This window comes from Pelophylax lessonae (genome assembly GCF_965119305.1).
Source record: "Pelophylax lessonae genome assembly, chromosome: 1".
NCBI lineage: Eukaryota > Metazoa > Chordata > Amphibia > Anura > Ranidae > Pelophylax > Pelophylax lessonae.
In genome coordinates this window covers 468,911,518-468,983,606 of record NC_138768.1, presented here as the reverse complement: position 1 = coordinate 468,983,606, position 72,089 = coordinate 468,911,518, and the positions used below count along the sequence as shown (strand labels likewise).

The 72,089-nt window shown below is 44.6% G+C and overlaps 2 protein-coding genes across 2 annotated transcripts; both read left to right on the top strand.

Moving 5' to 3' along the window:
* Positions 1-20,438: 20,438 nt before the first annotated feature.
* LOC309546950 (nicotinamide N-methyltransferase-like) lies at positions 20,439-24,284 on the top strand (the record flags this gene model as incomplete). Its single annotated transcript, XM_082246697.1, has 3 exons — positions 20,439-20,589; positions 22,510-22,717; positions 23,855-24,284. The coding sequence occupies 3 exons, from the start codon at positions 20,439-20,441 to the stop codon at positions 24,282-24,284; spliced, it is 789 nt and encodes a 262-aa protein (XP_082102823.1).
* Positions 24,285-54,847: 30,563 nt separating this feature from the next.
* Positions 54,848-71,008, top strand: PRSS57 (serine protease 57). Its single transcript, XM_082243490.1, has 5 exons — positions 54,848-54,988; positions 57,043-57,190; positions 68,393-68,537; positions 70,287-70,547; positions 70,633-71,008. The coding sequence occupies exons 1-5, from the start codon at positions 54,937-54,939 to the stop codon at positions 70,783-70,785; spliced, it is 759 nt and encodes a 252-aa protein (XP_082099616.1). The 5' UTR covers positions 54,848-54,936; the 3' UTR covers positions 70,786-71,008.
* Positions 71,009-72,089: the final 1,081 nt, after the last annotated feature.

The window sequence follows — 72,089 nt, the reverse complement described above, 5'->3', positions numbered from 1 at the left end:
TGAAGTTCTTCTTTAAGGTAGGCTGAGCAATCAAAGCATATTTTATGAGTACTAGGAAGTCTGGGTTTTGTTTCCCTGTCCCTTAAGCCCCTCCCACTGCTAAGCAATTGGCCACACCCACAATTTGCAAGCGGCGCGCTACGCGCGACACAGATTTTGTTTCACTTTAAGTGTCCCTCATTGCAAAGTTCAAAAGTTGGGAGGTATGAGATTGGACTATTGAATTATGACATCAGCTTGTCTTTGCACAATATTCAAGAACTTGGAGTAATACACTGAAGAAACTGCAATCTATGCAACAAGGCCTAACAGCTATACAGGCCACTGATGTTTACCTTTTTTTCAGTCATGGCCTAAAGTTATATTATCTAAAGCTGGTTTGTGGGGATATTTTAGAGGCTGGTGAAGAGAGATGTAACCAGTTTTCAATTCCATATTTTATATGAGCCATTGTGAAGCATTCAGTACCTCAAATCACAATGATATGTATGTTGTTTGATTTATGGGTCAGTTCTAGTAGTTAGAACCGACCCAAGTGGGGGTATATGTTGCATTATTTATATAGGATATTCTGTATATGTAGGTGTATAAATATATATATATATATATATATGTATACACAGATATACATACACATAGTCTTTTTAATGTGAACATAGGTTTGTGGATTATGGCCTAACACAGCTGGAAGGAAAGTTGCACTTTACATATCAGAAGACCTGAGGAGTTACTCGCAGGGGGGCGTAAAATGTAGATTGGCCTTTGGCCTGACAAAAGGTATTCATTGATGCTAACTTGAGGGGAAATGGTGGATTGTTTACCTGGTAAACATTACAAGTGGAGTTTTTTCACAAGGAGATCAAAGAGTATTTTGGGTTGACCTAGCAGAACCCCCCCCCCCCCCCCCCCCAGTATCACACTGGTATTTCAGGAGCTGGCAGTCATTCATTCTTTTTTACACACATTTACACACACACACACACACTTACACACATACACATATACTCACACATTCATACATGAGGATGAGAGCATAGGCTTAGGAATGGGTCTCTGAAGGCTGCTATTTACTCTGTTGGATTTTGTCATCTGTTGCAAGTATCTTTATTCTTTGCTGAAGTCTCAATAAATGCATCTCTCTGGAAGAACTGGGTCGTTGCAAGAATAACTCGCATTACAGAAATAATTAATTAATACTACTACTACTATGAATATTTATATGACTACACATGGTTTTTCAGGTACGGGGAGGGATTCCAACAGGCCCCAGGTTTTGGCCCGATCAGACTTGTTTCTGAGACACACAGAGCAGGATCTGACATAGTTTTTACAGTCCTTTAACCAATTTGGCCACCAAAAGGAACGGGAGACCAAATCAGAGGTCTTATGGATACCAAAGTGTCCAGCCAGAAGATGATCATGACACTCAGGGCCGATCCTAGGGTAGCAGACGCCTGGGTGCAGAAATATTTATGGCGCCCCCCACGTGGGCGTGGTCATCTTACTAACTCCTCCCCTTTTCCTAATGGGACCTGGAGGGGGGTCTCTCCAAGGAACACAGAGAGGGCCTCTGTTAGACTGTCTGTTAGAAAGACCCCCCCCCCCTACCAGGACCCATTAGAGACTACAATGGGGTTGTATCATGGGACCTGGAGGGGGGGTCTCTAAAGCAGAGGTCATCTCTGTGTGCATTTTAAAGTCTATGTTAGAAAGACCCCCCACCAGGCCCCATTAGAGACTACAACGGAGTCTAATGGAACCTGGAGGGGGGTTTATCTTACAGAGGCCCTCTCTGGGCCTATTGGAGAGTCTCTGATAGAAAGAGTCCCCTCCAGCCCCCATGAGAAACTACATTAGAGTGTCACTGAACAATAGAAAAATAAACCATATTATATTAATTAATAGCACTTTGATGCCAAGGCCCAAGACTAGAAGACTTCACTTACCTTAAATAATGGGTACTGGGGCTGGCTGCTGGTCCTGGGGCCTGGCTTCTGGGACTGGGTCCTGGCTTCTGGGGCTTTGCTGCTGGTCCTGGGGTCTGGCTGCTGGTCCTCCTGATTCCTGGCTGCTGGTCCTGATTCCCGGCTGCTGGTCCTGGTTTTTGGGGCTGAGCTGCTGGTCTGTTTTCCGGTTGCTGGTCCTGGGGTCTGGCTGCTGGTCCTCCTGGGGTCTGGCTGCTGGGGCCTTGGGGCTGGCTTCTGGTCCTGGGGCCTTGGGGCTGGCTGCTGGTCGTTGATTCTTGGCTGCTGGTCCTGATTCCTGGCTCCTCTGTGGTGTGCCGGTCTCTGTGGTGTGCTGGGCTGTGGTACCAGTCTCTGTGGTATGCTGGTCTCTGTGGTATGCTGGGCTCTGTGGTATGCTGGCCTCTGTGGTGCCGGGCTCTGTGGTCTCTGTGGTGCTTGGCTCTGTGGTTCCCGGGCTCTGTGGCCTCTGTGGTGTGGGCTCTGTGGTGGCAGTGCTGGCTCTGTGGCGCTGGGCTCTGTGGTAGCAGTGCTAGCTCTGTGGTGTGGGCTCTGTGGTGGCAGTGCTGGCTCTGTGGTGTGGACTCTGTGGTGGCAGTGCTGGCTCTGTGGCCCTGGGCTCTGTGGTGGCAGTGCTGGCTCTGTGGTGGCAGTGCTGGCTCTGTGGTGGCAGTGCTGGCTCTGTGGCGGCAGTGCTGGCTCTGTGGTGTGGGCTCTGTGGTGGCAGGTGGCAGTGCTGGCTCTGTGGTGGCAGTGCTGGCTCTGTGGCGTCAGTGCTGGCTCTGTGGTGTGGGCTTTGTGGCGTCAGTGCTGGCTCTGTGGTGTGGGCTCTGTGGTGGCAGTGCTGGCTCTGTGGTGTGGGCTCTGTGGTGGCAGTGCTGGCTCTGTGGTGCTGGGCTCTGTGGTGGCAGTGCTGGCTCTGTGGTGTGGGCTCTGTGGTGGCAGTGCTGGCTCTGTGGTGGCAGTGCTGGCTCTGTGGCATCAGTGCTGGCTCTGTGGTGTGGGCTCTGTGGTGTGGGCTCTGTGGTGGCAGTGCTGGCTCTGTGGTGCTGGGCTCTGTGGTGGCAGTGCTGGCTCTGTGGTGTGGGCTCTGTGGTGGCAGTGCTGGCTCTGTGGTGGCAGTGCTGGCTCTGTGGCGTCAGTGCTGGCTCTGTGGTGTGGGCTCTGTGGTGGCAGTGCTGGCTCTGTGGTGGCAGTGCTGGCTCTGTGGCGCTGGGCTCTGTGGTGGCAGTGCTGGCTCTGTGGTGTGGGCTCTGTGGTGGCAGTGCTGGCTCTGTGGTGTGGGCTCTGTGGTGGCAGTGCTGGCTCTGTGGTGGCAGTGCTGGCTCTGTGGTGGCATTGCTGGCTCTGTGGCGCTGGGCTCTGTGGTGGCAGTGCTGGCTCTTTGGTGTGGGCTCTGTGGTGGCAGTGCTGGCTCTGTGGTGTGGGCTCTGTGGTGGCAGTGCTGGCTCTGTGGTGTGGGCTCTGTGGTGGCAGTGCTGGCTCTGTGGTGTGGGCTCTGTGGTGGCAGTGCTGGCTCTGTGGTGGCAGTGCTGGCTCTGTGGCGCTGGACTCTGTGGTGGCAGTGCTGGCTCTGTGGTGTGGGCTCTGTGGTGGCAGTGCTGGCTCTGTGGTGTGGGCTCTGTGGTGGCAGTGCTGGCTCTGTGGTGGCAGTGCTGGCTCTGTGGCGTCAGTGCTGGCTCTGTGGTGTGGGCTCTGTGGTGGCAGTGCTGGCTCTGTGGTGGCAGTGCTGGCTCTGTGGCGCTGGGCTCTGTGGTGGCAGTGCTGGCTCTGTGGTGTGGGCTCTGTGGTGGCAGTGCTGGCTCTGTGGTGTGGGCTCTGTGGTGGCAGTGCTGGCTCTGTGGTGGCAGTGCTGGCTCTGTGGTGGCATTGCTGGCTCTGTGGCGCTGGGCTCTGTGGTGGCAGTGCTGGCTCTTTGGTGTGGGCTCTGTGGTGGCAGTGCTGGCTCTGTGGTGTGGGCTCTGTGGTGGCAGTGCTGGCTCTGTGGTGTGGGCTCTGTGGTGGCAGTGCTGGCTCTGTGGTGTGGGCTCTGTGGTGGCAGTGCTGGCTCTGTGGTGCCAGTGCTGGCTCTGTGGCGCTGGGCTCTGTGGTGGCAGTGCTGGCTCTGTGGTGTGGGCTCTGTGGTGGCAGTGCTGGCTCTGTGGTGTGGGCTCTGTGGTGGCAGTGCTGGCTCTGTGGTGTGGGCTCTGTGGTGGCAGTGCACGAAGGTCGATTAATGTAACCCAGTCAGCACGGAGTCCCTCCTTACATCAGAGTCTGCAGAATTTCCCCTTACAGTGCAACTGAACTCTGACGGGGAATTCTGCAGATCATGCTCTAAAGGAGAACTCTGATATAAGGTAGGGGCTCTGGTGACCAGAGACCACCTTATATCAGAGTCCATAGCGTTCACCTTTGCATCAGAGTTCTCACTTATTTAAGGTCCGCATCGTTGCCCTTTACATCAGAGTTCCTCTTCACGTCAGCGTCCACAGAGTTCCCCCTTGCACTATAAGGGGAATCCTGCAGACTAATGTAAAGGGGAATGCAGATAACTCTGATATAGGGGGGACTCTGATCACCAGAGACCACCTTCCGCAGAGTGAATGCACTAAGGAAGGGGTGGGTCCTGATATATGGGGGAACCTTTATATCAGTGCACCCTACCTGGCTCCACTGACTTGGACTTGCCTGGCAGGGGGGCACTAATGTGGGCACCTGGGCGATTGCCCTACATCTCTATCAGTTGTTTAGCAGCCAGTATCTCATTGATTTTGGGTGGGGGGGGGGTTAACAGGATACTGTATGGGGGGCTTTGGAAGGAGAGATGACTTGTGCTGGGAGTGGGGGGGTGGGGGTGGACTGATTTCATATCCAACCCCCCTCCCCCAGCATAAGTCATCTCTTCTTCCAAAGCCCCTCTAGGACATACAGTATTCTGTTAGAACTTAGAACCCTCCCCACACACACACACAGCTAATTCCCTGCAAGAATTAACTTTTAGCTTGTCTCCCTCCCTCACACTCCTTCCTTGAGTGCCTCTGACCCACCCCCCCCCCCCCCCCCCGCCGCAAGAGTTATGTATAGTGTGTGTGAATGTGTGTCTGCTCTAATCACAGACCTGAGATCCGCACGGAAGATGGACACTCCACAGCGATCTCCTCCTCCAGGGCTCCTCTGTTTGTATACATCAGACAGAGCCGAGGGAGGAGGGGCGGGTTCACTCTGCTCTGTAAAGGGCGGCTGGGGGAGGCAGATGCTGGGTGCCGTACAGAGCAGCCAGAGATTGTAGCGTGTGGGACATCAAACCACCCACAAAAGCTACGAAGTAACATAACTTCTCTGGCTTCTCCTGCAGGACTCGAGCCCTGACTCCGCCTGTGTGCCGGAATTATAAAAAAAAAAATAATTGTAGCGGCTGCAGTGAGACTCCCGCGATTTGCGGGAGATTAAAGTTATGTGCGGCATGCGCCCCCCCTCACGCGGCGCCTGGGTGCAGTGCACCTCCCGCACCCGCCTCGGATCGGCCCTGATGACACTTCTTAAGAATGGTGACCCTCAGTTGTTCGGGAATAAAAATGTGTTCCTTGTGGAAACAAAGTCCATCCCTCTGCTGGAGATGCAAGTTCAGAGGATGTGGGGAGTTTGCAACTGTTCCCTTGATCTGTGACATCAAGTCTGTTTGCAAGAGTAGGAAATTCTTAGCTGGCAAGATAGTGTCAGGTTCAGGAGGTGGAGCTGGTTCAGGAAACATGTGAGAAAGGGCATCAGGTTTGCAATTCTTAGAGCCCGGACGAAAAGTTAAATGGAACATAAATCGAGAGAAGAAAAGTGCCCATGTTGCCTGTTGAGGTCTTAATCGTTTTGCGGTTCTTAAATATTCTAAGTTCTTATGGTCCGTAAAAATAAGGATAGGGTGTGCAGCCCCTTCCAGTAGGTAGCGCCATTCCTCCAGGGCAGCCTTTATGGCTAACAGTTCACGATCTCCTACGTCATAGTTCCTCTCAGAGGAGCTTCATTTTCTGGAGAAAAAGGCAATAGGGTAGAGTAGGGACTTGGCTCCTTGTCATTGGGATAGTATAGCCCCGACCGCATTTTCAGAGGCATCCACTTCAAGTACATAGGCTAAAGCGGGATCTTTGTGTTTCAAAATGGGAGCGGAAGTAAACAGAGTCTTTAATAGTTCAAAGGCGGCTTGAGCCTCTGGAGTCCATTTGAATGGGGTAAACTGTTTGGTCAGCTGTGTGATGGGAGCTATGATGCCAGAAAAGTTTTTTATAAACTTCCTGTAAAAATTGGCGAAGCCCACAAAGCGCTGTACTACTTTCTTGTCCTCGGGGGCAGGCCATTCCAGTACGGCAGATACCTTTTGCGGGTCTATAGCAATGCCATCCGCACAGATAATGAGTCCCAGAAATTGGATGATCTGTTTTTGAACTCACATTTCTCCGCCTTTGCGTAAAGACGGTGTTGGCGAAGTCTGTCCAGTACCTTCTTTACATGGTTTCTGTGTAGGTCGAGAGAACTGGAAAATACAAGGATATCATCCAAGTATACGATGATAAACAAATCAAGATAGTCCCAAAATATATCATTAACAAGATGTTGGAATGTGGCTGGGGCATTACAAAGACCTAATGGCATGACCAGATATTTGAAATGCCCAAAGCGCGTTCGAAACGCGTTTTTTCCATTCGTCTCCTTCGCAAATTCTGACTAGGTTGTAGGCACCCCTCAAATCAAGTTTGGAGAACACCTGTGCCCCTCGTAACCTCTGTAAAAGTTTGGGAATTAGGGGAAGAGGATAACGATTCTTGACAGTTATCTTATTGAGATTGCGGTAATCCACACAGGGCCTAAGGGTATGGTCCTTTTTCTCAACAAAGAATATGCCTGCTCCTGCGGGTGAAGTGGAGGGTCGGATGAATCCTTTTTCCAGGCTTTCGTTAATGTAGTTATGGAGAGTCTCTAATTTGAGTTCCGGCCAAAAGGTATTTCAGCCCCTGGCAACAGTTCAATGGGGCAATCGTATGTATGATGGGGAGGAAGAGAATCAGCGCTCTTTTTATTGAAAACATGCAGGTATTCGTGGTAAACTGTGGGTACCAGTTTCAAGACTTTGGGGTCCGGATGGATACCAAGGAGAGAGGTAACAGTAAGAGACTCCTTAGGAAGACAGTGTGCCCAGCAGTAGGGAGAAGAGAAGGAAATCTCACCCGTAAGCCAATTGATGCTAGGGTTATGGGCCTTCAGCCAGGGTATACCAAGAATGACAGGAAACATGGGTGATGTTATAACGTCCAAGCAAAGGAATTCTTGATGACCAGAGGAGGAAAAGCAGAAAATTGGAGCCGTCTCTTGTGTCACTGGACCAGACTTGATACCAGAGCCATCAGCCAGGTGAACAACAAACCCTTGTTTCTTGGTACAGAGAAGTAGATTGTGTTGGGCTGCAAATGTCACATCCACAAAGCAGCTACAGGCCCCAGAGTCTATAATAGCAGGAACAGAGATAGTCTTTTCAGGAAGTTTCAGATGGCAAAGCAAGGTGAGATGTGTTTAATTAGTCCCGGGTGGATGCATCGTAGAAATCCAGTTAGAGGGGGTTCTGCAAGGCCTCACAGGACAAGTCTAAATGTGGTGACTGGCATCGCCACAGTAGAGGCAGAGATTGGAGCGATACCGTCGAAGACGTTCCGATGTGGACAGAGGGGATCTCCGGAAACTCTTTCGTGAACAGTGGTAAGGTACCTCTGGGGGGTTAACGGTAATGAGAGGAGTATCAGCCCCAAACTCCAGGCGGACCAAAGGACCCTTGTTAGTTCTTTCGACTTGCCTCTCACGTAGCCTCCGATCAATCTGGATGACAAGGTTCACCAGGTCTTCTAAGGCCGTTGGTACCCCCACCCTGGCAAGTTCATCCTTTAGGGCATCAGACAAACCAAGACGTAACTGATGATGGAGGGCCGAATGGTTCCACAGAGTATCAGCACTCCATACACGTAAAACTGTCACATAATCCTCCACAGGCCTTAGGCCTTGCTGTAACTTGTTAAGTTTGGATTCAGCAGTCAGATGACAAAAAGGATCTGCGTATAGATGGGACATGGCAGAAAAAAAGAGTCCATGATTGTCAAGGCTGGATCGTGTTGTTCCGGAAGATGGAAAGCCCAGGATTGAGGCTCATCCTGAAGAAGTGAGATAATGAACCCCACCTTGGCATCTTGTGAAGAGAAGGATCGAGGCAACAGGGAAAAGTATAGTTCACAAGAATTACGAAAAGTCAGAAACTTTCTTCGACTTCCAGAAAAACATTCAGGTATGGGAACCCGAGGTTCCGGGTGGAAATCCGCCGCACAGGATGTGCTGGGCTCCGTCAGAGAAGAGTCATTTTTGCGGGCCGATAATTGATCTTCAATGCAATCCAATTTTCCTTGCAGGCTTTGTACAATGTGGGATAGTGCAGAGATCGATCTGCAAACGTTCTCCAGTGGAGAGACCTCCCTTTCAGACTCCATAGTGGGCTGACTGATACTGTCACGTACCTGGGAGGAGTCTGAGTTGACGAGGTCGGCCTCTCTTATATCTGCTGCCCAGACCCTACTGAAGGTGAGACAGAGGGTGTCAAGGGCCAGGAGGGACACAAGGGCCTGTGGTTGTTGATGGATCAGGATAGGCTGCTTGTCCGGATCCCAGAAACTGGAACATGCAATGATGTATGGAACAGGTGTAGCAAATAGCCAGGCAAGCACTCGGGTAGCTCTGAGAGACAAGGTTTGAGTCAGAGTAGTAGGAAAGCCAGGGTCATCAACAGGCGGTGCAGCAGAGCCAAAGTCCAGAACACGCCAAGTCAGCAACAGGGAAGCATACAGGTATCATCAGGTCACAGGAAACAGCTGAAGATCAGTCAGCAAAGGAAACAGGATTGAACTTCCTTTAAATAGCCCGTCTGGCGCCACGCCCATTAGTCATTCTTCTGGGAATAGCCTGCGCACGGCCACGTCCCAGACATCTCACAGGGATTCCCTGACAAGGAAGCTCTACTTGAAGAGAAGAGTCAAGGAGTCAGAGAGCTGTTGAATAATGAAGGGCTGTGGCCCGTCTGCTTCGAGTAGAGAACAGTCTCTTGGACGATGAGAGTGAAGTGGAGGTTGATTTGAGCCATCGTGAAGATCCTGTGGAAATGAAGAAACCAGAAGAGAATTCCAATTCCCCTCACTTAATGATCCAAGTGGCGCAGGCCCAAACTCAAATGTGCCAAACTTTGATGCAAGTTATGGAAGCACAGGGAAGGATTCAAGAGCCAAAGAGGAACCTTAAGGGACTGAATCTTCCACCCCTTCGAGACAGAGGGTGTTTTGAGTGTGAATGGGACATTTCTGTGCTAAATGTACGAAGCGAGGCTTAAGTCCTGAAGTGCTGGAGGAGCTGTTGAAAGCCTTGCAGACATTCTTCTTCGCTAAGAAGGCGGAAAACTTCAGGGGACCTCAGTTCAAGGAGCCAATTGAGTATCCCAAGACCAATCAGAGCTTCAGAGCCAGTGAAATTGGTCATAGACAATGCAGGGTGGGGTTCATTACCTCGCCCTCCCCTTATAACCCAAATAGCCAGAGGGGGCCGCCTGGGTTAGGGAAAGGGACACAGGGGGTTAGTACATCCTCTCCACCAAGGAAGAAGAAAAGGACCTGGTCACCTGTAATGAGATCTGTAGAAGTACAGACAGCTGAGTTCCCCGGAAGGGACACCCCAAAGAGACAGGAAAGGCTGGTGCCCTCTGCACGACGGAAGTTTTTCACTCCTGCTGAGATGCCCTTCTGCTGAGATGCCCAAGAAGCTAGTGGGGCCATCCCCGATAGTCTCGCTCCAAATGGATGGCGTCTACACTAAGGCTCTGTTAGATACTGGAGCTCAAATAACACTGCAGTACAGAGATTTTTACCGCAAGTACTTGAAGCACATCCCACTATGCAAGCTAGAGGAACTGGAAATTTGGGGCCTTGGACCTCAGAAATTTCCCTATGATGGCTATATACCAGTAAAGATTTCTTTCAACCCATCAGGGGGGGAGAAGATGGAGGTGTTTGACACTTTAGCAGTAATGTACCCTCGACCTCCTGGCGCAAAGCACAACTCCCTAATCATTGGGACCAATACTGACTTGGTAAGAAGAATGCTTACCCCTTAGCCTTAAAAGGTTAACCTGCTGAAGATGTGCACCCGCAGTTGAGACGGGCTTTCCAGCGAGTACTTCAAGAGCAGAAGGCCCCAGCAGAGGGAGTGGGGAAACTGTGGCGGCTGGACACTCAGGAGAGGGTGTTGCAGCCAGGAGAAAGGGCGAGCATGAAGGCCACCGTTAAATTGTCCGGGGACCAACCGGGTCCCTTTGTGATGCTGGAAGATGATCTGCTGGGGGAAGATAGCGTACTGGAGCTGGTCCCAGAAATAGTGCCTACTAAGGCCTTGTGGCGCAATGGAGGGAAAGTTCCTGTTAGCGTCAGAAACGCTACTGAGCAGCCAGTCAGCCTGAAGCCCCGAATGGTGTTGGGACGAGTGAGTGTTGCCACCCCCATTTCTTTGAAGTAGTTGATTGAGGAGGAAGGTGGGGTGAGAAAATGGAAGATCCCAAAACTCGGCGCCCTTTTGTCCCATTCAAGTGTGGGGAGCGGGTGAAGAGTAGTGATGTCGCAAACCTAAAATTTGCCATTCGCGAACGGCGAACGCGAACCTCCGTGAATATTCGCGAACCGGGCGAACCGCCATAGACTTTAATAGGCAGGCGAATTTTAAAACCCACAGGGACTCTTTCTGGCCACAATAGTGATGGAAAAGTTGTTTCAAGGGGACTAACACCTGGACTGTGGCATGCCGGAGGGGGATCCATGGCAAAACTCCCATGGAAAATTACGTAGAGTCGGGTTTTAATCCATAAAGGGCATAAATCACCTAACATTCCTAATTTGTTTGGAATAACGTGCTTTAAAACATCTAGTGTGTGTATACAATCAGGTATGATGTTGTATCGATCAGGTAGTGTAAGGGTTACGCCCGCTTCACAGTGACAGACCAAACTCTGACAGACCAAACTCCCCGTTTAACGCACCGCAAACAACCGCAAACAGTCCATTTGCAGTGGGTACAGTACAGTCTGTGGACCTGACACTCACTGGCAGGCAACTATAAAAAATATATTTTTTTTAATTTGCAAGGTGCTGTGCCACCGTATATATGAGTGGTGGGCACCGCCGTGGGCACAGTACACTCTGTGGACCTGACAGTCACTGGCAGGCCAGGCAACTGCAATTATAAAAAAATATATATTTTTTTAATTTGCAAGCTGCTGTGCCACCGTATATATGAGTGGTGGGCACTGTACACTCTGTGGACCTGACAGTCACTGGCAGGCCAGGCAACTGCAATCATAAAAAAATATATATTTTTTAAATTTGCAAGCTGCTGTGCCACCGTATATATGAGTGGTGGGCACTGCAGTGGGCACAGTACACTCTGTGGACCTGACAGTCACTGGCAGGCCAGGCAACTGCAATTATAAAAAAATATATATTTTTTTAATTTGCAAGCTGCTGTGCCACCGTATATATGAGTGGTGGGCACTGCAGTGGGCACAGTACACTCTGTGGACCTGACAGTCACTGGCAGGCCAGGCAACTGCAATTATAAAAAAAATATATATTTTTTTAATTTGCAAGCTGCTGTACCACTGTATATATCAGTGGTGGGCACTGCAGTGGGCACAGTACACTCTGTGGACCTGACACACACTGCAATTATGACAGAGGAAAAAAAAAAAATGTTTAAAACTGCAAGGTACTGTGCCACCCGATATGAGTGTGGTGTGCACACAGTACAGTCTGTGGTGGGTCTGTGGCCTCTCACACACAGCGGGCAGGCAACTGCAGTGCACAATAGATATATATATATATATATATATATATATATATATATATATATATATATAAATTACTCAAATACCAGCCCTAAAAAGGGCTTTTTGGGGTGCTGTTAGGATGCTGTCCTTACAGCAGGAGTGGACTGAGAACACTGAGTAACAAGACCGAGAACACTGACTAACAACTGTCCCTATTAACAGCAGCAGCACTCTCCCTGCTCTCACTAACACACTGCTTTAGAATGATCTAAGATGGATGCTGCCCTTGCTTTTTTATAGGAGGTGGGAGGGTGTGGGAGGGAGGGTATGCTGATTGGCTGGAATGTGTCTGCTGACTGTGAGGTACAGGGTCAAAGTTTGCCTCAATGATGAAGTATAGGGGGCGGACCGAACATCGCATATGTCCGCCCGCAGCGGCGGACACGAACAAGCGATGTTCGCCGGGAACTGTCCACCAGCGAACAGTTCGGGACAGCTCTAGTGAAGAGTCAGTTGTCGAGATGGGAGAAATTGTTCTCCAAGAATGATTATGATGTGGGATGTGCCAAGAGTGCTCAGCACCGAATTCGGCTGAGTGAAGACAAACCTTTTTGGGAAAGAGCCAGATGAATACCGCTAAGTGATCTGAAAGATCTCAGAGAGCAGTTGGCTACGCTGAAGAAGTCTGGTGTTATTCGAGAGTCCCGTAGCCCATACGCCTCCCCTATAGTGGTGGTTCGAAAGAAGAATGGGACTATCCGAATGTGTATCGATTATCGTACTTTAAATTGCAGGACTATCCCAGATCAGTATACTACTCCTAGGATAGAAGATGGCCTGCAATGTTTGTCCGGGGCCAAGTGGTTCAGTGTGCCGGACCTGAAAAGTGGCTATTATCAAATACCCATGCACCCTGGTGACAGAGAGAAGACTACCTTCATTAGTCCACTGGGTTTCTACGAGTTTGACCGGATGCCTCAGGGTTTGGCGGGAGCCCCAGCCACTTTCCAACACCTAATGGAGAACACTGTGGGTGACATGAATTTAATTGAAGTCCTTGTGTACTTGAATGACATCATTGTGTTTGGGAGAATGTTAGAAGAGCATGAAGCTCGTTTGGAGAAGGTTTTTCAAAGGCTGTATAAAGAGGGGCTGAAGCTATCTCTGGAGAAGTGTCAGTTCTATCAAAAATCTGTCACCTATCTGGGGCATGTCGTGTCTGCTGCAGGGGTACCCACTGATCCTAAGAAACTTGAAGCTGTCACTACTTGGCCAAGGCCTAGAACGGTCACTGAGCTAAGGTCCTTTCTGGGATTTTGCTCTTATTATAGAAGGTTCCTCAGAAATTTTGCTCAAATAGCGAAGCCCTTGAACGAGTTGCTGCAGTAGGAGACGAATGAAGGGGAGTCACAGTTGAGAGTCAAGGAAGTGCCTCAAAAGGGGCTTAAGGGATCGACGCAATCCATTCAGGCCAAGTGGAGTCCCAGATGTGAACCGGCTTTTTGGAAGCTGAAGGAAAGCCTCACTAAAGCCCCAGTATTGGCCTATGCCGAACCAACAAAGCCTTATGAGTTGCATGTTGATGCCAGTCGGGATGGACTGGGTGGAGTGCTGTATCAAGAGAATGAGGGAAAGTTACGTCCTGTTGCCTATGTGATCCGCAGTCTGACTCCTTCAGAGAGGAACTATCCCATACACAAATTGGAGTTCCTGGCTCTTAAGTGGGCAGTGGTAGATAAATTGCGAGACTACCTCTATGGGGCCTACTTTGTGGTGAAGACCGATAATAACCCATTAACCTATCTGTTGACGACTGCTAAGCTGGATGCCACTGGACACCGATGGCTGGCTGCTCTGTCTGATTTACAATTCAGTCTAAAGTATCGGCCCGGGAAAGGAAATCTGGATGCTGATGCTCTATCTAGGCGGCCACATCCCACTGATAGAGAAGAACCTGATTGTGTGCACCTAACTTCAGAGGGAGTACAGGCTGCATGTCAAGGAGTGGAATATCATTTGAAAGGAGCTCCTGGGGCTGAAATGGTGGGAGTCTCCCCATCAGGGGTGCCACAGTGCTACTGTGACTTAACTCAAGTGAGGAGTTTGGAGCTCCCCCAGTTGACAAAAGAAAGATTTGAGGAGGGATCCGAAGGAAGACCCTTTAGGTACCTTAATGAAGAAGTCCTGACACCATACCTAACAAATCACAGCCCTGCTGTTACGCAGACAAGGCCCACTATATATTTGCCTAGCACCTACCTTTAGGGTGCTACAAAGGGCTTTTTGTACAAAAAATTGGCCAATAAGTTTGGCACTGTGTGTAACAGAGTTAACGCAGCAAAAGAGGCAATAATGTTGCAGGACACAAATACACTTAGACAAGTATACTGAGATAACACCCCACTTCAATATGTGGTATTGGGGGGCCACTGGTCTATCACACCAGTTGTACAAAAAATTGGCCAGTAAGTTTGACACTGTGTGTAGCAGAGTTAACGCAGCAAAAGAGGCAATATTGTTGCAGGACACAAATACACTTAGACAAGTATACTCAGATAACACCCCACTTCAATATGTGGTATTGGGGGGGCACTGGTTTATCACACCAGTTGTACAAAAAATTGGCCAGTGAGTTTGGCACTGTGTGTAGCAGAGTTAATGCAGCAAAAGAGGCAATATTTTTGCAGGACACAAATACACTTAGACAAGTATACTCAGATAACACCCTACTTCAATCTGTGGTATTGGGGGGCCACTGGTTTATCACACCAGTTGTACAAAAAATTGTCCAGTGAGTTTGGCACTGTGTGTAGCAGAGTTAACGCAGCAAAAGAGGCAATATTGTTGCAGGACACAAATACACTTAGACAAGTATACTCAAATAACACCCCACTTCAATATGTGGCATTGGGGGGCCACTGGTTTATCACACCAGTTGTACAAAAAATTGGCCAGTAAGCTTGGCACTGTTTGTAGCAGAGTTAATGCAGCAAAAGAGGCTGGACTTAAATACACTTACAGTGCCTTGCGAAAGTATTCAGCCAATAAAACTGTAATTTTTTGTGAAGAATCAACAACAAGTGGGACACAGTCATGAAGTGAAACGAAATTTATGGATATTTCAAACTTTTTTAACAAATAAAAAACTGAAAAAGTGGGCGTGCAAAATTATTCAGCCCCCTTAAGTTAATACTTTGTAGCGCCACCTTTTGCTGCGATTACAGCTGTAAGTCGTTTGGGGTATGTCTCTATCAGTTTTGCACATCGAGACTGGCATTTTTGCCCATTCCTCCTTGCAAAACAGCTCGAGCTCAGTGAGGTTGGATGGAGAGCGTTTGTGAACAGCAGTTTTCAGTTCTTTCCACAGATTCTCGATTGAATTCAGGTCTGGACTTTGACTTGGCCATTCTAACACCTGGATATGTTTATTTGTGAACCATTCCATTGTAGATTTTGCTTTATGTTTTGGATCATTGTCTTTTTGGAAGACAAATCTCCGCCCCAGTCTCAGGTCTTTTGCAGACTCCATCAGGTTTTCTTCCAGCATGGTCCTGTATTTGGCTCCATCCAACTTCCCATCAATTTTAACCATCTTCCCTGTCCCTGCTGAAGAAAAGCAGGCCCAAACCATGATGCTGCCACCACCATGTTTGACAGTGGGGATGGTGTGTTCAGGGTGATGAGCTGTGTTGCTTTTACGCCAAAAATATCGTTTTGCATTGTTGCCAAAAAGTTAGATTTTGGTTTCACCTGACCAGAGCATCTTCTTCCACATGTTTGGTGTGTCTCCCAGGTGGCTTGTGGCAAACTTTAAACGACACTTTTTATGGATATCTTTAAGAAATGGCTTTCTTCTTGCCACTCTTCCATAAAGGCCAGATTTGTGCAGTATACGACTGATTGTTGTCCTATGGACAGAGTCTCCCACCTCAGCTGTAGATCTCTGCAGTTCCTCCAGAGTGATCATGGGCCTCTTGGCAGCATCTCTGATCAGTCTTCTCCTTGTATGGGCTGAAAGTTTAGAGGGACGGCCAGGTCTTCGTAGATTTGCAGTGGTCTGATACTCCTTCCATTTCAAAATTATCGCTTGCACAGTGCTCCTTGGGATGTTTAAAGCTTGGGAAATCTTTTTGTATCCAAATCCGGCTTTAAACTTCTCCACAACAGTATCTCGGACCTGCCTGGTGTGTTCCTTGTTCTTCATGATGCTCTCTACGCTTTAAGCGGTCCTCTGAGACTATCACAGTGCAGGTGCATTTATACGGAGACTTGATTACACACATGTGGATTCTATTATCATTAGTCATTTAGGTCAACATTGGATCATTCAGAGATCTTCACTGAACTTCTGGAGAGAGTTTGCTGCACTGAAAGTAAAGGGGCTGAATAATTTTGCATGCCAAATTTTTCAGTTTTTTTATTTGTTAACAAAGTTTGAAATATCCAATAAATTTCGTTCCACTTCATGATTGTGTCCCACTTGTTGTTGATTCTTCACAAAAAATTACAGTTTTTATATCTTTATGTTTGAAGCCTGAAATGTGGCAAAAGGTTGCAAAGTTTAAGGGGGCCGAATACTTTCGCAAGGCACTGTATATATATATATGTGTGTTATGAATAAATCCCAAAACGCCTCGCGAGTACGCCGGTCACTCACACACGGCAGACACTGTGGCTCACCTTGCGATCCAGCCCTCAGATTCATCCATCCTCTGCAACATCAATATCTGCTGGATAGGACCATGAGACGAGAGGCACCTTTCTGACCCAAGAGGCGGCCCCATGCAGACCCCAGACACCGGATCACCCATACATCTGGATCTACTTACTTTAATGTACTTTTTTATTGCACCTTGTTACAGTAAACCTTTATTATCTTACTCAGAGGCACCTGTTTTCTCTGCTTTGATCAACTCAGTATTGAACCCTATGGACTAAGACTGGGATGCCATTATAGTTCATGTCCGTGTACAGGCATGCGTCTCGATACTTTTGAAAATATGGTGAATATTTGATAGGATGCAATCACTGTTCAGCTGATAGCTTTCCACCCAGGTCCTTCAATTTCAAAGCAAACTTTTGTGGAGCTGGGTGGTGCCAACAGGGCCACCATGGCTCAAATTTTGGGTAATTTTGGCATGAGCAATGTATGGCTAGCTTAAAAGTTTTAGCTAGATAAACACAAACATAAACCAGTTTTACTAATGAGCAGTGGCGGCTGGTGCATTGGGGGCCCAGGAGCGCCGCCCCCCCCCCTTTCAATGCGTCTACATGCCCCCTAATCTACATGCGGGCGCCGGAAGCATGGGGTTTAATGGGGCTTTCTTTTTTTTTTTAGCATGTGATTAGAGCCAGAGGCTCTATTAGGCTAAAAAAAAGGGTGGGCTCGGGATGCAGAGCATTGCGCTCCGAGCCCACCCAGTTGTGTGACAATACCGAATGAATATTCGCTATTGTCACATGGATCCTCCTTCTGGCCAATCAGGAACCGGGTCTGAGACCCGTTTCCCGATTGGCCAAAAGGAGAAGCCATGCCATTGGCCATGGAGGAGGAGGAGGAAGGAGACATAGAAGACAGGGGGAAGAAGCCGAAGCTGAAGCCGCCGTTGCCGTGTGCTCCTGCTGCCTGCTCTCCCTCCACATATCCAGGCAAGGTGATTGAGCCGGCGGGGGGGGGGGAGGGGGGGGCTGGCATGGTGTGCGGCCTGGTGTGATCTGGGGGGGGGTAGTATGGTGCGATCCGTCCAATGACCCCTTCCCCCCCAGCCCATGGAGCACCAGCCGCCACTGCTAATGAGCAATACCTTCTTTTATCTTCTGTATCTGTCCTTATGATGAACTGTTCTGTATATGCAGTTATTTGAAATTAAATTGTTCAATAAATTCTAAATAAAGCATTCTCAGCTTTCAATTGATTGCTAGATGCACAGCAAAAAAAAAAAGGTGTTCCTGGAATATTTTTTTTAAATGTTGACAGCTATGCACTAGCTTTATCTGGGTGGATATAAATTAACTGGATAGTTTAGGTAGAACCTTGTACTGAATAGTTGTTTTGTAAAATCTAAGGAGATAGCACAGAGATCATGCTTTCAGAGTGTAATGTATGTGGACATCTATATAGAATTTCTAACCAGGGCTGGACTGGAAATTTCCTGGTAGTCCAGAAAGTCCCCCTGCCCTGGGGCTGCTTGAAGGGCAGTGGCACCCGTAAAGAATGGCTGCAGCATGTCAACCGCGCATGAGCCACCGCAGCTCAGGAGACCCGTACAAGCTGGGTCATTCTTGGGCAGATGGTGCCTCTGCAGCCCCTGCATCTCCTGTACCATGCCCACAGCCTCTGCCTCTCCTGTACCATGCCCACAGCCTCTGCCTCTCCTGTACCATGCCCACAGCCTCTGCATCTCCAGTACCATGTCTGCAGCTCCTGTATCATGCCTGCAGCCTCTGACATCTCTTCTACCATGCCCACAGCCTCTGCATCTCCTGTACCATGCCCGCAGCCTCTGCATCTCCTGGACCATGCCCGCAGACTCTGCATATCCTGTACCATATCTGCAGCCTTTGCATCTCCTGTACCATGCCTGCAGCCTCTGTATCTCCTGTACCATGCCCGCAGCCTCTGCATCGCCTGTACCATGCTCCAGGCCTTTACATCTCCTAAACCATGTCCGCGCAGCCTATGACATCTCCTGCACCATGTCCACAGCCTCTGCATCTCCTTTACCATGCCTGCAGCCTCTGACATCTCCTGTACCATGCCCGCAGCCTCTGCATCTCCTGTATTATGTCCGCAGTCTCTGCATCTCCTGTACCATGCCCGCAGCCTCAGCATCTACTGTACCATGTCCATACAGTCTATGACATCTCCTGTACCATGCCCAGAGCCTCTGCATCTTTTGTACCATGCCTGCAGCCTCTAACATGTCCTCCTGTACCATTCCCGCAGCCCCTGCTTCTACTGTACTGTGTCTGCAGTCCCTGTATCTCCTGTACCATGCCGACAGCCCCTGCATCTCCTGTACCATGTCCGCAGCCTCTGACATGTCCTCCTGTACCATGTCCACACAGCCTATGACCACCTTCTATACCATGTCCACACTTTTACCACAGTTAACTGGAATTTGCTTATATATATATATATATATATATATATATATATTTATATATATAAAGCTATATGTGCTTTCATATCTCGTGTACCTTGTCCACAGCCCCTGCATCTCCTGTACCATGCCAGCAGCCCCTGCATCTCCATGTCCGCAGCCTCTGACATCTCCTGTACCATGCCCACAGCCCCTGCATCTCCCGGAACATGCCCGCAGCCTCTGACTTCTCTTGTACTATGTCCGCTGCCCCTGCTTCTCCTGTACCTTGTCCGCAGCCTCTGCATCTCTTGTACCATGCCTGCACAGGCTCTGATATCTCCTGTACCATGCCCGCAGCCTCTGCATCTCCTGTACCATAGTCGCAGCCCCTGCATCTCCTGTACCATCTCCATAGCCTCTAACATGTCCTCCTGTACCATGCCTGCAGCCCCTGCATCTTCTGTACCATGTCTGCAGCCCCTGCATCTCCTGTACCATGCCCGCAGCCTCTGTATCTCTTGTACCATGCCCATACAGCCTCTGACATCTCCTGTACCATGCCCGCAGCGTCTGCATCTCCCATACAATGCCCGCAGCCTCTGCATCTCCTGTACCATACCCTCAGCCCCTGCATCTCCTGTACCATTTCTACAGCCTCTGACATGTCCTCCTGTACCATGCCCACAGCCCCTGCATTTCCTGTACCATTCCCGCAGCCCCTGCATTTCCTGTACCATTCCCGCAGCCCCTGCATTTCCAGTACCATGTCCGCAGCCTCTGACATGTCCTCCTATACCAAGTCTACACAGCCTATGACCACCTCCTGTACCTTGTCTACACTTTTACCACTGTTAACTGGAATTTGCTCATATATATATAAATATATATATATATATATATATATATATATATATATATATATATATATTTAAAGCCCTATGTGCTTTCATATCTGTCTTACCTATATATATAATACACTCTTCAAATGTGCTTTAAAATGCATGGTTTTCCCTTTTTTGAACAAGAAAATAATGACATTATGCTGTTGGGCAGGTATAATAATGCTATGGGGCTGATATGAAATTATTTCCAGGGCTGAATTGTATTCCCAGTCCTGCCCTGTTTCTAACCCTTACTCAACCCAAAGCAAAACAAGGAATTTTGGATACAGAGAAAAGAACCTCTATTCTGCAGTCATAATGCAGTAATTAGGGGGGTCACTTGTTCTGGGGACAACTGTCTAAGAGAAGATTAATTCTTCCCTACTGTTTCTCAAAAATGAAAAAAAAAAAAAAAAAAAAACAACTTTACCTTTAGATATACTTTAAAATATTTTGCTGGTTGAAAAACAGGAGATGCAGTCACCTGAATCTCTGCAATCAAAGCACAATGACGTCACAATGTACTAATATTGGGTGAAATTCTAATGATGTGATAATATTTAATAAGCTGAACGTATCACACACATCACAGGATAGAAGACAAACTGAAAGATTGCTGTAGTGGAGATAACCATATTACAGGATGGATCTCGGCTCTCGTAAATTCTACCACATACATGGCTTCCACTCCCGGAGTTTCCTAGACACGTACTGTTCTAGTAAACCAGAAATGCCCTTTACCTTTGAGAGTTTTCAGTATCCCATAAAGAAATTTTACGATGCATTTTCCTCAGGTAGGTAAAGCTCTTTTTTAATAATAAATTATTTTAACAGGAAGCCTCTATTAGCAAAAAATTAAGCATGAACTATTGATTTGCAGAATGATCTTGTGAAGAAATGATGGAAACAGAGGATGAAAGAACCTTATTTTTAAAAAAACACGGAAAGACTAAGCAGAATTGCTGCTGATCCACTCTTTAGGAAAACCTATTGATATCTTATCTTGCTGTTGGAGTATAAGAATATCTATAAGGAGGCTGAACAATAATGTGACTTCTTATACGCAAATGTATTAAAAGGCCAATCAATCCAACTATAGGAGGAGTCTGGTTGTCTGACTCATTCCCTGGTTTCTTGTGTTGAATACTCCAACAATTAAATCTCCCTGACATAATTCCCAGCCTGGTTATGTGTCCCTGGAAGTTTTAGCTGCCCCCCACCCTCCTGTATGTGTTATTTACATTTTCCATAATATAAAACAATGTGTCCTTATGGACACAGCAGGTATGTCCACCCATGAACTCAAGGCAGGAATGGTGGCAACCCCTCATAACAGGTATAACAGGTGTGCAGCCCAAGAACTACTTGCAAGGACAGTGAGAGCCCTTAATAATGGGCACACCCATTGTAAACACTTAGGATCTCAGCATAGAGATCTCATTAATAGAATCTAGAAGAGACAGAAGAAACTGTCTCGTGGTCTAACTCTCCAGCACCTACCAATAGCTGAAATATCAGTTTTTAATGAACTGACCCTTTAAATATATTCCCATTCCTTGCATGGCTTAAATTAATAGTGCTGCATTATTTTCAGAACGTGGTATCGTTGATGTTTATATGATTTTAGGATTTGTGTGAACAATATTTAATGTACAATTACTGTAGGCAGCATAGTGTGTAATTCTAGCTAGCAATTTAGCATGTTTTGGTGGAACACAGTTGCGCTTTAACAGTTTTGAATTCAAATGCATGTGTATAGAGACCGTATAACAGTTCTATTTGAAGGTTGTGCAGCGTCCCACTCATGACACGTGGGAACTGCAAATGTATTACTTCTTTGTTATTGCTGTATTTTACATGTGCATTGCTATACCTGTGGTATCCCTGTTCATAGGCTGGTCAAGTGTGCTTCATACTTCCCACCACAAGATGGGGATAGCACCATTTTGGGATATCTATCCCAGCTCAGGTTTATCTGTGGTCAGTTGTTCAGTTCAGGAAGTGAGTGTACAGAGAAGAAAAGCACCATGTAGAGGTTAGTGAAGGTCAGTCCAGAGAAGGGACAAATTGGAACTGCTCAAATCAAAGGGTAAAAGCCACCAAACGGCAGCAAGACCTTTGAGAATAAAGGTGAAGGATTTCCTTAGCCACTGTCAACCTCACCAAATTTCACTGGATTCTAAAGGGACCAGGAACAAGTAAGCATTATACTGAACCACAGCCTGAGACAAGACCTACCAAAACCTATTAACAGTGGATCAGCAGAATTCCTCTATTTACCCAGAGACTGTATTCTATCTGGATGTTTGTACTGCAATCAAAACCAGTCACAGTAAAAGTTGTGAGTTGTATCCTATCACTGTCTACCTCATTCTTCACTATTGCTATTACAACTGGTTGTACCACCATTAACGGTACTGGCGTCACGACAAATACCATCAAGGGACCCAGCCACCACAAGCACTCTAAACACCCCTGTCATCACGGGCACCTCAACCACCATCTTGGCTGGCGTTTCCCTATCACAGAGCGTGCCCCGGAGGATTTCGTGCTGTCTTCCTCTTCACTGTGCGACCAGCCCAGGGAGGCTTTCTGCTAACCGTGAGTAAACCGATGAACTGTATTATTGCTGTCTCTCATCGGCCCACCGTGCACCTCACGTGTCACCCCTGCGGTTCTGGCTCGTCGCAGTTGCTTTGAATCTTTTTCTGCAGGTGATTTTAAAGGAGATGTCTTGATTGACGTCACTATTGGTCCCATCTTTCAACATCTCTATTCAGCACTGGATTATTTTAGAGATATCATCCTTCTCAAGCCATCTGACCATTGTATCATAGAAGTGAAAAAATGGACAGACAGCCGAACCGGAGCGTTTGATTGGTCGCACACCTCAATACTTGCTACAGAGGTGGAAGGAAAGAGGTGAAGTATCTGCCACTATTTTGTCAGAGTCAGGCTGAATGTCTGGTGTAATGAGCCAGGACTGTTGGGAGGGGGACCAGACATTATTTTAAAAACATTTTTTTTTTTTTTTTTAATTAGCCACTTGTGTCGCTCCTATTAGAACGGGTCCTGTGCTAATCAATGGCAGGCGACCGACCACGACTTGTCAGGCAACCAAGTCGCCTGACAAGTCGCGCTAGTGTGAATGGACCCTAACTTGTGAGATTTGTTAATCAGATAATAATATTTCAAGGGAATAAAAAATATTGTTCTAAATGCCTTAATACTTTGCTTACATCAACTGAAATAATGCTAAAAGAATCTTTTGTTTTGATATGCTAAATGTGATTCCCAGCCAAAGAGATGGAGGGGTGGGAGGGGGGATAAAACAGGAAAGAAGGAGATGGAAAAACAGCAGGTAGTGAGGGGAACAGAGAATAGGCAAGAAGAGGAGGAGAGAAGAGGAGAGGAGGTGAGGACAGGGGCACAGAGCTGTCTGTACCTGCCTCCATCTGCTAGCAGCTGATTGAGCATTGGATAGAGGCTTTTGTAGTGCCAGGTGGCAGAACACAGAGAGCATTACAGTAACTGGCACACCGCTGCCACTCTGTCTGTTGAATCGATGCACCCTGTGGGTGGGGCTGCCCAGTACAGAACATCCCTCCTAATGTGTATAGTGAGTCCACAGTGGGCCCAATCCCCCTCGGGGTCCATGTGCTCTGCACACAATATGCAGGGAAGTGAGGAAAAAGACAGCAGAGGAGAAGAGAGGGTAAAGGGGGAAAGGAGAGAAGCAGAGGACACAGTAGGAGAGTAGAGGAGAATAGAAGAGGGGAGAGGAATGGAGGAGAGCAAAAGAGAAGAGAGAAAAGGGGGTGGGGGGTGTGGAGAAAAAGAAGAGGGGAAGAGCAAGAGGAGAGGTTCTAGTTTAACAAGAAAAAACTAAAAATGCTCACTATATTAATAGTTCCATTCTTCCTTTCCCCAGTCTTATGTTTTAAAAACTACAAATAGCCATATACAGCCCAGTAATATTAGCAGTATTCACCTGCTCAGACCTAATATACTCAATGCCTCACAGAATATCAGGATATAGGATGTGCTTCTGCCTTCCAGGGAGGAACGTGAACAGAAGGAAATTAAACTCAGGGAGGCAATTACACATGTTGTAAAATTTGATCTCAACAATGAAAATCTCACAGACCCAATCAAGCTACCACAAGCCGACTGCCTGGTGTCTTGCACTGCTCTGGAGTGCATCAGCAAAGACTTTGAAGACTATGTGAGAAACTTCAGGAGATTCTCAAAGCTTCTGAAACCCCGTGGGCACTTGATGCTTTATGGAATTTTAAATTGCACATTTATTAAGGTTGGGGAAGAGAAATTCCATGTGGCAAAGTACAATGAAACCAACTTGAGAAGTATGCTCATAAATGAGGGGTTTGTCATTACCGATTTCGAGGTTACCCCAAGAAAGGCTATAACTGATCTGATTGATTTTGATTCGATTGTGTTCTGCACAACTTATAAGGAACAGAAGCCTTAGGTTCAGTTCACATAATTGCATTGAAAAGTGTGCATGCATTTCAATCAAATTAATTTTTAGTGCAATTTTATTGCATAGAATGTAATGCAAGGCGTTACGTGAGCTTTGTGCGAGCTTTGAATGCTTTTTCTTCCTGGGAAATGTACCGTGTGACTTTAAATAAATGCTCTTTTTGCAATGCTTATTGTGTTTTTAGTGCATGTTAAGTGTATTTCATGTGTTGCTACTGACTATAATGTAATCTGCATTTTTATCAAAAAAAACTCACAAAAGATGCAGATAGCAGGATTTGACAAAACATAACGCACTGCCCTCTGACAACACATTGATGTGAAAAGCTTCATAGATTATAACGGCAACTAGAGTTTTCATGCATTTTCATCACACTGTGATCCTGTGTTGTAGCTTTTAGGGCATATATATTTCAGCATGCCATATATGTAGTGGGCAAAGTGTTGAAGCAGTCCTCTGGACATACAGATTTCAAACCTGTTTCTGAAACGTGAACAATAACTTTTAACACTGACATCCACAAGCTTTGGTCATTTTTAGCAGGCTGCCAGAGATACAGAATCCCTGGAAGAGGTATCCAAAGATGCCAGCTATGTGTTAGCATCTTTGATAGATTTTTGAGCTAAGAAAAGTTTAAAAATCGAAATATTCTAAATCCAGAACTTTTATTTGTTTTGCTTCAACACCTTGACTTACCTGCTATGTAACACTTTTTTAATACAAGTGTAGAGCTCCCCCCAAGGGGGCCGTTCTGCTTTCAGTAAACATTTTCAGAAAATACCAAGCCACCTGGCTGCCTTGAATAGTGTCCCAGAGCAAGAGATTTGGGTTATCTGTAACACTGTCCCAATGAAAGCATGCATCTGCAAGATATTGCATCTGGCAGCCTTCTCCCTTATTGGCCCTGGGGGTGATTGGTAGAGGTACTCACACTGTCCCTTTGAATTCAGCTGCCTTGGTTAGACTGCTGTTCAGGCCTCCTGCTGTACAGGTCTTCCCATGCTAGACAGGGTGTCTCCTGGATGAGACTGAAGAGTGGTGAAGGTCCCTCTCTTCAACTTCCTCTGCTTCCTTCCTTAGCTCCAGCCTAAAGGCAGAGCCCCCCCCCCCCCCAGCCCTGGGGTCCCGTTTCAGGCCTCACAATCTTTAGCCTCAGCACTCCATCTTCCACCTGACAACAACAACCACTGCTGGCCTGGCTCTTCCATATTTATGGGCCTGTCTTACCACCCTGCCATACTTCCTACCTGGGAACTAGTCAAATTTCCATAAACATTCAGATCCTTGTCTCTGTACCTCCGCCCACTAGTTTCTAGAAGTTCCATGCACCTCCAGAACCAGGCAGCGGCGACAAATGCTGGGTCTGCAGAGCCTTAAGCCTGACCCTAATCTAAACCCACAGCAACTACACAGACCCACACAACCACTGTGAGTCAGCACAAATTTCCTCAACCAGGCTGTACACTAGAGGGTGATACACACAATAACCCTAATTTATTTTCATTAACCCCGTCCTTTTCTTCTTCACTTTTCTATTTTTTTTAACTTATGTTCTTTATTCTATTCATATATAACCTTTTTATGTTTGTCCATTTTGCTCAATTCATTTTTTTAGCTTTTTTTGTGCACCATTTATAAATACATTAAAATAATTTTAAAAAATAATTTAAAAATAACCGCATTATGCTTTTTACCAGAAACATACATTTTTGTTTTTTTAGCAAAGCAAGCTTTGGGTGACAGAGGACCTTGTCCTTCCACTATATGCATCTGTTCACTTTGACTCACATACAGTGGTACTGTGTTCGTTCTGTGCAGAAATCTGTTGGTGACTATAAGTTTTATGTATCAACATTTAACATGTTGCGTTCTTGTCAAACCAATCTCTTAACATTCTACGAGGAGGTGAGCTGTGAGCTAGATAGGGGCACACCAGTGGATGTGATGTACCTAGATTTTGCTAAGGCGTTTGATACAGTTCCCCATAAGCGCTTAATTTATAAAATAAGGTCTACAGGTACCGACAGCAGGGTTTGCTCTTGGATACGGAACTGGCTAAAAGGGCGTGTCCAAAGGGTGGTAATAAACAGCGCATACTCAGACTGGTCTGAGGTAGTAAGCGGGGTCCCCCAAGGCTCAGTCCTAGGACCAACCTTGTTCAATTTTTTCATAAACAGCATTGAGGACGGGATCAGTAGTTCAATATCAGTTTTTGCAGATGACACAAAATTAGGCAGGGCAATAACAGCACAGCATGAAGCAGATATCCTACAGAATGACCTGGACAAAATAACGGAGTGGGCAACGACTTGGCAAATGAGGTTTAACGTGGAGAAGTGTAAGGTTTTGCACTTGGGGACTAGAAACATAAAAGCACAATACACGTTAGGAGGGGAACCCCTGGGAGAATCAAAAATGGAGAAGGATCTGGGAGTCTTGGTTGATGATAGACTAGGCAACAGCATGCAATGTCAAGCGGCAGCTGCCAAGGCTAGCAGAATATTAGCATGCATAAAGAAAGCATGCTAATCCTCCCCACATAACAGCTCCTTCCGGTGCTCAGACCTCGAGGCTGCTGACAACTGGTGGGAGAGATTGCTGAAACCGGAAGCAGGAAGCAGGACTTGTGTGTGTGCGTGCAGAGAGAGGAGGAGGAGAAGGTGCTGCGGGGGAGCTGGTGCGGGAGATCTCAGGGAGCTGAGGGGTCCGGTGACTGAAGGGGAGGATCATCTGAGTGGCGGCAGCAGCGGCAGAGGAGGACTAAGAGGGACTGAAGGACTGAGTACCCCCCACCCCTCAGAAGAGGGGCGGCGTCCGGGCTAGAACCCCCCTCCCCCCCTGTAAGGAAGCGGGCGGCGAGCGGACCGATAACCCCCCCCTCCCTTGTTGCGGCGGCGTCCGGTGCTAAAACCCCCTACTTGTTGCGGGCGGCGTGCGGGAGCGCCCCCCCCCCCTCCCCACAGAGAGGAGCAGAGGAGACTAGCTGACAGGGATTGACCGAGGGAGGCGGGGTGCTGAGAGGAGACTGACCGACTCACCGTCAGGAACTGCTAGTGACAGGCTTAAAGGGACACACACTAGGTAAGTAAGACTGGTGACTTAGATTGAACAGTGACTGAGGGGGTAGTGTAGTACCTGAGTATCTGTGAGTACCTATTGCTACCTGAGTATACTGTGAGTGGGTGCGTCTGACCGGGCTGTGCGACTGAGTGTTGTGCGTCTGACCGGGCTGTGCGACTGAGTGTTGTGCGTCTGACCGGGCTGTGTGACTGAGTGTTGTGCGTCTGACCGGGCTGTGCGACTGAGTGTTGTGCGTCTGACCGGGCTGTGCGACTGAGTGTTGTGCGTCTGACCGGGCTGTGCGACTGTGAGTGTTGTGCGACTGACCGGGCTGTGAGATTGTGAGTGTTGTGCAACTGAGTGTCAAGTGAGTGAAGCGGAATACTAGAGGGTGAGAATGTAGCGTTAGGAAGCCAGGAAATAGCCACATAGGATAGACTTAAATCGCTGAATCCCCATTAGATTAGATTAGTAGGTACAATGCCCGGCGGGTGTGGAGATGCGACTCGGTGTACATCTTGTGATATGTATGCGTTCCTCAGACATGTGATCGAGGGCGAATACAAATGAGCAAAATGTAAGCACGTTGCTTCCCTGGAAGCTCAGGTCCTGAATCTAGGGAAGCAGCTGGCAACACTGAGACAAATGTCCATACCGGAGGAGAGCCAGGATCGTACCAGTCAGGTGCAGACAGGGGTCTGCACAGAGGTGGGGGGAGTATTGGAGGTGCAGGCATCAGAGCAGAGTAGAGGGGTGATAGTTAGGAGGGGTAGAAGGGGACAAGGCAAGGAGGCTGATCCTGGGCTGGAGCACCCCAATAGACACGCCCCGTTGTGTGATGTTGGGGAAACCAGTCAGGGACCAGCATTGCTGGAGCAGAGTGACGCCCCTAGCTACCAGGGGAAGAACTCCTCCAGTGAGGCCGGGAGAAAGGGAAAGGAAAGACAGGTGCTGGTGGTAGGGGACTCAATTATTAAAAGGACAGACAGTGTAATCTGTGACAAAGACCGTGTGCGCCGAACAGTCTGTTGTTAGCCGGGCGCTCGGGTTCGGCACATCGCGGATCTGGTGAACAGATTATTGGGTGGGGCTGGGGAAGACCCAGCTGTCATGGTACACGTGGGTACAAATGACATAGGCAGAGCAAGATGGAGAGTCCTAAACGATTTCAGGTGACGGGGGGGAGGGTACAGATGTAGAATTAGGCAGTGGAAAGCAAGTTTCAGAGGGCAGAAATGGGGGCATTAGCGGTAGGGTGTTCGGAGCTCCTAAACCCAGGGTGGGTAAGGGGAAAAATCAAGAGAGCAGCCTAAAAACATCAAACGAGGATATATGTAACCGGTCAAAATTAAGAGGTTTGTTTACCAATGCCAGAAGCTTGGCCAACAAGATGGGAGAGCTGGAGCTGCTGATGTTTGAGGAGGACTTAGATTTTGTGGGGATAACTGAGACTTGGTTTGACAGCTCTCATGACTGGATGGCGACCATTCAGGGGTATTCCCTTTATCGCAGGGATAGAGAGGGTAAAAAAGGGGGAGGTATATGTCTGTATATTAAGAACAGTATACAGGTAAATATGAGGGATGATATTAATAATGGAGCTATGGATGAGGCAGAATCCCTATGGGTAGAGCTTCAAAGGAAAGGCACAGTGGGGAAGGTAATATTGGGCGTATGCTATAGGCCCCCCAACCAGAGGGAGGAGGGTGAGGCGGACCTCATGTTACAGATAGGATTGGCAGCAAGGATGGGAAATGTCATTATAATGGGGGACTTTAATTATCCGGATATAGACTGGTCAGAAGGAACCGCGCACTCAGCCAAGGCTAGGCAGTTCCTAAATGTTTTGCAGGACAATTTCATGGGTCAGATGGTGAATGCACCGACAAGAAACAATGCGGTACTTGACCTACTGATTACCAATAATACAGACCTGCTCACGGATATAGAAATACGGGACAACTTAGGGAACAGTGACCATAGCTCAATTGGTTTCAATATTAATTACAGTAATAGGAAACACAAGGGTAATATAAGGACACTGAATTTCAAAAGAGCCAATTTCCCTAAACTGCGCTCGCTGCTAGAAAATATCAAATGGGATAGAACCCTGGGAACAAAGAACACGGAGGAAAAATGGGAGTGCTTCAAGAGCATACTTAACAAGGGGGTGGGCCAGTGCATTCCACAGGGAAATAAATTTAAAAGAGCAAAACTAAACCCTGGGTGGCTAAACTCCAACATAAAAATGTATATTAGAGCTAAAGAAAAGGCCTTCAAAAAATACAAGACTGAGGGGTCATTGGCAGCATTTAAGCATTACAAAGAGCGTAATAAGAAATGTAAAGATGAAATCAGGGCGGCTAAAATAGAACAAGAGAGACATATAGCGGAGGAGAGTAAAAAGAACCCCAATAAGTTCTTTAAGTATATAAACAGTAGGAAAGCAAGGCCAGAGCACATTGGCCCCATAAAAGATGATAAAAGAAAAATGGCCACTGAGGACAGAGAAAAGGCGGAAGTGTTAATTAATTTCTTCTCTTCAGTCTTCACAAAGGAATCGGAGGGCTACACGAACCTTGCTTGTAAGGCCGAACTAAATAATACACCTCAGGAAGTGCCGCCATGGCTAACAGAGGATAGACTTAGAGCTAAACTAGAGAAACTTAACATAAATAAATCCCCGGGACCGGATGGCTTGCACCCGAGGGTTCTTAATGAGCTCAGCCTGGTGATTGCCAGACCATTATTCTTGATCTTTAAGGATAGTTTACAGACGGGTATGGTGCCAGCTGATTGGAAAAAAGCCAACGTGGTATCAATATTTAAAAAGGGGCAGAGATATATCCCGGGTAACTATAGGCCGGTCAGCCTAACATCAGTAGTCTGCAAAATTTTGGAGGGGATGTTAAGGGACCACATACAAGACTTTAGTAATGAAAACGGTATTATAAGTAACTACAATGGAGGGGGGCAAGTGGGACTTTAACGGTGCTAAATGATGGAGAAAAATCTGAATTCTCAAAAATTGTACATTTTATTACACATCAAAAGTGAGGACAAGACAATACATCAATATAAAATGATAAAATCAAGAAAATGCACTCGAAAATATCAACTCTACATGTTTCGCCATCTTCATAATAGCTTCTTCAGGAGTTTTCAGACATTTCTCGAGAGTAAACATTTCTGGGTAACAGAAGGAGAAAGCATAAAAGACATGACATGTACATGTATATAGGGCTTATCTCAATGGTCCTAATGTTGAGTGCCCAATTGATTTACATAATTATAAGGACAATGATACAAATAAAGTACCTTAAGATAACCTGAGCCCTTTCTTATGCCAAAGGTGGAGGCAATAGAGGTGACGCCACCTGAGCAAGCACAGAGGGGAAGGGAACCGAGACCTTCAGACTCCTTCAGACTCCTAGAGTTGACCCATAGAGAGGGTGACAGCCAGGCTAGAAATGATGGGTAAAGATGGGTAAAGATAGTAAAACCAGAGCATAGGAATACATTTCAACCCAAAAATTGCTATGTCCCTTCGGAAATTTCACTTTTCCCTTCGGAACATCACCAACAATTTCACCAATCCCCTTCCCAATTATCACAAAATCTTGGTGAGTTAGCCATTGAAAATTCAGTAGCTACCCCAAGTCTTAATGCTACACATTCCCTTAAGATGAATCACAGCACAGTAGTGAACAATGAAATTCGTACTGCACCTATTTTTCAGCCCTCAAAAAACCCATCTAGTTAGCAACTATCCTCTGAGCTTCAGACTTAAGACTCTGATGCCTTAAAAGTTATTAACTTATCCAGTAAAAAACTTGATGAAACTCAAATATATGTTTTATCTCTTGGTCTAACTTTCTGTCCTACGCAAAAAATTGATACTTTTGAACTAATTAAGGATGTTCACTTGTTTGCTCGTAGATTGATGTTTAAAGTAATTTACGACAAAGAAAATCAATCCATAGCAGATCAACTGACCAAATCTAATTGTCTACCTGCACAAGACCAGAAACTATCTCTGGCCGAAATGCAGGCACTCAATGATTTGATGGAACTCTGGGAAGAAGGAGACTCATCAGGTTGGCCTTTCTCTGATGAACCAATTGATCAGATGGCCACTCCAGAAAATTGTGAAGTGGAACCCATCTTTCCCCCTCCATCTTCATACAAATCTAAGTCCCAATTTTTTCCTATATTGCAATCTAACCCTAACATTTGGGCCTTTACCCAACAAGTGATTAGGGAAATCCAGAAGACTAAGTGGAAAGATGTGAATTCCTCTAACCTTAATGATAGTCAGATTAGAGCCATTCAATCACTCCAAAACGACTCCTCCCTTACAATCAAACCCTCAGATAAGGGCGAAAATGTCGTTGTAATGGACACACTGGGGTATGAAGCTATGGTTTTGAACATTTTGAATAACAAAGATTGGTATAGAAAAATTTCTGAAAGTTTCCTAGCAAGAATAATCATCAAATACCGTCAGCTTATCTTTGAAGCCTATTCAAAAGCCCTGATAGACAAGAAAACTTGGGAATTTTTGAATATCAAGGATCCCAAAACCCCTACTATGTATGCCTTACCCAAGGTTCATAAAAATCTTAAAAAACCCCCTGGGAGACCAATAGTCTCAGGTAATGGCTGTATAACGGAGCGAGCGAGTCAATTGGTGGATGATTACCTGCATCCCCATGTACTGGCTTTACCTTCCTATATCAGGGACACCAGTGATCTCATCAAAGCCATTGAAGGCATCCAGGTCCCTGAGGAGGCGTGGCTAGTGGGTATTGATGTAGAGGCCCTCTACAACTCCATCCCACATCATTGTGGGGTTCGAGTTGTGGAGGGCTTCTTATCAGAAAGAGGAGGTTCTTCAGTGGAATATAATGCCTTTGTCATATAACTTCTTAGATTTATTTTGTCCAATAATGTCTTCTTGTTTAATGGCTCCCATTACCTCCAGGTGCAGGGTGTGGCTATGGGGACCAAGTGTGCCCCCTCCTATGCCAACCTGCACCTGGGGGGATGGGAGCGTGACCTTTTTTCCAGGGTTAACCTGGAGTCTTTTCTATCCTATATACTCCTTTGGAGAAGATTTATTGATGACATTTTTATGATTTGGACAGGCCCTTTGAGTATGCTTTTGAGATTTTTTGAGGTTCTGAAAGTCAATGACTTCAATCTCAAATTTACCCACACTTATAGCCAGAGGTCTTTGGACTTTTTGGATATTACTATTTATGTAGATGAAGATGGCATTTTGGGTTCCACCCTCTTTCGAAAAACCACTGCAGGCAACACTATATTGAGGGCAGACAGCTCCCATCCTCAACCTCTGGTATCTAGTATACCATACAGCCAGTATTTAAGATTACGACGTAATTGTACGAAATCTGAAGATTTCGAGAGAGAAGCTAAGAGCTTACAGAGGAGACTCTTGGGAAGAGGCTATAGTAGGGCCTGTTTGAAAAAGTCTTATCATAGAGCGAAAAAATGGAACAGGACTGATTTGATTTTTGGCAAAAAGAAGAATAAAACCAATACTGATGGGGTACGTCTAATTACACGATATTCTGGTCAACATGACCAGGTACGGTCAATTCTTAAAAAATTTTGGTACCTTCTAGAGGCAGATGAAAAGGTATCTAAATTTATTGATGTTCGCCCCCAGATAACTTTTAAAAGGTCTCGTTCTTTAAGGGACCAATTGGTTCACAGTCATTATGCTCTTCCTAATAAATCCACAAAAACACTTACAGGCACATATTCCTGCAGAAAATGTAATTTCTGCAGATATCTGCCTAATTTAAGTGAAATCATTCTCCCTAATGGAAAACTGTATAGACCGAATTTCTATGCGAATTGTCAAACAGTAGGAATTGTCTATATAATGTATTGCAGTTGTAAAGCCTTTTATATAGGCAAAACAAAAAGGCCTTTTTTTAATCGAATTCGTGACCATGTCAAACTTGTCAAAAACAAAAAGTTCATAAGTCCCATTAGCCGACATATGGGTTTATACCATGGCTTTAATGATAGGATGATGACCTTTTTTGCTTTGGAACACATCCCACTGAATGAAAGAGGTGGAAGTGTAGATAGAAATTTATTGCAACGTGAAACCAAATGGATATTTAATTTATCAGCTATTCAGTATCCAGGTATAAATGAATCCATCAGTTTCAAACCCTTTCTAGGCTAGTTAATGTCAATTGTATTTATTGCTGATTCAGCACAGGATTTCTGATGCTGGCCAGCATTTTGGATTTTGTACTTTTGTTACAAAGTCCTTTTTTCTAGGTGCCTTTCATTGGCACAACACATATATTTTGGCAAAATTGCCTACATGTGTTTATTTTTGTAGATGTGGTTTATTTACCGTTTAAAGAACAAGAATATTCTGTGATTTGTCCATTGTATATATTTTTTCCTGACCCCCGCCATTATGTGGATGCGACTATAGGTGGCACACCCCGGGGTAGGCACATTGGGGGACCCCATGGATTCGAGCCTATTTTTCAGCCTCTGTTATGGTTGCCCATATGGGCACCCGCGGTGCCCTACACTTATTTTCCAGGAAAAATGGTCCAACCTGGTTAGTAGCAGCACCGCTTTAAAACACCCAGCTGTCCTTCTATGGAGTTTCATCAAATCTTTTTATTTAATTGTCATCTGCATTACAACACTGACTGATTCACTAGATGGGGTAATTTTCCCTTTTTCTATGACCTTTTCGTGTCTTTGGATTCTTTCCCCATTGTATAGGCATTACGGATATATTCCTTTGAAATCCACTCTTTAACAATGCTGTCAGTTTCATTTGGATCCTTCTTAGATTGCTTCTTGGCAATCTGTTACCTCCTCTGCATACATTCATGTCCGGACCGGATGTTGTCATCCCCGACCTTCCGGTTCCGGCGGAATAACGTGATGCGGTCGCGTCTCAATGACGCACTTCCTCTTCGGCCTCCATTGGACCACTGGGCGTACCTCGCTCTCACTCCCTCGGTGACGTCAGACGCCGAGGGAGTGGAGAGGGTGTATAAATGCTGGCGCCACATGGTCAATATTACACTAGACCACCGGGGAACGACACATGATCTTTGAGACCATTTGCGGTAAATGAAATCTTTTAAACCCTGCTTCTCTCCTTACATCCTTGGTAGATTCCAATGCTGACTATGTCCTTCCATGCCTTTTTCTTTCTCCTTTCGTGCAGTCTCCTTCATTTTTGAGTGTACTATTGGAAAATTTGTTGAATTGAAATGGCGGTGAACTTTTGAATACTGCATGACAATTTAGGTGCTGAATCTTGTCAATTTTGGGTAAGTATTCATACCCTCAAAATTTGACAGACCCTACATTATATTTATTACTATTTTCAACAAATTCCATTTCTTTTTGTTTCAAGGGATACTTCCCATTTGGGGGTTATTAAGGGGACTCCATTTTCCCTTCCTGTCTTTGTTACATTGAGGTACCTAATGAATCAACTGCACATTTATTCATAATCAGGTGACTATTTTGGTAATTTTTTCTACCTGATATTTAGTCCCATACCAATTGGAGACATAGCAATTTTTGGGTTGAAATGTATTCCTATGCTCTGGTTTTACTATCTTTACCCATCATTTCTAGCCTGGCTGTCACCCTCTCTATGGGTCAACTCTAGGAGTCTGAAGGTCTCGGTTCCCTTCCCCTCTGTGCTTGCTCAGGTGGCGTCACCTCTATTGCCTCCACCTTTGGCATAAGAAAGGGCTCAGGTTATCTTAAGGTACTTTATTTGTATCATTGTCCTTATAATTATGTAAATCAATTGGGCACTCAACATTAGGACCATTGAGATAAGCCCTATATACATGTACATGTCATGTCTTTTATGCTTTCTCCTTCTGTTACCCAGAAATGTTTACTCTCGAGAAATGTCTATGAAAACTCCTGAAGAAGCTATTATGAAGATGGCGAAACATGTAGAGTTGATATTTTCGAGTGCATTTTCTTGATTTTATCATTTTATATTGATGTATTGTCTTGTCCTCACTTTTGATGTGTAATAAAATGTACAATTTTTGAGAATTCAGATTTTTCTCCATCATTTAGCACCGTTAAAGTCCCACTTGCCCCCCTCCATTGTAGTTACTCAATTAAAGGGATGTGGTGCTTTTTACTTCATCTCTAGCAATATCTCTTTAAAAATTTAGGTATTATAAGTAGTAATCAGCATGGATTCATGAAAAATCGTTTGTGCCAAACCAATCTATTAACCTACGATGAAGTGAGCTGCCACCTAGATAAAGGAAAGCCTGTGGATGTGGTGTATCTGGACTTTGCAAAGGCCTTTGACACCGTTCCCCACAAACGCTTACTGTACAAACTAAGGAAGGTAGGTATGGACCATAAGGTGAGTACCTGGATAGAGAACTGGCTCCAGGGGAGAGTACAGAGGGTGGTGATTAATGGGGAGTACTCGGATTGGGCGGGTGTGGAAAGTGGGGTCCCCCAGGGTTCTGTCCTGGGACCAATCCTGTTTAATTTGTTCATAAATGATCTAGAGGAGGGGATATCGAGTACAATCTCAGTATTTGCGGATGATACTAAATTAGGCATGCCAATATCTTCTATGCAGGATGTGGAAACCTTGCAAGCGGACCTGAACAAAATAACGGGGTGTGCAACTACATGGCAGATGAGATTTAATGTTGAAAAATGTAAAGTAATGCACTTGGGGGCCAGAAACCAGAAAGCAAGCTACTCACTAGGGGGGGGGGGGACCTCTGGGTGAGTCTAGGATGGAAAAGGACTTGGGGGTACTGGTAGACAACAGGCTTGGCAGTGGCATGCAATGCCAAGCCGCCGCGAGCAAAGCCAACAGAATACTGGGATGTATAAAAAAGGGGATTCACTCCAGAAATAAAGAGATTATTCTCCCGCTCTACAAGACTCTGGTCCGGCCACATCTGGAGTATGCTGTCCAGTTCTGGGCACCGGTCCTCAGGAAGGATGTGCTGGAACTGGAGAAAGTCCAGAGAAGGGCAACAAAAATAATTAGGGGAATGGAGGACATCAGCTATGAGGAAAGACTACAGGCACTGAACCTATTCTCTCTGGAGAAGAGAAGATTGAGGGGGGATATGATATCAATGTACAAATACTATACTGGCGACCCGAGCATAAGGAACAAACTATTCAGAGAAAGGAGATACAATAAGACACGTGGCCACTCACTAAAACTTGAGGAAAGGCGGTTTAACCTTAAAGTGCGTAAGGGGTTCTTCACTGTAAGAGCAGTAAGGATATGGAATTCTCTTCCACAAGCAGTCGTATCAGCAGGGAGCATTGATAGTTTCAAAAAACTATTAGATGGACACCTTAAAGACCACAACATACAGGGGTATACAATGTACGGTTAAAAGCAATCACACACACACATCATAGGTTGAACTGGATGGACTGATGTCTTTTTTCAACCTCACTAACTATGTAACTATGTAACTATGTAACTATGAAAGGGATGTATTCCAGAGATAAGACTATAATCCTTCCACTTTATAAAACTCTGGTCCGACCGCATCTGGAGTATTCTGTCCAGTTCTGGTCACCAGTCCTCAGAAGGGATGTGTTGGAGCTGGAGAGGGTCCAGAGAAGGGCAACTAAACTAATTAGGGGATTGGAGGGCCTTGATTATGAGGAGCGTCTGCAATCACTTGATTTATTCTCCCTGGAGAAGAGACGCCTGAGGGGGGACATGATAGCAATTTTTAAATATCTCAATGGGGATCTAGGCTTAGAAAAAAAGCTGTTCAGTCGCAGGGATTGCATGAGGACTCGGGGGCATACAATGCGATTAGAGGAGAAGCGTTTTAACCTCAGGCAACGTGGGGGGTTCTTTACTGTTAGGGCTACAAGATTGTGGAATTCTCTACCACAAGAGGTGGTTTCTGCAGGTAGTATGGTGGCTTTCAAAAGACTACTAGACGTACATCTCAAGGATCAAAACATTCAGGGGTATGCGAGATGATTACAACCACACACACCTACACAGGTTGAACTGGATGGACTATTGTCTTTATTCAACCTCACCTACTATGTAACTATGTATGTAACTATGTTCCTTCTGAGGACTCATTTTATTTTCCCGCAATCATAAGGCAAATTCATTGTTGGCTGAGAGGAGGTAACATCAATTCCTTTTAAAAGCACATTGATATAGCAGGCTCTGATACCAACTGTCCAGATATGCCAGACTTTTTTCAGTTTCCTTTCAGATGTCCAGACTTCAGCAAATAAATTGCAGCAACAACTCCAGCTAAGCCACGCTGCTGTCATGTTTCACCCCACCCAAGGGGCTTAGACCTCCATGAGTAAGGTCAGTGGGTGGAGCAAAACCTGTTGGGGGCATGGTCTGGATGGAGTTAGGCTAAGGCTGCTATCACTTATTAAACGCTTCCAGGGCTGCAAATAAAAATTGCGAGGCCCCATACAGACTAACTGACAGGGCCCCCCCAAGAAAATATTAAAGCTAAAAGATGAAACTGAGTTGATAAATAAATCTGTGTGTGAATGAGGTCTTGGGGCTCATGCACATGGGTGCTGTGGTCTGTAAAGTGTGAATCAGTGGTTAATTCATGTGGCTTGAGCCACCTGGAGCTGTACGAACACAGCTGCAGGTCCTAATTTGACAGGCGTGTATTTAGGGACCTCTCACCTGCACACCTGTCAAATTAGTAGAATGACAGGTGGCTCCAGCCAAACCCCCCCCCCCCCCCCAATTCACACAGCCAGAGTAGCTGTGGGAATGAGCCCTTAATTAAAATTTTCAAACCTGAAAAAACAGATCTCTCCAGCGGTGTGCTGTCACTACTAAGAGGGATTCCATCTTCATCTGGTCTTGTCTCTGGGTTCTTGGGCTCCAGTTGTTTGGCCAAACTGCAATGCAGTAACTCACACACATGCACGCGGGTGTCATGGTCACAACACAGCTTTCTCAATGGATGGTATGTCATCAATTGAGAACGCAGTGCACATGTGCTGGTGCTATCATCAGCTGCTACGTTTAGGAGATATTCACTGTGTCTACAGGTAAGCCCTAATATAGGCTTACCTGTAGATACAAGATAAAAAAAAATGGAGTTTACTACTGACAGATCAGTTAGTAAATAGTTAAATAGAAGTAGTTGATACATGGATTTGCAGAGGGAACTGACAGTGTAGGGGAGAAGAAGCAAAGTTGCATAGGTCAGGAAGCAGTCTGGGGGAGAGGAGTGGGAACCCCAGCTACATAAAGCACACTAAACTGCATTGGGACAAGATAACAGGCAGCTATAGAACTGGTGTAACAGCAAATTCTTCACCCCATGGGAATGCAGCTGATCAGCTGTGACTGTGTCAAGAAGACAGAGCAATGGGATGGGGGGGGGGGGAGAGATGAAAAAATATACAGGCAGGCCGGGACAAGTAGTATAGGAAGAACTGCAGGGAGAAAAACAAAGTTACAGAGACAACAAACTCAGGCAACATTCGACCCAGTGCTGAGAAGGGGGGCCCGCACAGGGAGAGGGATTAGTGAGGGACAGCTGTCTCTTTAACAGCAGATAAAAGTGGGCAGCAGGGTGAGGGGGAGAGATCAGCTTTCAGCTGCTGGAGGACAATTTCTGTAAATGTCATCCATCACTAATCCCCCCTCCCTGTGTTTGCTCCCCTGTGTGCTCGGGCCCCCTACAAGAGGACCAGTGCCCCCCCCCATCAGCAGCCCTGCACGCTGGGCTTGTATGGTGTGCAGTGGCTGGGATTTTTCTATTTTTGTTCTGTGGAATACATTTGTTCAGGGCAGACTCTAGATAGCTTGACCTGCACCCTCAGTGGAACACACCAAATGGGGGACATAGATGCTGGAGCTGAGACCCTAAAGTCGGTTTAGGTTATAAATTCCAGCTATATGTAAGTTGCTCCTTGTTCTCCCTAACCTCCCTTAACCTGTCTTATAATTATGCTGGACATTTCATTAGTGATAAGCTAGTACTGAAGATAATGGTCACTCATCCATAAAGACCTCCTTGATTGTTTTTTTAAAGGGTGCTGCCCTGCAAAAAGAAAACGTCATGGAGGGAAGAAAAGTTGCTGTAAGGCCTTTAACTATGGCTGCTGGAGTCAATGGAGTGGTCTGCTGAGGTTAGGTGTGAGTTACAGTGTACACCAAAGGAAAGGCTGCTTTCATGAACCAGAAATATAAGTTAAAGTGACTCTCAACAATATTCTTATAAAGTAAAGTAATCTACCCATCCACTACTTAAACGCTAAGTTAAACATTTTTTTTTCTAAATTCCAGCTCCTCTATGTACCAATATACCATATTGCAGAAAAGCTTTCTTTCATTTTCAGAACACCTTACCTTAACCCTTGCATCTCTTAGAAAGCTTCAGAGACCTCCTAGTATAGATTTGAGATGGAGAAACCAGTAAGGCCCCTTGACTAGTGTATAACAGATGTCACTATAAACCTGGCTGAACAGTCAACCCACCACCCACTTGCATCCTTTCACCTTTACCTTATCCCAATAATCGAGACGACACCATGAGTGGAATAAAATTGGCCATAGCAGCCATTTTATTAACCAATTCCAAATTAAATTAACATAAATTAACATAAAGGAAAAAACATTCCTTAAAACAGAAGGTCTTTGATGCCCCCCATTTAATGTTCAGATAAATACTACACTACAGGCCCACTTAACCACTTTACCGCTATGTACCGGAGTACTACTGCGGCAAAGTGGCTCGTTCCCGTCTGACGACGTAGACCTACGTTGCCAGACTCCTCCCCCTGTAGGCGGCGCTCGCGCGCCGCCGGAGGCGCGCTCCCGCTGTACATCCGCTGTCCAGCATAGCTGGACATCCGATCTGTCCCTGTCTCACACAGTCACCTCCCCCCCCACACGTCAGTAAGCACCAGGCATACATTAACCCCTCCCTCTCCAATAAAATTAACCCCTTCCCTGCCAGTGTCATTTTTACAGTAACAGTGCATATTTATAGCACTGATTACTGCAGTAATGTCACCGGTACCCCCAAAAGTGTCAAAAATGTCAGTCAAGTGTCCGATCTGTCCGCCGCAATGTCGCAGTCCCGCAAAAAAATCGCAGATCGCCGCCATTACTCGTTAAAAAAAAAAACACCAAAAATGACAGAAATCTTTCCCTTTGTTAGTAAACGCAATAACTTTTGCGCAAACCAATCAAAATACGCTTATTGCGATTTTTTTTTACAAAACATGGGTAGCAGAAAACAAATTGGCCAAAAATGTAAAAAAAAATTGGTTTTTACATCTTTTTTGGGGGGAATTTCATATAAAAAAATGTTAAAAATATTGTTATTTTTTCAAAATAAACGCTCTTTTTTTGTTTATAGCGCAAAAAGTAAAAATCGCACAGGTGATCAAATACCAAAAGAAAGCTCTGTTTGTGGGAAAAAAAGGACGTAAATTTCGTTTGGGTACGGCGTCGCATGACCGCGAAATTGTCAGTTAAAGTCGCACAGCGCCGAATCGCAAAAAGTGGCCCAGACGTAAGACAGCAAAATGCTCTAGTGGTAAAGTGGTTAAACATACTAGGCCTCCAGCCGCAAAACGCCAGCTCTGAGACAACACTCTACCTGCAGTGTACCCATTTTACCTTCCAGTCAAACTGACATCAACTGGAACACACCAGAGGGAACCTACCACCACAGGATCCAGAACCATTACCTTGACTTAAAGGTTCTTGCACCTGCCAACAAAGACCAACAAAAAACGCCACAGCTGCCACGACATCCCAGGCAAACCTGTCAAAACAAAGAAAAAGAACAAACCCCACCAAGAAACCATGACAAATAGATTTGAAACATTAGGGAGGGAGGGACGCTGCTTCTACCGAGTGAGGGGACCTTTTTTGGCGCCCCAGCAGATCCCACCTCTTCCTGCCTGCCAGCCCCACCTCCCCCCAAAGCTAAACCTAAACAACCTAGGCCCCCCCCCCCATACACACACACCCTGTCTAAACTTGTGCCTACTAAGTTAACCCCTACCACTCCCCTGTCCACCTAGTAATGCTGGCTCTACACTATTCTTATCGCTCCTGCTCCGGGCCTTACTTTCACATGGGCTTTCCGATCCAGTCCGCCTGTCAGCTTTTCAGTCAGACCTGATTGGATGCCCCATGCAGCCCTATGGAGCAGCGGATGTCATCGGAGACATCTCCGCTGATACCCACTTCTATCCGATCCTGTCCGTGAAATCTGGACGGATGGAAACCCTATTTTTCATCCATCTGGAGGATCGGATGAAAACGGACAGGCAGTCTGTTTTCATCTGATCTCCCATAGAGGAAAGCTGGGCTCTGACAGCTCCATCTCTGCAAAGTAAGTGGAGACTGAGCTTTCATCCGCCTGCTCAGCGGGGATCGGAATCTGTCGGGTGCAAACTAGCAAAACGGAGTCCGTCGGGCGCACCACCCCTGTAAAAGGACCCTAAGGGACAGAAATCAGTTTACCAGCTGACCTAATTAGCACAAACCCTGCACCCATTAACTATGTCCCAGCATCCCTCCAAGCATGCATTTGCCTGGCTTGTCAATGCAAGCTGCCCAGCATCCCTCCAGACGGGCCCAGGCTGCATGCTAAACTCTCTGGGGCCAAATGCGGCCCATGGGCCACGGGTTGGACACCCCGTGGATAGATAGGTGGGACATCCTATTCCAAAGTTTTAGTAAATCAAAAGGAAATTGTACAGAGATTGTACATTTAGATTGTATAGTGTGCTTTTAGTGCCATCGACTGTCACCGCTCAAAATATTTTAAGGGGTATAACCACAGGTGACAGCAGGGAAAATATGTTCAAATGGCAATAGTTCACAATTTTAGCTGAGACTATGATTCCCAAATATCTGAGCTGCATCACTATAGGCACTGGGCAGAAAGAAGATAACATGGGGTCAAGAGCTCCATCCAGTGGCAACAGGGCTGACTTGATCCAGGTAATAGTGAAGCCTGAATAAATGCCAAATTCAGTGAATATGTCCATTTCCGCTTGCAAAGAGGGGCCTGTATTTCCACATACAACATGATATTTTGTATGATAAATGCACTATTTCTTTGACAAATGCTTTTGCAGTCTCCGGGGCAGATGGTGTTCCAATGATTGGTACAAAGTGTGCCATCTTTGATAGCCTATCAATGATCACAAAAATAGAAGTAAAGTTTTCAGATAGTGGGAGCTCGACAATAAAGTCCATGTTAATCATCTCCCAGGGCTTGGTAGGAATGGGCAAAGGCCTTAATAAGCCCCAAACTTTAGTCTTGTCTCCTTTGCTTTGAATACAGGTTTCACAAGTCCTTACGTAATCCTGGCAATCCAACCTCAGGCTGGCCTCCAAAAAGACCGTTGTAAAAGTTCCAGAGTCTTGCGCATCCCAAAATGCCCTGCCAAAGGGTGGTCATGGCACAAATTTAAGACTGACTGGCGAAGACTTGAAGGTACAAAAACTTGTTGCTCATGGACGAACAACCCATCCCATTCTTGCAATTGTGAGTCAAATGGTGGACCTTCCTCCTTGGATGCTTGTTTGAGCTGTGACACAAAATCTCCTTGCAGTAACAGAAAATTTTGCGAGGATAGGTTGGTGTCAGGTTGAGTAGCTTCCTTTTCTTCCAGAAACATACGTGACAGGGCGTCAGGTTTCCCATTCTTAGAACCAAGTCTGTAGGTCATGTGAAATGAGAATCTTGAAAAAAAAAAGGCCCACCTGGCCTGACGGTGTCTTAGACGCTTAGCTGTACGGAGATACTCTAATTTTTTGTGGTCCGTAAAAATCAGGATTGGATGACTTGCTCCCTCAAGCAGATAACGCCATTAATCCAGAGTGGACTTGATGGCGAGTAACTCACGGTCTCCCACATCATAATTTCTCTCTGATGGACTGAGTTTTCTTGAGAAGAAAGCCACGGGGTGTAGAAGAGACTTAGCGCCTTGTCGCTGAGATACGATAGCACCAACTGCATTTTTCAAAGCATCGACCATCGATGCAGGATCAGGATGTTGCAGAATTGGTGCTGATGTAAAGAGAGCTTTTAATTTATCAAAGACGAGTTGCGCTGCCAGAGTCCACTGAAATCAGGTGTTTTGTTTAGTAAGCTGTGTGATGGGGCTGATGATAGCTGAGAAGTTCTTGATAAATTTATGATAAAAGTTAGCAAATCCAACAAATCTCTGGACTCCTTTTCGATCTGCTAGCACTGGCCACTCAAGAATGGCACTAACTTTTTGTGGGTCCATTTGCAATGCCTGATGTTGCGATAATAAGCCCCAGAAACTGGATTGTTTCTTTCTCAAATTCACACTTCTCAGCCTTTGCGTATAACCGATGTTCCCGGAGACGGTTGAGCACTTTTAACATGCACCTGGTGTTCTTCAATGGAAGGGGAGAATATGAGTATGTCATCAAGGTACACAATCATGAAAAGGTCAAGGAAGTCCCTAAAGATATCATTGACAAAATGCTGGAACGTTGCTGGGGCTTTACACAGTCCAAAGGGCATGACTAAATACTCAAAATGCCCAAAGCGGGACCGGTTTGAAGGTCAAGCTTTGTTAACACTTTCACTTTCCTGAACTGCTGGAAAAGTTCTGGAACAAGAGGAAGAGGGTACCTGTTTTTAATTGTTATTTTGTTTAGCTCTCTATAGTCCACACAGGGTCTCAGGGTGTGACCCTTCTTTTCAACAAAAAATATTCCAGCCCCAGCGGGGGATGTGGATGGACAGATGAATCCCCTTTCTAGGTTCTCAGTAATGTATAGGCACAATGTCTCAAGCTCAAGTTCTGATAGGGGAAAATACGTCCGAATGGAATCTCGGCCCCAGGTAACAGTTCAATTGGGCAATCGTACGGCCGATGGGGCGGTAAGGCCTCGGCATTCTTCCTATCAAAAACATCTAAGAAATCATGGTAGGTTAATGGAACATATTGTGAAACTGAAGTCTATGGTTGCAGTTCCATAACGGGGCCGAGGTAGTGACCGTATTGGGAAAACAGTGTTGCTGGCAGTAGGTGGTAGGGAATGAAACAGCTCCAGACTCCAAGTTTATTTGGGGATTGTGTGCATTCAACCACGGAATGCCCAGGATGATAGGGAACAAAGGTTATGGGATAATGTCCAGGGTTAGGTATTCTGAATGATTAGAGGAGGTTACTGCCAGTAGCGGACAAGTTTCTTGTGTGATAGGACCTGACTTGAGATTCGAGTCATCCACCAAATGAATCTTCAGATCCTGCATTTTAGCTTGCAGTGGGACTTTGTATTGTTCAACAAACGAATAGTCCATAAAACAACTGCAGGCCCCGGAGTCAATAATGGCTTGAATTTAGATGCTCCCTCCAGGTAGCTGCAGGGAGAGAGTCAGCAAAAGGTGAGAGGAGATGCTCTTCAGGGGACATCTGGAAGTATCAGAAACAAGGACAATCTTATGTGGTTTTATCAGGCAGTCACGCAGAAAGTGACCAATGCCCCCACAGTAAAGGCATAAGTTGTTCTGCTTGCGTCTAAATCTTTCCTTGGCTGACAGAAGTGAACAAGGAAGTCCCAACTGAACAGACTCCACCATGAAAGAGCATGGTGGTGGACAGTGGCGGCCTGTCCATAGGGGGCGCATGGACGTCACCCCCCCAAAAAAAAGAAGGAAAAAAAAGATTGAAAAAATAAAAAAATAAAAAAAAATGTTCAATTTTTAGCCCACTAGGGGCGCCGGACCTAGTGGTGGGTATGGGTGGGGTTTTCCACCCCATGTGACGCGGGCATTGGCACCGATTGGCGGCCTTCTGTGGGTCATCGGGGCGCAGAGCAATGCGCCCCGACACTCCCTACTTTTGTGATGTCCTACCTGCGATTGGTCCAGACTCCAGCCTGGATAATCTGATTAATTGCTAATAACCCTGGCTGGATCAATAGCTGAGCTGATGGAGCACTAGGACAGAGAGTGTACTATGGGCAGCATGTGCCTGCCTAGGAGATGAGACAGACACTTACATACATATCATCACATGCTTTGTAATCAGCAGTTTAAAGTGCAGTGCCATGCAGGTCCCCTGTACACAACACACACAATAGACAGGATCACACACCCACCACTTCCAATAACCATGTCACTGCTAACAGACCCACAAGCAGGCACTTCTAGTCCTCCTCTGCTTCCATCCTACACATCCAGCAAGCAGATCAGCACAAAAGATGTGTCCATGTGCAGCAGACAAAAGAGGTGTAGACTATTTTTTAATTCCTCATAGACAGTTACATGCAATACAAAAAATTGAAATTGGAAGTATAATCTGGTCCGACCATGCCCCAATTACTTTACTTTATTCACTTTCTGATACTTTATCATTTACAAATAGATTTTGGAGATTAAATGAGAGCTTATTACAGACCCCAGAGAGCCTCAAAGATATAGCAGAAGAAATACAACAATATTTTCAAATAAACGAGTCCCCAGAAGGAGATCCAGGCATACTATGGGAAGCACACAAAACAGTAATCAAAAGAACGAGAGAAAACATTGGCATCATTGCTCTCTCTACTACATGAGATGGAGATTAAACATAAAAGATCCCCATCAGTTAACACGGAGATAGAGATGATTTCTGTGCGGAAACAAATTACTGATCTTGTAAGTTATAAGGCCAAAGCTTCCTTACAAAGGAGCCGTAAAATTGGATATGAATCTGGTAATAAATGTGGGAGACTCCTTGCTAGAGCGGTAAAAGATATCAAAGCAGCTACATATATCCCTCAAATCTTATCTCCTAAAGGAAAAAAAACTATCACTACCCAAACAAATTGCTCAGACATTTCGAGACTTCTATTCTGATTTATATAACCTTCCAGATCTATTTTCTTCGGTAGCCCAGATGGAAGACTATATTAAATTATCAGCGGAAATCTGTAAAGAATTAGATTCGCCAATAAAATTGACAGAAATTCAACAAGCTCTGAATGCGATGAAAGCTGGGAAAGCTCCAGGGCCAGATGGCTTTACTCTCCAATACTATAGAGTTTTCTTCCCAATTCTGGGACCATATTTACTGAATCTGTTTAATGGTGTAGGATCGAATACTATATTTTGTAGAGATACTTTGAGAGCACACAATGTAGTTATACCCAAGAAGGATAAAGACATAATGTTATGCGGGAGTTACAGGCCAATATCATTGCTCAATATAGATTTAAAACTTTTCACTCAGATATTAGCAACCCGACTGACGCAACATTTACATTCCCTAATTCATTTAGACCAAGTAGGATTCATAACAAACAGAGAAGCGAGAGAGAACACTACAAAAGCATTGAACTTATTATATGCCGCAGACAAAACCCAATTTCCATGTGTCTTTTTAGGAACTGATGCAGAAAAAGCGTTTGATAGAGTTAACTGGAAATTTATGCTATCTACACTTAAACATATTGGCTTAGGAAAGACTATGTTACAATGGCTATCTTCCATATACTCTGCTCCATCAGCCCAAGTTAAGGTTAATGGGATTCTCTCTGAACCTTTTCTGATTAAGAATGGGACGAGATAGGGGTGTCCCCTATCACCCATACTCTTTGCTCTTTCCCTGGAACCATTTTTATGTAAAATAAGACAAAATGAAGATGTTGAGGGCATCCCAGTGGGGAAGAAACAATATAAAATTTCTGCCTATGCAGATTATCTTCTTTTTTCAATCGCTAACCCATTGATTTCACTACCAAACCTTATCAGAGAATTTGAACAGTATGGTACCATCTCCAACGTGAAGATAAACTTTAACAAATCAGAAGCCATGGGAATAAACTTACCTAGTAGAACTTTACAGAATTTAAAACAGAACTTTAAATTCAAATGGACAAATAGGGCATTAAGATATTTAGGTACTATTATACCGGTTAATCCTTCTCAAGTTTTTTAACTTAATTTTATCCCTCTTTTAACCGAAACCGCCTTCAGTTGGAGAAATGGAACACAGGTTTACATACATGGTTTGGTAGGTGTAATTTGCTAAAGATAACTATACTACCTAGATTTTTATATCTTTTTCAAACACTACCCATTAAGGTCCCAGCTTATTATTTCAAACAAATAAATTCAATATTTATCAAATTTGTTTGGGCAAATAAGAAACCCTGTCTCTCAAGGCAGTTACTAACGCTGTCTAAAAGATCGGGAGGAGCATCTTTACCAGATATGCGTAAATATTTTCAAGCTTCACACCTTCGAAGACAAATTGATTGGTGTAGTCATGGAGACTCTAAGCTCTGGGTACAAATTGAGCAGGCACATACACTTATTCCACTTAATAGAGCACTATGGTACCATGATGAATTACCAACAGAGTTGAAATCACATCAGTTAATTGGTATGACGTTACAAATTTGCTCACAACTATGCTTCCAGAATTCTTTATCTACATATGATTCACCATTACTCCCAATTTTGGGGAACCCAAAATTTCCCATAGGCATGGAGGCACAATCTTTAAGATCTCTCAGTATGACAGGTCATTTCCAAGCCGTACATTTCTTAAGGGAAGATAAATGGCCTTCTCTGGAGACAGTAATGAATGAGATGGATGTTTTTAGACTTCACTTCTGTAACGCACTTCAATTATCACATTTTCTTCGCTCAATCCCTAACCCTCAGAATTATAACCGTCAATTGACAACCTTTGAAAGATACTGCTCAGATACAGGAAATATTTATCACGTGATATCCAAAATATATGATCTGATAAATACACCTGAAAGGCAATATCAATTATCTTATTTTGACAAATGGGAGAGGGAGTTGTCTCGTGCCTTCTCACCGGAGCAGCGTCAGAGTATGATCAACCTTGTCCATAAATCCTCTATATGTACTAAATATCAAGAAACAAATTTTAAAATATTGACAAGGTGGTATTACACTCCATATAAATTACACAAAATCTCGATTAATAACTCGAAACGATGCTGGCGCTGCTCGGTAGAAGAGGGCACGTTAATCCATATTTTTTGGTCTTGCCCCAAATTGACGGACTTTTGGAAAAAGGTTAGAGTGATCATGCAAAAGTTTACAGAAATTGAGATTCCGGAAGATCCGGCTTTTTTTCTTCTACAACTAAATAACTCATCAATGAGGAAATATAGAGAATCGGTAATATGTCATCTTGCAAATGCGGCCAGACTTTGTATACCCCTTAACTGGAAAAAAACAAACATCTCCAACAATAGCAGGTTGGGTTCGGAAAATAGAGAAAATAAACAAAATGGAGGATTTAGTAATGACAGCTCAACATAAGAGGGAAAATATATAGAGACGTGGGGAGCATGAAATCTGTTTATCTTATCGAGAGAAGGTATAGCACTATTAGATTGAAAAATTGAATGGAAGTATGATGTAAGCGTTGAGTATTTTTCTTTGGGTAGAGGTAACATTTGCCTGCCAAGAAATGGAAGGGATCAATATCCCCCCCCCCCCCCTTTTTCTTTTTTTTCCCTTTCCCCTCTTTCCTTCCCCTCTGGTTTTTGTTTTTTTGGGTTTTGAGGATTGTTTCTGTAGGTATAAAAGAAGGAAAATTGGGATGGGAAGAGACTGTACTATGTGTAGCTTTATCATGAAGACAAGTTGGCTGTATAAGAATAGAAGTAGGGTACTGCAGATAAATTGGGATAAGAGATTGTGATTGCTATATATTTGTATTAAAAATTATGTAAGAACCCTACTTTTTCCTACATTGTTAAATTACATGATTATAATGTATACTTTTGTTGTACAGACTTATCTCAAACCCTTAATAAAAAATGTATAAGTGAAAAAAAAAAAAAAAGAGGTGTAGACTACCTGACAGATGCCATTGGAGGTTCCTATGGCAATGGAATAGCTGTACATTAAATAGATAAGGAGCTGTGCCAAATATATGTAAAAAGGATGATAATGAATAAAATAATCCAAGACAATAAAGTCTAAGAAAACAGTCTTATAAATAGAGGTGGAAAGGGAGAAAGAGACCAGATCTCAGCCGACCAATCACCAGTGCATAGCAGGAAATTCTAATTGCACCCTGTGCTGACACTCATGGCTTCTTACCAGAGAGATTGACCCTCTTTTCACAGTCTCACGTGATAAAAACCGTGGTGAGACTGGTAGATCCTAATTCACTTCCACAGTAGACACAAGACTTCTTAACATAAATATATGATGATTCCCAAAACCATATACCGCTGTCTCTGGCAAAGTAAGCTTGAGGAGAGACAAAGGACAGCCAATAGTAAAGTAAGTATAAACAAGCAGGGTTTATTAGAAGTAATGCACTTACATTTAAATGCATGTCCCATTTGCTGTAAATATGCACTGTTACTGTAATAATGACACTGGCAGGGAAGGGGTTAACACTGTTGGTGATCAAGGGGTTAAATGTGTGCCTCATGCTTACTGACATGTGTGGGGGGGAGGGGGTTGTGTGACACAGACACAGATCAAAGGCTCAGCTATGCTGAATCTTGTGATCTGTCCCTGCCTGTCACAGAGGAGATCTAAACAAAGTGTAAACAAAGCGGGCGGATTTCCTCACTCTTTCCCCGACGATCGGGGAAGAGCGGCGGTGATCACTGCCTCTCCTCCCCTGGCCCAACTACCGCTGTGTCTAAATAAAGCGACGTAGGTCTGGACCCACCCGAGCCACTCTGCTGCAGTAGCAGCAACGTGAGTGGTCGGCAAGTGGTTAAAGTCAAGCTCTCTCATAGCTTACTCACTATCAGCTCCTTGCTGCTCTGTCACAGACTAAACATGCCTCCCGCAGACATGCCCGTTCTGGCTGCCCCATGCAGCCTCTCTGACTCCTGGAGACCTCCTGTTTGTTGGATGGGACCCTGAGCCATAGTGAGGTCACAACTAATAGCCCAGCACACACCTATGCAATCAGTGTGCTGGCGTCTCCAAAAATCTGGCGTAAAACACCCATCTTCTGAGTGGCATGGAGTCCCACTGCTACAGGCCTTAGGAGTAATTAAAGTTGCAGTCGACCATCTTGTGCATAGTCGATTATTGATGGCTTAACTGTAAAATGGTCTTGTGTACGTTTCTGTAATAATTCCTCTTCTTCTGGTACATTTTCCAGGTCTCCTCCTCCTTAGTTTTCCCTGTTGGGCTCCAATCCAGAAGTCACACATCCACATTAGCGTTCCCTTTATGTCTTCAGATGTCCTTTCCATCAACAGAGGCATACACAAGTACTCCTATTAGTCCACACATGTCAGTTTGCATCCTGATTGTGTTTTTTTTTTTACTGTAGTTACTGACTTTGCTTTTCTTGTCCTTCTACTCCACCCACCCTGACCATTCCTACTTCTTATGTGTGCTTCTCATGCTGGTTACTGTAGTTACTATTGGCAACAACCTCTGGCAACATTTACCTGCCTTTGTCTCACCCTTTGTCTCACCCTGCACCTTTAGAAGTACTGATGAAAACCTGCATCTTGACCAGAGTCTTTTTTTCATCATGTAATTAGGTCTGACCGTTCTCTGGCTAATCTGCACAACCCTACATCATAAATCCTTACAGGGTGTTTGCTTAAAGCAGTCCATAGATGAGTAATGTTGGTTCATTGACGGACACAGCTCCTGATTCTTCTTAACCATTGGGATATACTGCCCCCTACAGGAGAAGGACACTAGGCAGGAAAAAGCTTGAATACGCCCATGGGCAGTCCCAGGGCGAAATACTCCCACTGGACAGGGGCTGGCCTGCGCATTAAACATCTTGCGAGGGCGCATACGACCTGGCCTCAGCCTGAGTCGCAGCGTTCCTCCTGGTCGACAGCCACTCAAATCCCAATGGAGTGGTGGTCTGTCAGGAGCGGTGCCCACCCTGTTCCTGGTATGGAGGGATATTGGGGTGGATGTGGCCCCCTCCCTGGGACCATAAAGGAAGAGGGGAGAAAGCCCTACTGGAGTGCAATATAAAAGAAAAGTTTTATTCAGGACAAACAGGTTATGGTGACTCACATCTGAACTCACATCTGTACAGTCACTGTGGTGCCCTCCGTGGTGTGATCAGGTAGCTGGGTGCCTGCTCTGGGTCCTGGTGCGGTCCAATCGTCCGGGAGAGGTCCGGGGGTAGTCTTAGGCGACTTCCGGGTCGGATCGACGTAGGAACTGCAGAGAGCTGTTGTGGCTGCGGCCGGCAGCGTCTGACGTCACGGGCAGTCTGGGCTTAGTGGGCGTATCCGGGCATCACTACCCCCGGACCTCTCCTGGACGATTGGACCGCACCAGGTCCCAGAGCAGGCACCCAGCTACCTGATCACACCACGGAGGGCACCCACAGTGACTGTACAGATGTGAGTTCAGATGTGAGTCACCATAACCTGTTTGTCCTGAATAAAACTTTTCTTTTATATTGCACTCCAGTGGCGCTTTCTCCCCTCTTCCTTTATGGTTAACATTGAGCTGCTTCGCTCACCCGGATAGCAGCCCAGAGTGCCGCCCACCCTCACTCTCCCCCTCCACCTGAAGAACAGTGGATTTTTTACACCCCGACCCCTCCCTCCTCTGAATCGAGGTCAGCCCAACACCCTCAGTTCATACCACAGGCACTTGAACCTTTTATCCTACCCCCTCCAAGGCTTCCCCAGCTTACAGCCTCTTGATGTGCCAGTGCCTTGATTGACTCCCACCTGATTATTTGCTTATACTAGCAGCCACAACAGAGAGTAGCACCCCTTGTGAGCGCTATAAAATATACTTTCTACCTCCCTGGGACGGTGGGACCCCTGAAAAGGGGGGTATACCTGCGTTATGGAGTGCCTAATTCAAAAATTGTGGTTAAAGCTGCCACCAACCTACCACTAAGGTAGTGAAAGATAGAAATTGTAAGGGTGTTGGTATATGGCGCTACCACTAAAAACTGTGTGTAGAAACCTCAGTCAACCATTCTAATATTAGTCCTGTGTTGAACCAGAAAACTTCATATCTTCGAATTTGGAGCGGCCCAGATGTTGTCGTGGTGACGAAACGCGCAGGGCAGACTTTACAGCGTCACACGTCACTTCCGGTAGAGTGGTTCTGGACTGTGGAACGCGGAAGCACCGAGACAGCCGGACACCGATACTGAAAGTGAACTTTCTCAACTGTGAGTTTATGCTTCTCTTCTCCTATAATCCTTAAACATACTACGCAATGGAAGTTTCTTCTTTTTATGTGTTATAAGCAACAGCATCCACGAAGAGCCTAGCGGGACACCATCTGCGGACACCCAGGTGGAGACCCCTACACTAAGCCAGCACCCACCAGCCCTGTGTTACTTCTAACAGGGGACTCTGTGCGGTAAGTGCTTTACCTAGTGGGGGGCCATGGGTATCAGCACTTGCACCAACCGGCACGGGCACTGGAGTGTGGAACTACCTATGTGGGACTGTTGTTTTTATACCGTTTAATTAAATTATTTTCTCACTTACTGGTAATTAGCAATGGGCTTGTTAGCACACTTATCCCCTGGGCAACAGGGAATATAATAAAAGCAATTACCAGCACCTTTATTTGCACCTTTCACTTAGCACCCAGCACCTTATGAGTTACAGCACACCTGCTGTGTGCTTTTACATTACCTGACTATAAGGTTAATAGATAGCATTTGGAATATATCCATCACGCTGGCACTTTAATATTACACTATAGTGGATTTTAAACATTTTTTCACTATCACCTTATATCTGCTTAAAACATAATTTAAGGCAGTTTCAGGATATATCATCCAGCACCTGGCACCTTACTACTGCCTTATAAAAACCTCAGCACAGTGCACTTTATATATACTGTATTACATATATGCAACTTCCATGCCCATGCGAATGGGGAATTGACTCAACAACACAGCACAGTGCACTTTGTTAAATTTGAAGATATGACATTTTCTGGTTCAACACAGGACTAATATTAGAATTGTGAACTGAGGTTTCTACACACAGTTTTTAGTGGTAGCGCCATATACCAAAACCCTTACAATTTCTATCCAGGTTAAATAAAGCTACCTTAATTTCCGGTTAAGGAGTCCTTGGCCTTTAAAGATCCGGTTGATAAGAAAGCGGAGGCTCTGGCCCACCATATGTTTCACTATGGCTAGTTCGGCTTAGGCCAGTATTTACTATTGCCCTGGTGTCGCAAACTCTGACGAGTGGGCTAAGCTTTTATGCCGGGACCTGGAGGGGAAACGGCTTCCCCCTGCCTTTGCGGAGCTGGTGGATCAGTTGATCCAGGGACTATAGTTTATCTGTGATGCCTTTTTGGATGTGGCTCCTTTAAATTTTAGGCTATCTGTATCAGCAGTTGTCCTTTGGCGTCTTATCTGGCTGACAATGCTGGTCTGCAGAGCAGATTTCTAAGAAGGCCTTATCTGATCTCCCCTTTGTGGGGGATCGCCTGTTTGGGGATAAAAGTCCTTCAGGGCCTCCCCTGGAGGTTCCAAGAGAACCTGGTCTGGTAAGCCACAAGGGGCTTTTCCAGACCTGCGGACAAGGTACTTCTGCATAAACGGGCGCTCCCACCCGTATTTGGGGTGGGGGATGTCTTCGCTGATTTCCAGATCCATGGACCTCTTTGGTCCACAAAGTAATTCGGTCCGGCTACAAGATCGAGTCTCTGGAAAGGTTCTTCACTTACAACCTGCACTTGTCCCCAGATCGCTTACGGGGTCACTTTGGGGCAGTGCAAGATTTTTTACTTCATGGGGTGGTTGTCGGGGTTCCGGATTCGGAATTTTTTCAGGGGTTTTACTCAAACCTTAAAAATCCAATTTTTTTCACTCAACCAGTGGTTTGACCAAAAAAAAAAGTGACTTGATTTCCTTATCCACACACTCGGTATGGATGGGGGAATCAATCCCGCTGAGCTATTGTATGTTGACAGTGTGGAGGCTTCCCTGCTATCAGAATACATTGGTTGGTGCTGATGGTTAAAGCCAGCAGTACTAATCAAACAAGGAAAATACAACAGGGTGATTGAACAGAAGCCGATTAGTAGATCAACTTCTGTACAACCAGCCTGACCATACATGGATTGAAATTTGGCCAATCCCTGCTAAACTGTTCGATTTTCGATCCATGTATGCCCGGTTTTAGATAATCACTTCTCCAAACAAAATTATATCCCTTCTTTGGCTTGCTATACACAGGCTAAACTACCACAAACCCGCATGGTGTTTTGTTCCTTAAAAAAAGACAGACAATTTTCTAAAGAATATTGGTAGGTTTATTTGAGTGAGAAAGTGGCACAGGTACATAAGTTAGAAGGAATGATGAATTACCCAAGACTTCAAATGAACAAGAATCTTAACACATTTCTTTATAACTCAGAGGTTACAGTTAAAATATACTTCCTCTCCTTATATTTCCATGCATACACAAAAAGCCACCATCCTTACATCACCAAGGTGTGGTGAAATTCCCTAACGAACGTTGCCCAGTTTCCTTTAAAAGCTGATCGTTATTTCTGTTTCTGGTGAGTCGTACATTTACTATCAAGCAATGAAATATTTGGTGCTGCTGGCCGCAACATTATGCCTTCTGAACCTCTCAGGTAACACATCTTTCTTATATAAACTAATTTTTTTTTTTAATTGAGTTTGAGGCATAATATATTGGATATTTAGCTGTGTTTTATAGTTTAAGCTTAAGAGGTAAAATGAACCTGTTTTACACGTGAAGGGAATAATATCTGATCTCTGAACTAAACCTATTTTCCTTCAAAATGCTTTATGTGCTTCACTGAATATAAAGATCTGATCATCTAAATCAGTGGTTATCAATCTTTTCTATGCCTCACACTCCTAGGAAATGTTTGTACCCCCTTCAATATAATATCAAATTTGAGGATGAAGAAGTCTAATTTAGATATTTTGAAAATATAATTTGAACCACATACAATACTGTAGGTGAACAAATTGAACTTAAAAAAATTAAGTTCCAAATTATAACAATATGGATTTTTTGATCCCTTCTTCTGAAATCTTAAGGTCGCCATAAAAAAATCATCAAATTGTATAAGTGAAACCATATACATTTATGAATTTTTGAGTGAAACAATAGACAATATTAATGTCAGATCTGTTGTGTTATATAATGATTTAAAAATAAATCCTCTGAAAATCAGTTATTTACTTTATGTATATGTTAATTCTGTTATTCTGTCCTTTGAATTAAACAACAAGACTACTACAGTATCTACACAACATAACCACCTACTACCATTGTTTAAAGCAAACAGGTAGATGGTTGAGTGATGAAACATGACTGGTCACTAAGGGACACAAGCCACCCTTTCTGAAATTCCATCTTGCACCCCAGGTTGGGAACCTCTGTTATAGATTAACAATCTCTAGAATCTCTAAGTGTCATCTAAGGCTTTCTAAGTGTTTCTGCAAAAGGAAAAATATCATTGCTTTACATAAGGTTACCAGTGCTTGGCAGCAATAAAAATGCTCCGAATTAGCTACATAAATGTTGTTTGTGTGTACTGTACACTGACATTGCAAGAAACAACCATGGAAACATCATAGGCAGAGTGTGCAGAAAGTGACATTAAAAAACCTAGGGGGTGTTTTTCAAAGTGATTTTTTAGCAAAACAAAGTATGGAGATATGGATGGATGGGTGAGTTTGCTTTGAAAAGCAAAAATAAATGAAATAGTGTTTTACAGTTTGTGGTGCTCAAAATACAGTTTAGTTTTGCTTTAATTCTTTTTGTGTTCCGAGTGAAAATCTTTCTCATCTCCAGGAATAAACCTGTTGCAGACATGTGTAAAACTGTCTTAGGCAGGCACCATATATAGGTCTGTGTGTGCAATAGAAATTAAAACAATATATAGCCTGCAGTATTTTGTTCAGAAAAAGAAAACCTACAGTCTGAGGTCCCTTTCACACGGGCGTCATCTGCAGAACCAGATCTGTGTCACTTTTGTGACATCCATGCCTGTTCAGTTTTCTTCCTTCTTTTAAAACCACTTGTGTTGGATCTATGAATGGCTGGATGTCAAGGGACATGCATCTGTTTACATTAGACTATCTGTGATCCCCATGTTCAGGACTGGAAAAGTGGAAAAAGACACAGATCTCTATTTTTTTCTGACCCTGGATGGATTCAGTAGTCAGATGTAAATGAATGCACGTACATTTACTTCTACCTGCCCATAGACTTACATGGAGTTTCCAATTAGGCCCACCTAAAAACTGATAGGCCAAGCTGATCGTACCGCCCATGTAAAAGGGGCCTAAATAATATAGTGAACAAAAATTACATAAACTTTTAAGATTTTTCAGAAGAGGAACCAACATATATTTGTGGTTTTCTAAGTCTTTGTGTTGAATTGGGTCTGCAGCAGTTTCAATCACTATTTACATACAGTAGCAATCCCTGCTGCGCTCCTTGGAGACCTTGGAAACCTTGCCTGAAATTGAAAAAAATATTATATAGATCAGATAAATAAATGATAAATTATACTTCCATCTGTTCTGATTAAAAATGATCTATTGAGCTGTCTACCTATTAAATTAGTAACAATGAAAGAAAAGCATATTGTATATGTTGGTATACTTTTTAAATCTATTTAACGGTTTTATTATTGTGTTAAAACAGAAGCATATAGAATTGTGGGGGGGCGAGAGGCCAAAGCACATTCCAGACCATACATGGTGTCTATACAGATGAAGAGCCAGAGCTTCTGTGGAGGAGCCCTCATCACTCCGAAATGGGTTCTAACTGCAGCACACTGCATGGAAGACACGTAAGTGACCTGGGTTTTTTTCTTTTTTTGGGGGTTGCTGAAGTATTATGCAGTGATTGAATGGGGCTAATCTATTAAATAAATAGAGAAAAGGAATAGAGACTGTTTGTGAATCAATGTGATTGTTCTCTGAATTTATGGAATAAGGTGATGCTGTGTTTACTTCAACCATCCGATCAGGTGCTAGCAAAAATATTTGTTTTTTTTCACTCACCCATGATTTATTATTCAGAGTGAAAGGAGCTTTACCTTTTTCACCAAACTTAGTAAACAGTAATATTTACTATGGTAAGTGAACAGTCCTTACTCCAGCAAGGACCCCACCAAGATAAACACATTAAAAGCTAAATTCACCTAATGCACATATATTTGCAGAAAAAAAGAAATGTATTGCTTTTTGCATAGGAGCCTGCAAACCATTGCAACCATGATCAGTGGGTGCAAAGCCAGGCTCCTGCAGGCGTCCTCCAGTTCTGGCAGGGCCATCTTAAAAGCATCACGCACCCCTGCTCAAAGTAATGCACTGGGGCCCCTACAAGCCTGACCCAATTTATGCAGCGAGTTTCAAAAATGTAAGTATAAATATAATATAATTAAACATATATTTATTAATACTTTCAATAAAATTGATTTTATACAGTAGGAAACCATGTCATAAATCAAAGACTAATCAACACAAAGGGCACCTTAAAGCAGAGTTCCAGCCACAAAATCTTGCCTGTAGATTTTATGGCATCCGCTTCCTTATCCTTACCTGAGCAAGAATTGGATATTCCCGGGTTTTTTTTTTTTTTGCTTACTTACCTTATTAGAGAGGATAATATACTCACCTTACCATCCACTTCCTCCTTCCTCGGCCGCAGCTCGTGCCTTCACTTCTGCTTTGCAATGATTCCTGGGAGCTGAACATCATCGCTCCCAGGAATCGATGCGCCTGCACCGGCCCCGACGTCAGTTCCGGTGTAGGTGCATCATACCTTGCTAATCAGCTTCTGGGCATGCCCAGAAGCTGTGCAGGGATGACGCTGCAGACCCGGAAGTGACGGCCGGGCCAGCGCAGTGCATCATGGGACCGAAGAGGACGCAGAAGAGGATCGCGCTGGCTTCAAGCTGCCCACACCTGAGATGGCAGCGCTGGAGAAGAAATTTTATAAGTAAATATTTCTTCTAAAAGGTAAGTGCGAACCGGGACAGATCAGAGGCTATCCATCATGGAATGTACTAGCCCTGCCTGTCCCGGGGGTATGTTCATTGAAATTTTTTTTCTGTGGCTGGAACTCCGCTTTAAAAGGGGGAAGACAGGAGGGCACAGTACAATTTCCCCTGCAAAGTTTCAAACTGCAGAAGGAAAGTAGTGGGGGAAGATGTAGTTCGAATTGCAGATTTAGCCCAGTGATAGGCTGCTGCTGTCCTTGCAGCCCAGATTCTGGGAGGCTGCCTGGAAAATGGCCAGCCAGGGACAGCTTAGTAAAAAAGCATGACTGTCACAGCAAATCCAGGACCGTTGGCAAGTATGATGTAATGCAAGATTGTCATGGGGCCCCGATGCACCTGGGCAGTTCCAGGGTACCCATGCATTAAGACAGCCTTGAGTTCCAGTCTGTACCATGATACAGACTTTCAGTTAGAAAACTGGAGAAAGTGTCAAAGAATAAAAGTGCTTTATTACCCGCACTTGTATCCCTTTGGGAAATACAAGTCCATCTGCTGTGGTAGTTTATTCATTTATAGATCTCTGTGAAGGAATGATAGCTGATGTGAGAGAGAAGCTTGGCATGTTATGTTTTACAGCATAAATGTGGGAGTAACATGTAACATGTATTGGCCAGTGGGCAGTTTCAGTGGGATGGCCAGTTGGTGGGCCCTAAGGTTGGTGGTCAGGGTTGGGGGATGGGGGGCAGGCCTAAGGCTGAGCTAGGGGCCCCAACATTTCTGATGTGTGCCCTGAGCCTAATAGAATGACTTTTAGTTTGCTAACCTGTATCAAGCCAATATCTTTAATAAAACACTAGTTTTTGTTGTATCTCAGTGATGCTGATCTTTGCAGGTCCTTACTCTATATTTTACATCTGGGAACTTGCTTGAACTGAGCCAGCAATGGCAGAATTCCTAACCAGTCGCCGGATCATTAAGGGTAGATTTAGAAAAGCGGTAGGCTTGCCAATTGCTACATGTGAGGTAGATTTTGCTGTGGCTGCAAAGTGAAGTGAAGCATTGCGACAGTAGCAGTCGCAATAGGAATGTAAACATTCCTGTCTGCTGCCTACTGCAGCTTAAGGGGGGCAGCTGGAGGTGGCAAAACGTGGTTCAACCATGGATTTTCACCGCGACCCAACTGCATGTCTAAATGAGGCCTAATAGATCCAGGCAATTCTCCAGAATGACCAGCAATGTTTGTAAACAAGTGGCATGTGTGACATCATTCTAGCAAATCCTGCACCTTGTGCTCTGCACTCCCTTTAGAAGGAAGGAGAAGAGGAGTATAAGTGGACTGTTGGGGAATGGCTGTACCCCAAATAGCAGGTATGCTTCTGATTTGCAGTGCTTGCTGGCAGCTGAAATGAGCTGAGTGAGGTATATAGAGAAGGAGAGTGATAGCCAGCTGGGTGTATTCCTGTCTGGTGGGCAGGGCCGCTGATAGGGCACTACAGCTGGCCCTCCTGTTCCAGTGTTGCCCCATCAGTTCAAAAGGTGGGCCTGGAAACCTGCTGAGCCAGAGGGCCGGCTGTGCTGCCTTGTGACTCTTGTGAATACCCCTGCAGCACTGTCGGTTTTCTCCCTGTGCTGCAGGGGGATCAGTTCTTGTATCTATGCCCCTTTCCACTTGCTGATCAGTCCCCCCATATGTCTGCCTCCCCAGCAGTACTGCCAGGTTCCCTGCTCTTTTCTTCTGCCAGCAGCTGCTGAGGGCACACAGGAGGATCGGGTTCAGTATGGAGAGCTGGGGGCTGGTAAACATGTCACATTGGTACTGATCGCTCCTGTGTCCATTCATCATTGAATCATAGTAAACTGTCTTTTCTATGCTTCAGTTTGTGACCAAAAAGGAGTCTCAGAGCACTTCCTATTCATTCATTTGCAGCTGAGTCTGCAGAGAAAGGCACTGATTAATCTCTGTCTTCAGTCCCTTTCTTGTGAAACATCCGTGGTTTGTTTAGACCCCTGATATTTTACCAAAGCCCCCCCCCCCCCAACAGGGCGCTTAAACAATGTAATTAATTAATAAATTATACAATCCTCAAAACAAAAAGTGAAAACATTTAAATTGTAACAAAAAAATAATAATTAGGGGCTTGTTCACATGTACTTTGTTCTCTGAAGAGCAGTCCGCATTTGGATCGCTCTTCAGAGAGCATTTGACAGGCTGTATGGAGGCATATTGCCTCCTCACCGCCTGCTCTAACTCTTCACTAATGTACCGCAACCATGTTCTTTGCATAGCATTGCGTCTATGGCATTTTGGCAAAAAACTAATTTCATATTTTTCGGGGGGGGGTGCTGTGAGGTAGACTGTGTGGGGCCCCATGATTTCTAACAGCCCTGCTGGTGGCTGTGTGTAGAGTGGCCTGCAGCACTGTGAGTTAATGTACACTGACTTGTACACAGGCTGGGACATGTAGTTTCACTGTAGAACTACATCTCCCAGAAACTAGTAGCTCCACAAAGGGGAGGTGGCAGCAGGACTGAAGCATGGAGCATGTCATTCTTATTGTCTTTGCTGCCACTGTTATTGTCATGTTTCCCATTTGTTATTCTCACATTGCCATGATTGCCTGCTTCTTTGCATATTGTCACTATTGAACCTAGACCTATCCTTTAAGCCCCTCCTACTTTGAAGTATAGTTTGACCATACTCACCATTCAGTCCTGCCCACCTATCACACTACAATTAGCCCTGCCCACATTCTCAGGAAATACATTTTTTTTAATTTCCTGATTATTCTACAAGTATGTGTTCCAGCAATGGCTGCATGGCAATTCTCAATTCTCAGGATGTGTTTCCTGATGGTAAGAACACAGGACCATGTCTGGATAATGTCTGTTTAAATGGCTAATGTTTGTTATTTCTCAACTTCCTTTAACATATTAAGCTATCCAGCAAAAGTGTCAGAGGGTTGTGACAAACATTTACCACTGACGGGTGATTACAATGATCAGCTTTTATTAATTTATGTAAAACCTTTATCCCAAAAGGAAAAACGATAATGTTGTAACTGCCTAAAAATTGTTAGATGGGGTTCAGCTTAAATTTCTTGATCAAGACCATCTAAATCTACTAGCATATCTAATACAAAAATATAGTACCGTGATGTACATGCCATCATCCCCAATAGTAAGATACCAAAGAACCAAAGACCAAGGGAGGTCCAGAAAAGCGGGACTATATCGGCACATGTATAGTTGGAAGGATGCAATCACAACACCACTATGTAAAATAACATATACAACTTATTGCAATAAGTTGTATATGTTTTTTTTACATAGTGGTGCTGTGATTGCATCCTTCCAACCATACACATGCCGATATAGTCCCGCTTTTCTGGACCTCCCTTGGTCTTTGGTTCTTTGGTACCTTACTAGCATACCTAACACTACTCATTACCCAAATTGACAATGCTGGTGTCCAAGGGTGTCTTCATTACTTCTCCATCCAGAGTGGTAACATCCTAAAACAGGAGGAAGTGTATTACTGGCCAGATGACCAGATTAATATAAAGGAAATAGAGCCCCAAAAAAGATAAGTAATGCCGCCACCATGTTTAAGGATTGGATATATACTGTATATATATATATATATATATATATATATATATATTGTAAGGGATTAGCTCGGTGGTAAGCGTATGGGTGACCCCTTTGGGGGGGTCGGCACACAGGGAGATAGCCGAGGAGTGGTTGAAAACAATAGTTTTTGGTTTATTCTTCAAACAAGTGCATGCAGCAAAAACATCAAAATAAAATAAAACACAAAATAAATCCTGGCCGCTGTGGGCGTCTACCTTCTCACAGCTGGAACCTACCTAAGAAGTCTTCCCAACCTACTGTTGGGCCGACACTGCTGATCCTACAGCAGACACTCAAATGTCCATTTGTTTGCTTTTCACACAGCACAAACATTGTCCATTGAACATGTCCCTTTGTTTTCTTTCACACAGAAACACTTCGTCTTCTCACCTTTGAGACGTCTTCACTCGTTTTTACCCTCCTGAGCGCACACCGCTTCAGGAGGTCTTCCCCATGCTCACTCAGCTTTCAGGGGGCACACAGGACTGTCCTCTACCCACATGGCGTCAGGATGCAGCCGTTTGTCTGCCTTCCTCTCCCAGCCCACACGGCGACAGGAGGCAGCACTCAATAGATTTTCTCTGGACAAATTATAGAGGCCTTGATCTCCTCATTCTGAACAGCTGAATGGTTTTCAACTTCCTGCTGGCTCTCTCTGCAGCCAACACCCTATAGTATCAGTGAACTTTCTAAATCAGGTGGAAATGTATCTCCTTCCTGTGACTACATTCCCAGATTTACCTGACTTCCTGTCACATACCCCCCCCTCTTGTTTCAACCCTAGGGTTGGGACACATTTCCAGGCACGCATGTGTCAGGCACTGCTGACTCACTGATAAGCCTCCTATTATCCTCAAGCTTCCGGATGAAACTGTTTTGTCATCTTCATTGACGGATTTCTCATAAATGCCACACAGTTTGTCTCTCATCTCATATACACATTCTTCAAATGCATTTTTGGCATCATTTTGCTCCTTCTCGTTTCTGTCATCTTCATTGACAGCTTTCTCACAAATGTCAGACAGCTTGTCCCTCATAACCGTCTGTCCAATCCACCATGGAGGACCGTGATCCATAGGCAACTCAATTGGGCTAGTCTTAATGTCTTCAACATTCTTAAGACGCCTCTCTCTGCAATCCATAAATGTTTTCCACAAAACTTTGAGAACCTTTGCTTCACTAAGCTTTGTTCCAAGTAGGGACTCTTGACATCCCTCTGTGACTTGAGTTGCCTCTCCATACAGCTGTACACAATCATTGACTTTTTGTTGTAAAAGGGAATGATCTTCCTTCTTGAGCTTTGCTTGCTCTAAGATGCTGTGCAGAGGATTTTCCAATTGAGACAACAGGCTGTCACACATTTCTTCAAAGTGACCCCTGTTCCTTTTCCCAGAGACATCAATATCATTCACCAAACATTTCATATTCATAGGCAGATCTGAAGCATTTGCACTCATCAACTTCTTAAACGTTTCGCCCTCCTGAGCGAGTCGCAGTAAAGGCCTACTATTTGATTTGATATTGAGTTTATATTTCTTGCCAAACTCTTCACAGAAGAAGCCAACCAGAACATCATCAACTTTCCTTCCACCAACATAGGGGTCAAAGGCAACAACACAGTTGAACCCAGCGATCTGGGTGGTATCCATTATAGACCTCCTCTCTGCATCAGTGAAGAAGCATGGAACTGCAACACATTCTTTTACAGGTTTCTTCAATGCACATTCTGCTGAACTATTTGACCGCTCAAAGTCACCTAGTTCCTTTTCTCTATCTGAATTCCACATGGAATGCATCTCAAGATCACGATCAAACTTCTGCCACCCGTCTTTCACCAGTTCCATTTTGGAAACACTCCCTGAAAGGCACTTATTCATTTGCTTCACGTTTTCACCAACAGCCTTAGTTTTCTCCACTAGGTGGCGTTTGCTTTTTTCTCCCAGATTTATATCACTTGCTTTAGTTTTCTCCGCTTTAGTTTTCTCCACTAGGTTTTCAGCCTGAACTGAGAAATCATCACATTTCTTACACAACTCTTTTGTTTGCTGAAGCTCTAATGATACATTTTCCAATGCTTGAAGTTTTTGAAGGAACGGTTTATTCCAAAGGGGTGATTCAAGCCACGTGTCATCACATTTCTGAGGCTCACTCAGGACAGACCCCAAAACACTGATCCTTTTAAAAACTGCATCAGGCACACTATCCCCTCTTTGGGACAGATCCTCTGTTGCCTGGAATTCCTCTTCCAGTTCCTGCAACGGAATCTTCATCTCTTCTACTTGCTGTTCTAAGGCTCGCTTAGACTTTTCTAGCTCCTGAACGCTTTTCACAACATCATCCTTGGAGCTGACCAAATCTTCCATTTCTGTACACAGCTGTTGGTTAACTCTTTCTAGTTCAACCTTACACTCTAGAGCTTCCTCCAAAGAGCGAGCCAAGAACAGGGCTTTGCTCTCGTTATCACGCACCTCCGTTTCTGCACGGGCGCGTTCTTCTGCATATTTTGCAGACACAGTCTTCTCTTCACCAAGCATCTGATCAAACTTCTTTTTCACATCTTCAACACACTGTAATGAACCAACGCTTTCTTCCATGCGTTTTTTCATATCCGCTATCTGAGCTTGCAATGTTGCGACTTGCTCTGATAGGTTTTTCTTTGCTTCCTCCTCCTCTTTTAATTGTTCCAGGAAGCCATTTTTCTCATCTTCCATTTGTTTGAGCTTTGTGCTAAAACTCAGCCTTTGACACCTCTCTTCCTGTAAGAGTTCCTGCGTGTCTTGCAGCTGCGATTCCAAGATAGAAAAATCTTCCGCAATTTCTCTAGATTTGCTGTCTGCTTGAGAAAGCCGATTTGTGACACTGTCCAACTCAACCTGCAATCGGTTTGCCTTCTCTGACAGCTTAGCACACAATCGGTCACCTTCTGACACCTTGACTTGCGATTCCAGAAGCTGTGCCTCTACTTTTTCCCTCTTATGTTCCCAATCTCCTTTTCCCTGCATAAGAGCTTTCACCTCATTGGCTAGCTTCTGGGAATGAGACCGTAATTCTGCCACACAGGCTTCTTTCTCCTTTAACTGCTGCTGGAAACGTTGGGCTTCACCTTTCCAACTTTCACAGTCTGCACGTAATTCATCTACCACATTGCTCAAAGTGGTGAGCTCATACACAGTACTCAGTAATTTAGCCTCTCTTTCACTTTTCTCATTGTCGCTGAGAGACAATGTCGTTTTCAGAGCGACATTCTGTTCCTGCGACTCCTGCAGGTCTATTTTTGTAACTTCCAAACACTGAAGACTTTTTTCCAGCTGATTACGCAACTCCAACATTTCACACATACTTTGCTCCTGCAAAGTCTTAACTTCAATTTCCTTCTCCATAAGGATGGTATCTTTCTCCTTTATAGTGTCTTGACGTTTTTGCAACTCGACCAAAAGAAGAGCAGTGGTTTCTTCCCACTGTGACACATGAGACTTGAGTAGTTCATTCGTTTCCTGCAAGTTTCTATGCTCCATCTTAAGCAATTCCACAGCTTGTTCCTTTTCTTCCATTTTCCGTTGCAAGGCATCCAACTCAGCCCTGCACACATACTCGGTTTTCTCCAAACCGATGGTCTCCATTGGCTGCTGGCGTCTCTGTTTCCAGCCTGCCATGCTCTCTTGGTGAGCCTTTTGTTGAGCTGCAAAGCTCCGCTGTTTCAGCATCTCCCCCATTTTGAGTTTACTTTTCATCTGAGCACACTGCGTCTCCATAGCAGTTTCATCAGTGTTGCTAGGGACAACACCCTTCCTCTTTAGTAGACTCTCTTTAGGCATGGATGGGGCTGGTTCAGACGGTAGCATCCCCTCCATCCATAGAATCCGGTCTCTCATTTCATCTATCTTTGCATTTTTCAGGCGTTTGGATCGCCCCATCTTCAATAGCTCCACAAATTTTTCACAGTCCAGCAAAAAAAAATTTCAGACCACTGTCTCTTTAACACATGTAGTTTTTCTCTCTCTTGCAAGATCTCTTTTCCTGCACACACAGTTTGTGCAGTCACTTGCACCAGACACAACAAAGTTCATCAAATAATTTTGAGACCCCTGTCTCTTTAAAACACTTTTTTTTTTTTTTCTGTCAGGATCTTCTCTCCTGCACACATAGATTGTGCAATCTCATGCACCAGATAAAGTTCATCAAACATTTGCACTTCCTTGCAGGGATCTTGCTGCTTCTGCCCACTGCATACCTCCACCATATGTAAGGGATTAGCTCGGTGGTAAGCGTATGGGTGACCCCTTTGGGGGGGTCGGCACACAGGGAGATAGCCGAGGAGTGGTTGAAAACAATAGTTTTTGGTTTATTCTTCAAACAAGTGCATGCAGCAAAAACATCAAAATAAAATAAAACACAAAATAAATCCTGGCCGCTGTGGGCGTCTACCTTCTCACAGCTGGAACCTACCTAAGAAGTCTTCCCAACCTACTGTTGGGCCGACACTGCTGATCCTACAGCAGACACTCAAATGTCCATTTGTTTGCTTTTCACACAGCACAAACATTGTCCATTGAACATGTCCCTTTGTTTTCTTTCACACAGAAACACTTCGTCTTCTCACCTTTGAGACGTCTTCACTCGTTTTTACCCTCCTGAGCGCACACCGCTTCAGGAGGTCTTCCCCATGCTCACTCAGCTTTCAGGGGGCACACAGGACTGTCCTCTACCCACATGGCGTCAGGATGCAGCCGTTTGTCTGCCTTCCTCTCCCAGCCCAAACGGCGACAGGAGGCAGCACTCAATAGATTTTCTCTGGACAAATTATAGAGGCCTTGATCTCCTCATTCTGAACAGCTGAATGGTTTTCAACTTCCTGCTGGCTCTCTCTGCAGCCAACACCCTATAGTATCAGTGAACTTTCTAAATCAGGTGGAAATGTATCTCCTTCCTGTGACTACATTCCCAGATTTACCTGACTTCCTGTCACAATATATATATATATATATATATATATATATATATATATATATATAAACATACACACATATATATATATATATTTTTTTTTAAGGTTAAATACTGCTCTAAAGCTTTTTTGCGTTTACATACTTTAATGTAAAGATAGTCCCATGCAAGTTAGTAGATATAGGATAGCCTTTCTGATCAATGTCTGGACATGGATTCCAATGGCCCTAGTTCATACCAGTGAAGTGTGTTTCAGTACAGTCAACAAAAGTAGAACATGTTGCATTTTTTTCAGTACGGAACGTGAGAAAATGCATCAAAAGGATGCCGGAATGCACATGTCCTCAATTGAGATGAAGAACAGAAAGAGGGAGGAAATGTGGTGGAACCCATCAAAAATGCACATGCAGAAACACATCTGGAACATAGAAATTGTAGTGTGAACCAGGACAGTGCAGTACTATTCTTATGTCACAGACCTTGATAAATTTTCCAGATCTAATACCATCCTGCCAACACTTCAAAGCTAGAAGCTCTATAAATGTTAAAAAGAATGTATCCATTATTCTGGTGCCACAAGCCCTCAACTGGATTCTCCATGGGAATAAATGGGAAAATAATTTCTGAATGTAGAGCCAGAAAGATCAGCTAAACCATGGCCATCGTCATAGGACCAGGGGTGATCACTGATCTGCTGAGGTTTAAATTTTACATTATTTTCCCCCCAAACCTTAGAAAATCCAGGGTAGAATTTCATGGTAAAGTATACAGTATAAAAGTCAAATTTACTTTATCATTTTGCATAGAGTGACAAACAGTTAGAACCTTTGGGGTTTTCTTTATGGTTGTCCTTGTCCCCACTAGGGAAATTTTCCTTCTCTATTGGTCCTGGCGACCATTTTGGAGGAAAAAATCATAATCTAAATTTTAACAGTTGTCACTGGAACAGAGACATCTTCCAATGGGAACATACAGTATGTTCTGATGACAACTGTCTCACTTTGAAGAGATTCCAGTCAGGAATAATATCCCCAATGAGGCACAAACTGGCAAAAAAAACCTGAGGGAACCTGGTTAATTATTCTCTACCCTGTCAAGAAAATCTGGCTTTAGATAGATAATATTTGAAGCTCTAATCATGCTTGAGTTTATTGTAGCCTTATAAGCGCACTTGCGACAGAGACAAATAAGTGCTGTCCGTGATACTTTTTTTATTTGCGCTAACATACAATTTTTCAGGACAAGCTTTCGGGGTATGTCCCCTTCATCCAAGCAGTACTAATTTAGATGAAGGGGACATACCCTGTAAGCTAGTCCTGAAAAATTGTATGTTAGCGCAAATAAAAAAAGTATCATGGACAGCACTTAATTGTCCCTGAAGCTCTAAATTATTATAGTCCTGAATTTATCATTTATATCATGTTACAACAGCAATAACAAGAAATAAAGGTAAAAACACTTTTTCTGTTACAGACCTGTGGACATGGTAGAGGTTGTTCTCGGAGCTCATAACCTGAATCAACCAGATAACCTTGTTCAGGTTTTACCTGTCCAAGAATCATTCCAGCACCCAGAATATAACTCAAAGACCTTACAGAATGACCTTCACCTGCTAAAGGTAAGCTCTCTTCTTTTACCCATGCGGCAATTAAATATTTGTCCACAAATCTAAGAGAAATTTAGGAAAATATGCATAGATAATTCATTTCATTCTGGTTGGAAGATCTGTGTAGATCATAGCATTCCTTTGGAGGCTTGATTCAGTCGCCATCTGCTGCTTGCATTGTCCTATATGCATGTCACTTCTAATGCCCCATACACACGTGCAGATTATCTGCAGACTTTTGTCTGCAGACTTACCAAAACCATATAATATGAGGTCAAACCTAAACACTTTCAATTTGTATGCAATCCGGCAGGCCCTTGCACTACATAGAAAAGGTAAGTCTGCAGACAAAAGTCTGCAGATAATCTGCACGTGTGTATGGGGCATAATTATGTAACAGCCTCAGCTGTCTTCACTCTAATAACCGGGCGTCCCAGGTCTTATTCCATTGCAAAGTGTGTTCGTCAGTGATGCAGAGGAATGTGCCATGTCATGATGTGTTCTCTGTTGTCCATAGCATTTTCCTGTAAGCTGGAGTCACTTAACGATGTACCCCCAGGGGGCATGTCCTTGACAACTTGAACCCACAATGAAGTGGATGCATTTAACATGGATGATATACAGGTTCCTAGACCGGAGGTGGATTTGAAGTACAGCACTGGAACTGCTTTTGGAATTTTTTTTTTTCAAGTTGGGGAGAAAGTAGTTGGTAAAAAAATAAAATACATAGTACATAGTTACATAGTTAGTGAGGTTGAAAAAAGACATTAGTCCATCCAGTTCAACCTATGATGTGTGTGTGTGTTTGCTGTTAACCGTACATTGTATACCCCTGTATGTTGTGGTCTTTAAGATGCCCATCTAATAGTTTTTTGAAACTATCAATGCTACTATCAAAATGTAGTTGATTTGTGCTTTTAACATAAAACCTTAGATATAATATTTTTATATGTTTGATTGCACCAGCAAAAGGAATGCCACGCACCATTCTAGGTCTACTCTGACATGTTTTGTAATAGGCACAGCACTTTCTTGCACTTGAGCAAGTACTGTGCCTAGCGCAAAAAATGTCAGAGTAGACTGTGTTCCTGTTGGGTACTTTAATAAGGGAGGATTGTTATTTCACATTTCAGTATGCGCCATGCTTGTGGCTGGCACAGTTAATTGGTTTGATGGAAACAAGCCAAGCCAACACCCTATAAATGATTGTGGAGTGTGGACTCTAATCTTGCATGGAGCAGCATATAAAACATTTGACATTGTAAAGTCTTAGGGTGTTTTCACACTTGGTGCGATTGCCTGGTCCGAACCCAAGTTTGATTGCTCCCCCCTCCCCCTGCTCCCGATGGACTGTGTTCACATTTGATTTTTGTATCCGAACCATGGTACACTTGTGTCATCAAGCTGCAGCCAGCACGTACTCATGTTGCTTGGCAACCGCTGTAAACGAGAAGGTGCCAAAATGGATAGAATTGCTCGCTTTGGTACGATTGTGTTCTCATCAGAAGCGAACCGTACTGGAGTTCACATGAACCGTACCCCAAACCACCCTTTTTAAGTGGACTCGGGTACGGTTCGCAGGTGCGCACCCGAGTTCAAAGACAGTGTTCACATCATCAAAAAGAACCGAATTCTGACGTCAATTGAACCTGGGTGCGCTCCAAAAGTGCTAGTGTGAAAACACGCTTAGACAATTGTCTTAGAAACTAATTTTATATATTTTTTCTTTATTTTAATAAATTTGCCATTTCTGATTTTCAGCTGAACACATCGGCCAATATTACTCCCTATGTAAAAACCATTAAGCTTCCTCGTGCTGACACAGATGTGCTTCCCGGGACTGCTTGCTCTGTTGCTGGCTGGGGATATGTGTCAGATTTTGGGACTTTACCCAGAGTTCTGATGGAGACAGATGTAAATGTGATCCCACTTGCGGCCTGTAATGTGTCTTGGAAACAGAGCATCTTCAACACCATGATCTGTACTGCAAGCAATGGGCTGCGCATCAAGGGTTTCTGTTCTGTAAGTAAGAAGCTGATCTTTACTGACATATAGTACAATCCTGACAAATAGCTAATTCATGCCTGTGTATGCTTCATGTTTTTAGGGCGACTCTGGAGGACCCCTTATTTGTGAGGATCATGTTGAAGGAGTGGTTTCTTTCTCCGGATTCCGCTGTGGTAATCCTATCACTCCTGATGTTTACACTCGTGTTTCATCATTTCTGTCTTGGATTAAAACAGTGATCAACAGATCCTGAGAGAAAACACATTCAAGTTTTTGATTTACACAGATCTATAATATGAATAGCCAATGTGTTCATAAATAGCAGCTTGCTTCATGAGGCTGCCAGGCAGTTTTTATAGACCGCAATAATTAACTGGTACGTTGGCTTTAGTCGCTTGCATGAAGAAAAATTAGGCAACTGCTGTTCGGTAAATGTGCTGGTTATAATAAATACAAAGAAAACTGTGTAAGTGAAATGTTGACTCGTGTTGTTTGTTTTCTAATATGCAATGCATAAAACGCAGTGGGGTTGTATTACTATCAAAAGGTTTTATTTTCCTTATTAAAGCATAGCTTTACGCATAACAAACTTGATAAAAAATAATGCCCTTAAGGAAAGAACATACATTCCACATTAACGATTATGCTACTAAAATTTGTGTTTCTGTGCATTGCCTCCAACTTTGCTCTTGTTTCGTCTTGCCAGAGGCTGCCATTCTGCTGAAGCTCAGAGTCCCTGAGCAGCAGTAAATATTTAGGCTGACAGCAGATTGGCCTCTAGTGGCTCTGATTTTTGGCACAGTGCCTAAATATAGAGAGCAACTGAGCATGTTCAGAGCAGGGTGAGACAGTGCATTACTGAAAAGCAGACATGGGAGTAAAGCCCCGTACACACGTACCGATCGTCGGCCGAACGATCGGCCGTCTTTTGTCCGAGGGCTGTCGTGTCTGTTGAAAAGTGCAAAAGACTGCACACTAATTTTGTCGGCCAACAACAGCCGACTGCAGAAGTGATGTCATGTGATGGTTAACTTTCCGTGTGTTTTTTCTTTTCTGAGCATGCCCAGTCTTGCAAATCTGCTGTCTGTCGGCCGAAATCTGTACTGACTGGCGAACAATCGGCCGTTCTGGTGTTGGCCAACAAAAATTTTAATGCTTGCACGACAGATTCTGTTCGGCCGAAAGTGCGCTGTCGGCTGTCGGAAGCATCATACTAACAAGCCTACAATCGGCCGATCGGTCGTCAGCCGAATCTTTTCGGCCGACAATCTGCACGTGTGTACGGGCCTTTAGTCACACATGTGCAAGTCACAGGCAAGTCTCAAGTCTTAACCAAAGTTGTATAAAGTACTCGAAAACCCATACTTGAGTAAAAGTACAAGTGCTCGATCAAAAAGTGACTTGAGTAGAAGTACTAAAGTATTCAACATTTTTTGTACTTAAGTATTGCAAGTAGTTTTTTTTTTAAATTTTGCTACTCAAGTACTGAAAGTAAAAGTACCAGTAGTTTTGAAAAAAAATTGCTACTCAAGTACTGAAAGTAAAAGTACAAGTACT

Bases quoted from the DNA above. Each gene is read 5' to 3' on its own strand.
- PRSS57 (XM_082243490.1), top strand. From the start codon at position 54,937: ATGAAATATTTGGTGCTGCTGGCCGCAACATTATGCCTTCTGAACCTC. The intron at 68,538-70,286 runs GTAAGCTCTCTT...TCTGATTTTCAG, and splicing joins ATGACCTTCACCTGCTAAAG to CTGAACACATCGGCCAATAT. The intron at 70,548-70,632 runs GTAAGTAAGAAG...TCATGTTTTTAG, and splicing joins GCATCAAGGGTTTCTGTTCT to GGCGACTCTGGAGGACCCCT.